Source organism: Nicotiana tabacum, chromosome 20 (genome assembly GCF_000715075.1).
Source record: "Nicotiana tabacum cultivar K326 chromosome 20, ASM71507v2, whole genome shotgun sequence".
NCBI lineage: Eukaryota > Viridiplantae > Streptophyta > Magnoliopsida > Solanales > Solanaceae > Nicotiana > Nicotiana tabacum.
In genome coordinates, this window is record NC_134099.1 from 12311869 (window position 1) to 12383957 (window position 72089).

Here is a 72089-nt window from a genome sequence, read left to right on the forward strand (position 1 = left end):
AATGTACGAAAATTGTAGATAAGTTGTATAATATATAACTAGTTATATGAAATTTGTTTTTACTATGTATAAATCAGATAAAAATATGCAAAAGACATATTGTATAAATTTATATGTAAGTTTTATATTATTCTAGTTGTATTTAACTGGGTGAAAATAATGTGTGAAAGTTGTAAAAAATTGTAGATAAGTTGTATTCCTCTATAACGGGAGATGTTGGCATATCAAGTAACTTTAGTGTTCCAAACGAATATGCATGAAAATAGAGATAAATTCTGTTATGAACAGTTTGTCGAAATTTTGTAGATAATTTGTAGAAATATTGAAATTCTGTATTTTCATATTAATTTTTCAAATGATATGTAGTTTTATTGTAGAATAAATGTAGAATTTTTATAGATATTGTGAAAATCTATACTGATATACGCCATAGTTATATGAATAAAAGAATACAATTTTATGGTAGTAAATTGTGCATCTGTACCTCATGCTCAGTTCTCCAAAGTCAAGAAGACATTTTGTTCATCCGCACTCAACTCACGTAACTTTACAAATCCACAAGCAACTAGAAAATTGGTCATGTGCCTCACTTTACTTTACAATCCTCAAGCAACTAAATAAATGGTCATGTGTCTGGCTTTTGACTATAGCAACTTGATCAATAGATGAAGCACAACCTAATTTCAATTCCTCAATTCTGTGTCCCCGAAAACAAGCCATTGTGAGTCTATTTGACTCATTTCTCACATTCAACATATTCTACAAATTCACGCCTCATTAAATACAATACAACCATACTTTTTTGAATTTAAAGGTATAGCAAAATATAACTTAAAAAAACATCTTCTTCTCTGCACAAGTTAGCTCCAAAACAGACGAAGTGGAATAACAAGCTCCCATCAAAACTTTTAATACAAAAGCATAAAGCTCAAAAATAAATAAACAACAGAATACATTTTTTCTACAATTTTTCTACAATTTCTGCAATATAATGTATGTCATGTCTTCTTCTTCTTCTTCTTCTTCTTCTTCTTCTTCTTCTTCTTCTTCTTCTTCTTCTTCTTCTTCTTCTTCTTCTTCTTCTTCTTCTTCTTCTTCTTCTTCTTCTTCGAGTTTCAATATGAAATTCAGCCAAAACCAAGTCTAATCTTCACAAAAAACCCCTCAAAATTGAGATATGAACTCCAAATCATATTCCCAATTATTTGCAACAACACCTAATCCAAACAAATAATAATTTTTGAAAATCCAAATTCGAATTCAAAGCTTCAAAGTTTTTTAATGGCTGTCAATGGTAGAATTGCTTCTCTATTTTCCTTTCATCTTATATTACTGAAATTTGGGATTGAGAGATTGAGAGAGACGTAGAGAGAATTCTCAATTCTTTGCAACAACATTCAATCCAAACAAACAATGTCTTTTGACAACCCAAATTCGAATTCAAAGCTTCAAAGCTTTTTAATGGTTGTCAATGGTGGAAGGGTTACAGATTTTCGCTGGTTTTAGAAGAGGAAATCGTGAGTGATTGAAGAGGAAATCGTGGGGATTTGGAGAGAGAAACTTGGGGAGTGTGAATATACGATTGAGTAAAATTAGGAGACTGATTAATACCATTTAAATCCTAAAATAGTACATAAATAGTAATTAGGTTTATAGAAGGTGATTATATTAAAAGTTAAGCATGGAGGGTAATATAATTTATTATATGACATAGGAATGTAAAATTTAGGTGATTTATTTGGGCTTGGGCCAAATTTGACATCCTTATATTTTCTTTTCTTCTCTCTTTTATTATTCTCAAATCTCAAAAGCTTCTGGTGTACTCCAATCTGATGTAACTTAATTATTCTTTGTTCTTATACTCATTTCCTCCAATTTGGTTTCCTGTTCAACCCTTTAAGCAAAAGATGTTCAATCATAATCAAGAAATATTAATGAAGAAACTCATTGGATTTAGGTCGAAAAAAGCTTCGGCATCTTTTCCTTTCGCTGTCTTGCCGTCAATGAGGAAACTCATCAGAATTTGGTCGAAAATCCGGATTCACTAGTGGTTTTAGATTTATTAGGACCTTTGGTTCATAGCATCCCTTTATAAATCCAAGATGATCATTTCAAGATGGAGAGACCAGCACTTGATCAGAAACAAATAATCATTTGTACCATTTTGCTAGAGCTTGATTGAAAAACGAAAGAGTATTTTATCCATTTATCCAGATATGCCAAAGACATTTCATAAGAATTCATGGAATTTGTATGAATTTTAATTTTAGTTGGTGTTGAGATTCGTTCTAAGATATGTGATGGCATAAAGGAATTATTGGACATAATATTTGCGGTGAAGGAAATATACTTTTCTAGAACTCATAAGGTGGTTGGATAGTTGAGACAGGGAAATGAGCACGGGTCTTTAAAATTTGAGTTGATATTTGCCTAGTTGGCAGTTTAAGAGAAGGGTCCCGGTGGACTTCTGTCAGAGTTAGGGATAACTTTATGTATTATCTTAATGGTAGGGATGCATTTGGACCGAAAATAGAACTAAGGATAAACGTGACTAATTTATTAAAGTGGAGGGACAAATTTGACCTTTTGCCCTTTAATTAATATGTATTATTTTCTTATAAATTGCATAATTACTATGTAAGACTTTTATTCTTTAATTATGGTCATATATAACATATCAAACAAAAAAGAATTATTTCTATGATATTTGACAAAGTTATTCATGGATCATTTTGAGCTAAAAACCAGTCCAAATTTAACTGAGTTGAAATGTGTTGGATTAGGATTGAGTTCAATAAATAGGCGGGTTATTTGTAGATATACATAAAGTACAGATCAAAGGGATAGCCTAAGAAAAAGCCACAGCAAGACCAGGGAAAAGGCAAGCAAATCCAACAATCCAGATAGCAATATTAGCAGGAAGGAACATTCCCATAGCGATAATCATTGAACAAGCTGCTGCAATGGCACCTATTTTTCCCACAACAGATGCAGCAGCCACCCGTTTCTTACTTTTAAACCACATAGCGGCAAAAGTGCCAATAAATCCAACAGCATTAGCCGCCACCACAAAGTGCAGCCCTCGACGAGAAGATGAGCTTGTCGAAGCATAAGCCAAGAGGGAAATGGCTGCCTGACCGGTTATTCCGAGAGTTATCTCCATCAGTTTTTCTGATATGGAATCTCTTGGTGAGTAAACAATCACTATATTATTGGCTGGAAAAGTAATATTGGATGCATCTTCATATATTCTAATGCATAGCTCTCCAACTGTAGTAGCAATCTCTGGAGTTGATGGGTAATTCATGGTAATATTATTTGGAGTGAAATGATTAGGATCAGTCAACTGACGAAGCATATATTGAAACTTAGATCTAACAGTTCTGCTCAAGAGTTGGAGTACTGTAATTTGACGTTAGATAAATTACTAATTAATCTTATTTATATAACAAGAGGAAAATTTGTCATCTACATTTGAAGCTTCATGGTTCTGCTAAACAATTTACATAAGTAGAAAAGTTGAGGTGAGAAGTGTAGAATTTCTACTAATAACGCGTTCTACCCGTAGAGCTCATATTTGCTAGCTTCCTTTGTTTCTTATTCTACGTGTGTGCTGATTCGACCAATGTTTGTGTTGACTATTTATTTTAAAATTAATTGTATCGTATGGTTAAATATTGAAAAAATTACATCATATATCACTTGGGCCATACAACCCATTCGAAAATAGCCCATATTTAAAGCTTTTACCTTGCTTAGCCCATGTTGTATATGTTTTGAAATTTACTTTTCACCCGGTAGCCCACAACTTAAACCAACGGTTTTAATATTTTAAATTTCAATTTCTCTGTTTCTCTTTCTCTATCTTCCTCACGCTTTTCTCAGAGACGACGATAACCGACCTCCATTGTTGGGTTCAAGTACTTTTTCGAGCTTTCAATCTTATTTTCAGGTAATTTTCGTTTCATTTTATGCTTTAACCATAGTTTTTGTTTTGAATTTTGTTTTTTTTTTTTTTTTTGCTTTTTCTGATTATGCCTATTTTCTTACAATGTTGTTGTATTTTTCGTTTGATTTTGTGTTCCTTCTATCTTCGTTCTAGGCTTAAACTTGATGTTTCAGTTTGCATGCTTTGTTATTTTGCCTTTTAGGGTAGAATTTTTTATTTTTTAAGTTTTGTTACAATTTGGGAAAATTGGCCTCTACTTTGTGTTCATGACCTTTATTTTTGGTTCACATTTGAGTTTTGTTACAGTTTGATTTTTGTGTTTTTCTTCAGTTGTCTTCACTTTTGTTAAAGCTTTGTTTGTTTGGTTTATTGTAGAAAATGCGTTCAAAAGTACCGACTTCTAAAAGCAAAATGATGGTTGTTGGAAAAGGCGTTAAGTTCGATTATGCGAAAGAGGGACTTGCCCTCAAGCCCTCATTCGAAGCTAATGTAAATGTCCAGGCGCCAGATGATGATGATTTTGAGTCTCCTTCTCCTCCTAAAAACTCACAACAAGAGAGCAGTCGAATAACGCGTTCACTGATGAGGAATTCTCCCACTCCAGTTAAATCATCGAGGGACTTGCCCTCAACCCCTGCTTCTGAAGTGAATAAGCATGTCCAGGCTCCCGATAATGATGATTTTGAGTCTCCGGTTCCTATAAAAAAGTTGCAACAAGAGAGCAGTCGAATGACTCGTTCGCAAACATGTAATACTCCTACTTCGATTAATATTGTTAGAATAATGAGTAAGAAATGTGGGAGACCTGAAAAATCAAAACAAAGCTGAAAGTTGATTTGGTTAATAAAGATGATGTAGGCCCCAAAGTTAAACCGAAAAGGAGAAAGATCAATGACGATGGTGAGAATGGTCTTAATTGCATATCGAAAGAACAAAGGTTTGTTATTCGCTGCAAATTGAATGAGAGAAAAGCTACGTTGAAGGTATTCCCTGTGTTGCTATTAATTTATACATGCTTATACAATTTTATACAAAGTTATACAGCTGTTTATACATCTTTATACAAGTACTGCTACACTGATTTATACATTTTTATAAAATGTTTTAGTATAGTTTTTGTTTATGATCTATTTCTTGTTATTTTCCATATGCAAGGTTGGGGACTTCTATATACAACTAGTTGATCATTTCCACAACAAGATTAGTTCCCATACTTAAACTGATATTGTGAGCATTTTGAAGTAATGTTTGACTGGCGCGCAGCTTTAAATGTTCCGTGCTAGTTGTTTTGGGTACTTCTTGAACCTCTCTCAATTTCAAATTCAAAATCAACTTATTCATTGTATATTATTGAGGGAAGTCGTCCCAAGACGGGAAAAGGGATTTGTGGGTGAAAATTAGTGGTTGTTTGCTGCGTTTTAGCATTGGATAGTTTGTTGTTATCACTGGTTTGAAGTGTGTAGAAGACGACACCACACTTTCTGTGACAAACCAGATGTTAATAGGTTGCTAAAAGAGTACTTTCCAGAAGATGGAAAAAAGGCTATAACGAGGGGGCAGCTTCTTGATCGCTTCTAGAAAAAGGACTGGAAGTCGGACGAAGATGCGTTCAAGATGGCCTTGATGGTGTTTGTCCATCATTTCATATTCTCAGATGCCAATAATCATGGTATCAACAAAGATGATTTTGATATCATTGAAAGTAGTCAATATCAGACGTATGCTTGGGGAAAAAAGTCATTTGAAGATATTTTAAAGACAATGAGGGACATATAGTGTGACTATTTGACAATGTATAGGCTTGGAGGTTTGCCACTTGCATTACAAATATGATTTTTTGAGTGTTGCTCTATGATTGACAAGCATCTAAATGTTCGCATTGGCACAAATGTGCCACGCATTCTTAATTGGAAAGTCACTGAAACTCCAACATATGCAGATTTGACTGGCGGGGTGATCATGTGTAGTATCGACAAGGTAAACATTTTGTACCATAATACTTCTTCATATATGATTTCAGTATTTCTGTATGTATATTTATTAATATGTCACAATTTCCTTTTTCTACTATTGTAATCCAGTTTTTCTTCTTGTAGTTGAACTACAGGAACATTTCCCCTACTCGTGAAGAGATGTCAACTCTAAATATCAACACGCTTTTTGAAGTTAATGTGGATGATGTTGCATCAGGGGAGGTGCATGTGGAGTCTGCCTTTCACACTGATGATTCTGTCGTTGTATCTCCACCTTTTCCTCAGAATATGGTGCAACAGTCTAAACGACCTTATCCTCAGAATACGGAGCAATAGTCTAAACGACCTTTTTTCTCAGAATATGGATCGACAGCCTAACCTGAGTTATGATCCTTTGGTGCGCATTGATTTGTTGAATGCTGAAGTTGAGAAGTTAAGGAGTGTTGTTGGGAAGATATTGGACCTTTAGCTTTTCTGTAGTTTATTAGTACTTTTTGTATATACATGGTTTTTTGGTTATAAACATGGTTGTTGATTTGCTTTTGTTGTTTTTTTTTTAGTTTACTAATACAGTGACGACACTCAGCAATGATGTAGTTTCTTCCTTTGAAAAAATGTTCAGTTTTCTGAATATGAAGGAAACCAAGCAAACGAGGGAGGATGTTACTGATTCTAAGGTAATTGTCTACTGATAAAACCAAATCACTCAACAGTTATGCCTTCTGTGAATCATCACTCAACATGACTTCTCTTTCTATTGTTTTTTTATTCGATTCCTCAGCGTGTGTCTGATGACAATACATCTGGTCTCGGCGAATTTGATGGCTATCAATATGATGTTGTTCCTGACTTTGTAAATCAAGTGAATCAAGATAACGTGCTAGCTGACGAGGGAGTTACTAATGGTGTGTGATCATGGTATTTGTTCTGCATTTTATCTTTTTTTGTCTGATTTTTCTTTTCTTCATTTTTAAAGTTTTTTATTTTTTGTTTTCTCTGTCTAAGTGGCAGCATGTGATGTCAAGGGTGACACATTTTGGGATGACATTGGCGATAAAGATTTAGCTGCGCTACAGATGTCCCAAATTGTGCTTTACAAATAAACCATCATAAACATAGAAGATGATTACATTTCTGCTGAACAGTCAGTTCGACAGAAAATACTAGGAAAATATGCCAAATATCCATATTTGCCAATTTTTGATTTGAGGGCATCAGGATAGGCGCACAAGCTCATTTTTTATATCAAGCATCCTTTCACGATCGAAATTGATGATTTTGATCCATTGTCGCCATTGGCTAAAGAGTTTCGCGCGTTTATTGATAATGGGATGGATACAAGGCGAAGGTATCTTCACTTTCTTTTATCTTTCATGTTCTGATTTTATACTTTCAATGAATGTAGCTCTGATTACTTTTTATTTTTTGTGATTTGAAGTGCCAAAAATATATATCCCGATGAAGTAAATAAGCTTGCGGAAGATTTTACTTTTGGCTCATGTCATGTGACCACGAAGGATTGGTTCCACTCACTTGCATATTGTGGTCGACCATTGATTGACACGGTATTTAATCAATTTCTGTTTTAATGCTTTTTTTCTTTGTTGCATATCTTTATTGTTTGAGACCCCCATAGTGTATACATAGCTTTGTATAATCACAGTATAAGATTGTATAAGATTGTATAACCTTGTATAAATATGTATACCTCTGTATAATAGTGTATAAATTTCTATATTTAAAAAATCCGGTAGTGATGGTTGTTCTATTTTATTTCTTGTCTCAGCACTTGAATGTCCTCTTTTATTATTTGAGGAAGAAGGGAAAATATGGGCCAAGTGTTGCCATGCGATTTACTACAACCGACTTTGGCTTTGATAATAAAATCAACTCCTTGTATAAAAATTTCAAAGTGAATCAAGATCTTTCAGTGATTCCTGAAGGGCATGAGATAGAAGAGTACATTAGAGGATATTATTGTGATGCAAATGTACCGTGGCACACTATTGACCATGTATTGTTCCCTATTTATATGAAGCGCGGAAGAACAAAATTGGGTTTGGGTTTTGGGGTTGTTTAAGTTCATAGATAGGTGCATCCACATCTATGACTCTAACCGTGGAGCTATTAATGATAGACTTGCTTTGGATGTTGAATTACCTTAAGCAATTCTGATACCTTACTTCTTGAAGAGTTCTGATTTTTATGTCGTGAAGAAGGGCATTGATTGCAACAATGGTGCATATACCGATAAATCCCATTCTGATGCTTTGCAGATTAATCTGGTTAATAATGTGCTCCAACAGATCAAATGGTAGGTTAATCTCAATTGTTTTACTATTTTACTGTTAATGTACCTATTTGAATCTGATTTGTTTCTTTTTAATTACAGTGATTGTGGTGCTTTTGTTGCTGGCTTTGCTGAGTGTTTCATCCTTGGTAAGGAAATTCGAAAAGATAATTTTGACATTGAGACACTTTGCACCAGGTGGGGATCTCTGTTGTGGGATTATGGAAGGAAAAAACAACAGTTCGGTGCAATTAGTGGTAATGAAATCACAGGGAGACTTTTCAGGAAAAGGAAGAGGGGACGACCGAGAAAGTAGTTCTGTTTTTTCCATTTTACTGTAGTTTTTCTATGTATCAGAAGTTGTTGCCTAGTTTTGTCTAAGTACTATTCTGCTACTTGTGAGGTAACCTTAAAGGATATTATAGAAGTTTTTATTTTTGTGTAATTTGTGGTAGTCATTACGCATTGTGGCTGTGAATGAATTACATTTTAATGAATATTTCAGTTCCTTTTGTCCTTTAACAAAGTATGTATTTTCATTATGGTTGCAGTTTTGTTAGTGTAGCAGGGTTTATACATATGTATACAATAATATACATAGTTATACAAATTTATACAAACTTATACATCTGTATACATATAATACCATTGATTGTTTGTAGTTGTATTTTATATTTCTACAATCTATCAATATATTTAGCACCATTAAAAATATCAAGACGCTATTATTGGATAATCAAAACATGTATAATGAAACATCTCAATTGCTTGTGAAACTTAACTACTCAACATTTGTAACTCTATTGTTTGTGAAACTTAACTACTCAACATGACAACAAATGTAATTGGAAGTGTTATGTTTCCAACTATTTATTTTGGTTGATTCCTACATGTCTTTCTATTGTGACTACCTTGTCCACACACGGAACATGAAAACGCCATCTTAGACTCTTTTTCTAAAGCAGGTTTGAGTCTTTCCTTTCTTGGCCTTCCTGCATCCCTTCTCCCTTTAGGTGGTAGGACCACATCTTCTATCATCTCTATTGGGATTACCCATAAACTCTACTCTAGCATCGGATTCACTGGAAATTCATAAATTCTAAGGAGTTTATCCTTCTTGTAGTACAAAAAGCAATACTGGCCAGGTTTCAACTGTTGGTTCTTCAAAACCGTCCAAGCCTGCGGACATGGAAGTTCATCCTTTTGAAATTTTCCGCAACTGCATGTTACCTCTTCAAGGCACACTATGTTTTCCTTACCCCTTCAAACACAGTATATAACTGCTTCGTAGCAGGCCTCACCTGTAATAGTTTTTTTAAAAAAAATAGTTAAAGAACATTATACACTATTATACAGAGTTATACATCCTTATACAAGCAGTAAAATGCAAGTCAGCAGTGCCAAGCAGCATTATATTTGATTCATTTTACCGTCATTTGCTCCGATGCAATTAGATTTCCCGAATGAGTTGTCGTACTTTTCGCCAAGCTCTGTAGATGTCTCCATTGCACTTTTTCTATTTTTGTTGTTCCACTGTTGTAGCAAATTTGTCATGTACTCCAATAATCGCATTACTGGTAACTCTCTAGCATCCTTGTTTGATGTATTAATTGACTCTGCAATATTGGAAGTCATTACCGTCGACCTTTTCACTTTGGAATATGCCCGAGACCACCTTTCGTAGCCAATTTCGAACAACTAAGGCTGCACCCTTGGATCACTTTTGCACATCTCTGTCATATGGTACTCAAACTTCTCTATCGTGTAAGCTCTAGCCAAAGCAAAGAAGATATCCTTCAATTATTTGTGATGTTTCTTGAATGTGCGCTTTACATTCTGCCACAAGTGAAACATACAAATACAATATGCTACTTCTGGGTACACAGCTTTTGTGGCATTGAAGATGCTTTCATTTCTATCTGAAACTATACACATCCCTTCCCTAACTCCAAAAGTACCCTTTATCTGGACAAAGAACCACTCCCAAGATTTGTTATTCTCTGAATCTACAATTGCATATGTAAGTGGAAGGATTTTTCCTATTTATACAAAATAGATATTAGGATTCAGACAATTATACAAATCTTGTACACAGCTATACACAATTATACAACTTTGTACAAACTACAAATTTTATAAAAACAACAGCTGTGAAATCCTATACACTTTTATACATGAAACTACAACATTATACAAACTGAAGAAACAAGGTAGATGCAGTCAACTCATCAGCTCCATCCTTTGTGCAAGCAGTCAATATGGTACCCAAATATGTTGCTTTAAGGAAACTTCCATCAAAAACCATTATCGGTCTGCAATGCTCCCAGCCCTTGATAGATGCATATAGCGAAATATATGCATAAAGAAAGCATCCATCTTCTGATTTGTGCAACTTTGTAACCGTTCCTAGATTTGTTTGCTCCAACATATAAAAATACTTCGGCAACTCCTTATATGAATCACTCGGACTCCCTATTATCATTGCCATTGCTATCTCTTTAGCTCTCCATGCTTTCATGTAGCTCATTTTAATCTCGTGTTGCTTTTATATGTCCTCTATTATATCATTTGCGGTGTAAACCTTTTTTTGGATTAACATACTTGTCCTTGACTATACTAGCAATTACACCCGAAGTAGCTTGGCGTTGTGTTAAGTATCTTTCACCATAGACACATGCGTGATTATTATTGTAACTTCTCACTTTGAATATGTTTTCCTTGAAAACGACAGAAGATTTGAAACTTCAAGCACAATTGTCATCCATACACATAAGGTGATACCTAGGATTAAAGATCATTCAACTTCTAAATACAGTTGTGTACAAGAACATAACTACGTATATACTAATTTCAATACCTATATGTAAATATATACTACTTTATGCATATTTATACATATATATATATATAACAGAATATACAATTATTTACATACCTTGTTGCGTTTGATCTCTTCACCTTGAATTGGAACCTCTCGCGTACAGCCAAGTTCTTCATCACACTGACAACTGTCTCTTTATCCTTATAAACTTAATCTTACTCAACAAATTCGTTCAATATATCATCTATTATACCTGTATTTTCACTAAATTTCGTGTTTTCAATAAATTCAATATCAATAATCTCAGTGCTATCAATTGTGGATACATCTCTAGAATTTGAACTTGTAGCAACCAAACAATTGGAACTTGTAGCAACCACACAACTAGAACTTGTAGCAACCAAACGATTATCATAAATCTCTTTCACTGTCACAAACAAGGGATATTCAGTGAAATTCAAGTTTTTCTTCTTTAATTTGATATACACCTTAACACTTGTATCGTTATAAATCAGGATCGGTGGCAATCCAATATTTGGGAGAAAGTTAATTTCTATTGTGTTTAACTCACTATCGATCCTAATCTGTTTTGAAATAGCTGCAACTAAATTGTTGTAGCTGAATGTTGACTCGATTAATACACAATCGCTGACGAAATTGATAAACTTGTTTTCTTTCCATTCACCACTATGAAGAACGTAAATTGAAAAAATCTCCATCGAACAAAAAATTGAAATCAAAATTGCAGCAAAAATAAAAATTGCGCTGATTTGCAGCAAAAAAATTCACTTTTCGTGTTTGATTTGTTGTTAATTCGAGATGAAGTAGAAATTCTAGGGTTTTTGGAGTTGCATTGATCACAAGATCCCATTTTTATAGTATTTGGGGAAGAAGATTGGAAAGAATCAGAGAAAATCCAACTGAAGCAAAGAAAATCCCGCTTCTTACTCCGAAAAAACGAAAATAACGCCCCTTTTTTGGATATGGGCCTCTAATTTTTGGGCTACTCAATTGTAAATTGAAATATGAGCTATAAAGTTGAAGAGGAGGTAGCCCAGTTGTTTTAATATGAAATTTTCCCTTAAATTTATGAAACAACCGAATTGATGTGGGATAGTTTCCTATTTTCTTTTCCAATTATGCCCTTATTTATTATTCCATAATTCTATTTTATCATTTAATGTCTTTATTATTTTAACTCTAAATCTTCAAACTATTGACCTACTTTTTTTTTCATTTTTCTAGAGTTGGTTTGTCCCGTTCTTTTTATCCAAGTCTCCGTTCGATTCTTTGTCTCTTTCCATCGTTTTAATTTTTTTTGTTGCTAATATTAGTTAAACTTTTTTTTCCAGGTTTCTGCTCTTGTTTCCAAGCTACGTAATTAATGATAAATTAGTAGAAAGAAGTTTTCTTAAATTATTTTCATGTGTAATTCTTGATAAATTTTATTTAAAACAATTATGTGTATTTTAGTGAATTTACCAGTTACAGTACTATGCGATACAATCAAATCAAATAACAAAAATAATACAATTTATTCAAATGTTATATCCTTAAAATGATACAATACGATATAATACAGTACAATACAATACATTATAAAACGATGGGTAACAATTATCCAAATATAGTAAAGAGTATAGACTAATGGGTTTTCCACTAAAATGAAAATTAAAATTTATGTATCCCTACTTAGTAGTAGTTTATGATATATTTCCCGTTAAAAAATAAAAATAAATTTACTTTATGTTTTTTTCCATGCGTATATATGATGGATTGTGCGCAAGTAATATATGAAGTTAGTTTTAGTTTACGATCTACTTTAGAAAATAAATTCTCATGAAGACACAGAAAACGAATAAAATTTATAAGACTAACAAATACTTCATATCGTTCACAATAAGTGATTTTTTTGCTATTTTTTACAGATTGAGAAATTCATCTTTTAACATTAATTAGCAATAAATTGACCATATTAATATTTACTATCTCTTCACATAAACACTCATAACATATACTCCAACGCTATTTACGCAAAGAGCAATGTAGGGAAAAAACTAATTAATTTATTCTTGAAATTTAAAAAAATCAAATATTTTGGACCACAAGAAAAAATCAAAAAATCACCTGTTGTGGACCGGATGGAGTAGTAAAGAAGTGAAAAACAAGTTAAGCTATTTTTTGAGCAAATAGGAAATATTTATATTAAAAACTACGTAGTGTTTAGTACATTACTTCCATACTTTGTGTCACTAAGGACACATTGATTGCCTAAGCTTGCCAGAACATTACAAGCATCATTGTAACGACCCGACCGGTCATTTTGAACAATTGCACTTCTGTCGGTTGTTTGGTTTTCAGGTTAATCGGGAATGATTTGGGAGAATGATTCTCAGCTTGAAACTTTAAATTTTAAAGGTTTGACCAAGTTTGACTTTTTAGTATTTGACATCGGATTGGATTTCTGATGGTTCCTTAGCTCCGTTGGGTGATCTTAGACGTGGGAGCATGCCCAGATCGTGATTTGGAGGTCCGTAGTGGAATTTGACTTGAAATGGCGAAAGTTGGATTTTGAAAAGTTTGATCGGGAGTGGACTTTTTGATATCGTGGTCGGATTCGGATTTCAGAAGTTGGAGCAGGTCCGTAATGTCAAATGTGACTTGTGTGCAAAATTTAAGGTCAATCAAACGTGATTTGATAAATTTCGGCATCGATTATGGAAGTTGAAGTTTCAAAATTCAAAGATTTCGAATTGAGGTGTGATTCGTCGTTTCAATATTGTTATGTGTGTTTTGAGGCCTCGAGTAGGCCCATGTTATATTTTGAGACTTGTTAGTATGTTCGGACGGGTCCCGAGGGGCTCAGGTGAGTTTCGGACAAGGTTCGGATCATTTTAACTCCATGTTGCATAGCTGAAGAGTTTTTGGTTCTGGTGTGACCGCACCTGCGGACTGTTGGGCGCAGGTGCGGAGCCACAAAAGCGGCAGTGTTATCGCAAAAGCGAGAAAGGAAGCTGGGCATGAGGATCGCAGGTGCGGGTGCTTAGACGCACCTGCGCAATCGCAGATGCGGTTCATGAGAGTAGAAGCGCGATCGCAAAAGCGGCTTAAGACCAGAGGTGCGGGGGATTTCTGGGCAAGTTGTTTTCGCAGGAGCGAAGTTTTGCCGCAGATGCAACAATTCGACCGCAAATGAGGAATCGGTTGGGCAGAAGCTATAAAAAATCGAGGTTTTTGTTATTTCTTCATATTTTGAGATATAGGTGTCACGACCCAAACTGATAGGCCGCGATGGGAACCCGGTACCTTTCTCGTCTAAGTACCAACGTAACGTATTTTTCTTATTACATCAATATATACACGTGACATACGGGCCTAATAGGCCAACATAATCATTTATAAACCCAAAACACAGGCTGACAGGGCCGTACAATCTTTCACATATACGACATATGTCTACAAGCCTCTAAGAATACATAAATATCATAAAGGTCGAGATAGAGTCCCACCATACCAAACAATATACGTCTAACTCTTACTAACCAAACAAGCAACTCCGAAGCAAATGGAGCGCACCAACATCTTTCGCTGAGCCGATAGCCTACATGGAGGGCTCTCGACCTGTCTATCGAGACATGCGGGCATGAAATGCCGCTCCCAGGAAAAAGGGACGTCAGTACGAATAATGTACTAAGTATGTAAGGCACATAAATAAATACATAAGAGATATGGAAGACATATAGAGTACATGACTCAACCTATAAGTCTGAATAACTTTGTAAATCATAAATTACTTTTAGCGTCATATGTATGCATATGAATGCCATGTCGTGCATAGGTACATGTTTCATAACATCATCAGCCTCTGAAGGCATCCCATCATATCATATCGGCCACTGCGGGCAAAATCATCATCGTATATCAGCTGATCAGGTGGTGGTGCATATATAATGCCATAACCATTCCCATATCCCATATACATATATATATATACGTGTATATAACGTCGTTTGAATCATATTTACATATATATGCGTATATAATGCCGTTTGAATCATATTTCGGCCACTGTGGGCAACATCATCATCATATCCCAGCTGATCAGGTGGTGGTGCGTATATAACGCTGTAACCTTTTCCCATATCTCATATACATATATTTACATATATACGCATAAATAACGCCATCTGGTCATGGGTCAATGCACATGCATACAATGCATGAAAAGTACGTCAATAAAATCATTCGGAATGTCATAAGACCATTTTTCCTCTAAGTAATATCATAAAGTAAACTTTTTTCAACTTTCATATTTTTCTGAGACCCATGAACAGATAATAAAATATTATGGCACGGGAAAATTCAAGAACATAGGTATCACTAATACTTCTATGAATAAAGTCATTAATAGAATTTGTGCATTTGCACGTTTCGTTCGTATCGTATGGATCATGCCAAAAGAAAGAAGGGATAGCCTTAACATACCCGGAGTATGGAAAAATCCGTGTGGTATCCTTGAGAAGATTTAAGCCGTATTCCCTTAAAATTGCAAAATCTCTATTCAATTTATTACAGACCCGCACCCTTCTATTATTTCAGCTTGCTTTCAATCGCTGGCCTTTGGTTTCATTTTTTTAGCTTCAGATTGTGTCATGAAGAGCTTTTTCTCATCTCTCAAGTATTGATGATATGAATCTTCTGAGTTGTAAGAAAGACATATAGCCTTTTTGAAATTCAAGGCTTGTCTTTTAATTAGTTGCCACATAATCTCACATGGCTAAGGAGTCATTAGATTAAGTTGTGGCTTGCTGCCGCGTGGGTTTGGGTGGGGAATTGAATCTTTATCCAAAATTAGTTAATTAGGTAATGTTTCGTTACCCGGTAATTAACCAATTACCCACATAATTAAAGATTATGTTAAATTATTTAAAATACTACACATTTTTAACACACCTTATACACCTTACCATCATGGCCATGTGGTACTTTGTATGGTACTAGTCCATAAATACCGCATATTTTAGCTCGGGCCGTATTTTATCCCAAAATATCAAACCTCGACTAAATTCATTTTCTTCCTTTTGCTTACCCTCTCACCTTCACGAATTTACTAATTACTTGTTTGAAATAGCATAAAATGCTTATAATCTTGAATTATCTCATTCCCGAACTTACATCGATTAACGTACGACGAAACTTTAACGTACGAAATATGCGGGATGTAATATATCATTTTCGAGCTTTCATCAATTTACTTAAGGCGTACTGTCACGTACGGAAACATACGATGTAACATTATTCCCCCTTTGGAACATTCGTCCTCGAATGTTGACTGATGCACTTATCGTTTTCATAGCCTATGTCTTCCGAATACTTTATTATTGTCCTTGCTATCTAGGCGACTGTTCTATGAATGAATCCCAAAGGATAGGGCATTCCACCCTTTAAGCTTCTTTCCCATACCACGACTTGTAGTCAGAATCCTTATAATCTCGTAAATATTGCTACCTTCTATCATGCAACCTTTATGACTCTAACTTTGTATGTGCGCCTGACTCTTTTCTTCTCTTCCCTTCTAGCTTTTAGCATATCTCTAGGCTTCACTTTGTGAACATATACAAAATTATGTCAAGTTGTTCCTCTGAGCGTTATTAGCTTTACTACATCTAAGTAGGCCATACTATACCAAAATTCTTACTTCGATTTATCGTTACTGAGGTCTGCTACCGAACTCCAGGTTACTCTCGTTGCTTATTCTATATGTATAAAGCTAAATCCTTTAACATTTCTTCATTACTGTTCATCTTAAGACTGATGGCCCAATATCATCTCGTACTTTGCAACTTTAACACATCAATTATTGATTCACCTCAATGTTGATCTACAATTATCCATTGATAACTTGAATTTTTTTTACGTAATATATTGCCACTAGGGCTTACGTTGCATCATGGAATATTTGAAGTGATTTTTCTGATCCACCTGGATGATACGATATTATACTTCCATAATCGTATTTCATAGTATCCCAATGTGACTCGCCTTACATGGCTATTTTAATCCTGTCCAATGCATGAAATTCTTTTCTTTCTGTTTTTTCTTGTCATACCATTACTTAATCGAAGGCCCAAACGTCTATCTATCATACTCACAATTATACCTTCATTCTATTATCAGGGAAGCATTTCATTTCCTTCTAAATGTTGTTAATCTTAGATTTCTTTGCGTTCATTCAGGCTATACTAAACTTTCTATAACTTAGAGAAACCATTAGCTCTCTTGTTCTCATGGGCTTAATTCCGATGACTTGTCTATTCTAGTCAGCTTCTCATTCGCCCTTTCTTGGCCTTACTCCTATCTTAGTAGAACTCTGTCGCTTTACCATACTTTAGCTCGGGACTTACACAAATCTAGTTATACTACTTGCAACCTTCCTTCAACTTGTTTGAACCATAGGTTTCCTTGTGCTATTCTGGAACAGCAAGCGAGACATCACGTCGTCTCTAACTCTTCTTTACTCTCTTGACTAGGTCTCTCGATACCTAGAAACCATGGGCTAAGAGATATTACACTAATGATGCTATTATCATTCCTGGATACTGAATCCTTACGCTTCTAGCCTTCTATCCCAAGTATGAAATATCCTCAACCTTTTGCTTTTGAGTATCTCGTACATTGTTCACCTTTACCTTACTTTCCTTAAAGCCTCTCGTCACATCTTCTATCTCTTTCGTACCTCTGATTTTAAGGGAGATCCTGGAATGTTCTCGATCACGATGTTTCTACTTTTCTGGGTCTAATAATCAAACTCCTGATTTACTTGGATGATGTGACTCTTTAGTTTCCTCTTTCTTTTGATCGGCCTTTACGTCGGCTTAACCTATCTTCTGATCTGTGGTTCATGGTATTATTTATTCTGTTTAGCCTTTCATGGACGCTGAATAATATGCATGATACAATCCTTTAACAATTTAATCCTTCGTTTATGACCTAGGCTCAATTCTTTCTTTTAACGTATACCAGAATCTTCTATTGATGTAAATTCTACATATATAAAACTCCAAACCCTTAAGTGAGTTCTTAACGCAACCAACTCTGGATCATTAATCAAGTAATTCCTTTTTTCCATCTTAGCTTTCTCACTTTTCCTGATCTTTCTGCCCCCTTGTTGCATCCATATTTTGCTTATCTTAGTGCCCATATATATTGAAATTCCATACAACTCGTATGATCCTGAATATCACTTCTGATTTTTCTCCCTGTTCATTAGCCATTGTAGGTGTCACTTTCTTAGGGAGGGCATACAATGTTGTTTTGAGACTATTGTCACACAACCATTTCCTCTTTAGGTCGTTGTACTGAGGTTGAAGCCTTCTTCCTTATTTCCTCAGCTAGTCTTTCGTCATAGTACTTAGGGAAGACCCTCTGACTATTGAAAAGATGCGAGCTTATTATACCATATTCCCGATAGAATTTTTGATGTTCATGCTCACTTGTAATTATCCTTAGTTACTTACCTCCATACTCATCTGCTAGTACTGCTGCTTCTGAACTGAAGTTTTGATTGTCTTTCCAGTGGAACTATCTTTTATTTTCGTAACACTCATACGGTACCTTTAACTACTCCAACTCCTATTTGAATATTTCTCAAGTATTACAATGTCATAACCGTGGGGCTAAGTTCAATATATTGAGTTTTACTATCTTTATCTTGCACGACCTGTTGTCTTGTTTTGTATTCTCTTGACTAGCCATAGCTAGGCTCTTTCTGAATCAACTACTAACTACTCGTTGTCCCATCCTCATGTTAATATTTCACGAAATATTTCTTGGGTTATTTCCTTGGTCTAAACTTACGTCTCGCACTAGCTCCTTAATTATCAATAACATCTTAGGCAAGAACCTTTACTTCTTCTCCTTGACGTCGCATTTCCATAATGTTCTGGAATCGTAGCATATTTGTAGCATTTGGATAAGTACAATCTTATCCCTTTCTCATTTTTATCGCATTCTTCCTTTTATCATTCCATATTCCCCCTTTAGGGGAGTACTAAGAGTTGGAGCTATGATGACCTGCCTATGGATATTTCACCTTTTCATTTTTGGCATCCTTTCACATCATCGATGACTTTTACTCGCCATGCGGTAATCCTTCCCTACCAAGGATAGCAAAATTCCTTACTTACGAGGGTGAAGCTTAGTATAATTGGCACATATAGTCCCTTAATTGAACTTTGCTTACATTGCTTGCTATAGGTAAGCGTCTTTCTAAATGACCATTCTCTAAATTTCTCATGAATCTTCTTTTGTCGTCTATTCTATCATTGGCGAAACAAAATTAGAAATTCTTATGATGGCGACTATCATCAGTCACTCAGACCTTAATTTATGTTTAGTTTATCTTGTTCACCAATCCAGACTAGTTCTATTACTCTGGGGTCTAACTTCTCCTCTTGGTAACCATGCTAGAGTTGTGAACTTATTTCTCGAAATGAGGACATGATTGTATGGCCTATACTCTTTTGTTGTCCTAAGGCCTGTCACTTCTCGTTTCTTCTGTCACTTGACTATAGATTTTGTAATATTGTCATCTTTTGATCCATGTATCACATCTTACTCATAATGCTTCATTAACTCTTTTCTTATTTCCCGCTAACATTTATGCCTATTACTTTATTCTGAAAACTTAAACAAGACATTCTTTTTCTCTTAGCTTCCCTTTGCTCTATCCAATGTCTCTTCGAGTTGCTTAACGTTCTCGCTTTACTAGGGGCGCGAGCCACATAAGGTAATATTTATCCCTTCAAGGCTTATAGTGCATGTCTTTGTAGTACTCATATCTAGCTGCACTATTTTAGAGTGCACCATCTGGGTGTCTCATAAAGAGATCTATTAGCATATTTGCAATATCCTTCAGAAATGTCAACTGATGCAAACAATTCATCCATCATATCTTCTTATACTACATATGTTAATCCCCATAGGGCATATTTGCAATGGGTGCGACCAATTATATATACCTCTGTTACTATTGAATATAACTCAAAAATCTTATGTTCCTCTACCTCGATATAACTCAAAAAGCTTATGTTTTTCTGCCTCAATTATAAACGCCGTTAGCCTTCATTAATTGGGTGCCTCGTACCTTTCTCCATCTTGCTTCTTTTGCTTGTTGAAACCCTGTATTTATCTTCTTAATCTCTCATTGTCTTTTACCATAAAGATGGATAGACATTCTTGCCTTAAGGCTTCTTATCAGGAAGCTTGCACCTTTCAGTACATTCATGATCTGCTAAAACCTCACATTTACTTATCGTAGGCATTATACAAAAATCCAATTCCTCTGACTCAGCTTTTCCACAACTATCTCTTTTTCCAATCCCTCTTTCCAGATGTAGGTATCGTCTTATTACGAATAATAAAAAAAATGAATCTCGAAATATGAATTCTTATAAGTGAGCTCTACCACACGATCTAGAGTAAGAAGAAAGAGTGACAATCCTAAATGTCATGTAGCCTCCTGCTTATAAGTGTGGTGCACGACACACCCATAAACAAGACTCTACTAGACATGGCTTGTAGACATCCCTAGGAAAGAACTGCTCTGATACCACTTTTGTCACGACCCAAACTGATAGGCCGCGATGGGCACCCGGTACCTTTCTCGACCGAGTACCAACGTAACGTATTTCTCTTATTACATCAACATATACACGTGACATACATGCCTAATAGGCCAACATAATCATTTATAAACCCAAAACACAGGCCGACAGGGCCGTACAATCTTTCACATATACGACATATGCCTACAAGCCTCTAAGAATATATAAATATCATAAAGCCGAGACAGAGTCCCGCCATACCAAACAATATACATCTAACTCAAACTAACCAAACAAGAAACTCCGAAGCAAATAGAGCGCACCAACATCTTTCGCTGAGCTGATAGCCTACATGGAGGGCTCTCGACCTGTCTATCGGGACCTGCGGGCATGAAACGCAGCATCCCAGGCAAAAGGTACATTAGTACGAATAATGTACTGAGTATGTAAGGCACATAAATAAATACATAAGAGATATGGAAGACATATAGAGTACATGACTCAACCTGTAAGTCTAAACAACTTTGTAAATCATAAATTACTTTTAGCGTCATGTGTATGCGTATGAATGCCATGTCTTGCATAGGTACATATTTCATAACATCATCAGCCTCTGAGGGCATCTTATCATATCATATCGGACACTGCGGGCAAATTCATCATCGTATATCAGCTGATCATGTGGTGGTGCGTATATAACGCCATAACCTTTCCCATATCTCATATACATACATATATTCACGTATATAACGCCGTTTGAATCATATTTACATATATATGCGTATATAATGCCGTTTGAATCATATTTCGGCCACTGTGGGCAACATCATCATCATATCCCAGCTGATTAGGTGGTGGTGCGTATATAACGGCGTAACCTTTTCCCATATCCCATATACATATTTTTACATATATACGCGTATATAATTCCACCTGGTCATGGGTCAATGCACATGAATACAATGCATGAAAAGTACGTCAATAAAATCATTCGAAATATCATAAGACCATTTTTCCTCTGAGTAATATCATAAAGTAAACTCTTTTCAACTTTCATATTTTTCTGAGATGCATGAACAAATAATAAAATATTATGGCACATGAAAATTCAAGAACATCGGTATCTCTAATACTTCTATGAATAGAGTCATCAATAGAATTTGTGCATTTGTACGTTTCGTTCGTATCGTATGGATCATGCCAAAAGAAAGAAGGGATAGCCTTAACATACCTGAAGTATGGAAAAATCTGTGTGGTATCCTTGAGAAGATTTACACTGTATTCCCTTAAAATTGCAAAATCTCTGTTCAATTTTTTACAGACCCGCACCCTTCTATTATTTCAGCTTGCTTTCAATCGTTGGCCTTTGGTTTCATTTTCTTAGCTTCAGATTGTGTCCATGAAGAGCTTTTTCTCATCTCTCAAGTATTGATAATATGAATCTTCTGAGTTGTAAGAAAGACATATAGCCTTTTTGAAATTCAAGGCTTGTCTTTTAATTAGTTGCTACATAATCTCACATGGCTAATGAGTCATTAGATTAAGTTGTGGCTTGCTTCCACGTGGGTTAGGGTGGGGAATTGAATCTTTATCCAAAATTAGTTAATTAGGTAATGTTCCGTTGCCTGGTAATTAACCAATTACCCACATAAGGATTATCTTAAATTATTTAAAATACTACACATTTTTAACACACCTTATACACCTTACCATCATGGCCATGTGGTACCTTGTATGGTACTAGTCCATAAATACCGCATATTTTAGCTCAGGCCGTATTTTATCCCAAAATGTCAAACCACGACGAAATTCATTTTCTTCCTTTTGCTTACCCTCTCACCTTCACGAATTTACTCATTACTTGTTTGAAATAGCATAAAATGGTTATAATCTTGAAATTATCTCATTCCTGAACTTACATCGATTAACGTACGACGAAACTTTAACGTATGAAATATGCGGGATGTAATATCTCATTTTCGAGCTTTCATCAATTTACTTAAGGCGTACTGTCATGTACGGAAACATACGGTGTAACAATGGGCTGAGCAGTCAAATGTGAAGGAATGAAAACCAGCGCGGACTGCGGCCATTTTCGTGCGGCCGCGCTGGTAGGTAAGTTGTGAGTCCCCAGGGTTTTTCTATAAATAGAAGACTTGGGACTCATTTGAACATTTTCGCAAATTTTCATCTGGAGCTTTAAATTTCACTGTACATCCGCATCTCTTGCTCAGTTAGTTGATTTCTCATTAATCCCTGGTTACAACTCTTGTTTATTTCATTCATAGCCTAATTTTTGTTTCTTTTAATCACTCCCTACTAGTATAACTTCTTATTTTCGTCTTTTTTCTTCTTAGTTAACTGTTAGTTTAGATTTTTATTGTTTTGGTTGAATCATGGGGAATAAATGCATGTTAATTAATTGAGTAGGGACACTTAGGACTCAAATTGTGAACAAAAATGGGACTTAATGGAAAAATATCCCGGCTCAGTTATATTTGCCCTACGCGGCCGTGCAGCATTCTTGCACGGTCCGCGTGGCCCCTTGTGTGCAATGACGAACCTTCTCAGCGCGGTCCGCGTGCCATTTTTATGCGTTCCGCGCTGAACCCAAAGAGAGGCAAAAAGAATCAAGCTTCTACCTCCTCCGCACCTGGCCAGTCTGAAGAGCCAGTTGCTACTGAGCAGCCCCCTAAGCCTACTACTGATGAGGCACTGCCCCCAGGCCCTTCCTCCACAGCTGATCTATCTGTCGCAGTTGATCCGGTGATTCCTTCATCAAAGACTCACCGGTTCACTGCCAACCAGCTCACTCACTCCCTTGCTAGTTTGAACAACTGGATGTCAGTTGCGACATCTAAGTTGTCTACTTTGACCACTGTTGTGCAGGCACAGGGAGCACCAGCTACTGTTGAGATTCCCTCCTCCATTGAGGATGCATTAAAGAAGATCCTGGCCAACCAGTAAAAGATGATGGCGACGCAGGATGCCTTGACTAAGGTGGTTGGGGCACATGGAAAGGCATTGGAAAAGTTGGCTCGGGAGCACAAGAAGCTAAGGAAGCAGAAAGCTTCCAAGGAGTCAGTTGCACAATTGAGAGTGGATGTGGACAAGTTGCTAGCGGATCAGATGCCACTTGACTTACAATTTGGAGATCCAGCTGGAGAGCCAGCAACAATGCAGCCACAGGCAGAGAAGGATAGTTCAAGGAAGAAGAGAAAGCTCCCTAGCACAGAGGGAATAGTGATCAAGGTGGCTCCAGTTCAGGTAGGCCCTTCTAGTACTGCAGATGTTGAGCCCTCTTCAGTTCTACCAGTTGATGAGTCGGATCAGGAGTAGACACCTGTCCCAACAGCACAACAGCAGCAGGCTGGGGACCAGTTTGATAAGGCTTGAGGGGCCACTCTATATCCTTTGCTGATTTTTGATGTTTTATTTGGTAGTTAGCATTGGGGACAATGCTAGATTTTATTCGTGGGGGTGTGGCCCTACTATTTTGATTAACTGCTAGATTACTGTACATATTATCTTTACATTTAGCTTGTTGACATTAGTAATTGGTAGATGGTTTGTATATAACTGTTCATTCCAGATGCTCTTCAGACTCTATGTATATATTCATTCCCCTCTGGTTGTATATTCTACTCCCCTTTTGTACATATTCATTCGGTTTTCATTTTGTTTTTCTATTTTTCGATAAAATATTTCGTTTTAGTTGCATGTTTTTCTATTTCTCGTTAAAATTCTTCGTCTTAGTTGCAAAGTGAGGCTCGTAGACTTTTTATCTTGTTTTGGCGTTTGCAATAAGCCCTTGGTTTTCTTAATGCCACGGTTCTTTCCAAGGGTAGATGTTGTGCGAACCGGGTGGCTCTTCCCAATGATAGATGGCATGACAACCTTCTTAAGGGTTTGAGTCCGTTTTTTATTTTTCTTTTTTTGATTTTCATGTTTTTATAGTAAAGGGTACCTCAGGCAAAGCCTCACTTGGACCTAGCACATTTGCCTTTGATCCTATGGTCATTTTGGGCATTTTGGGCCATTGTGCGCTTGAATCATATCTAAGGTCATTGTGGGACCTCGATTCCGTCTTAGGCAATCCTTGAGTGTGTGTAGTGAGAATTTGAATCGTGAGCCCAAGTACCGAGCCGATGGTCTAGAACTTGCCCTGAATGTTTGTTGAGGCGAAATCATAGGTGGAACTTGACTTGAGACGTGATTATAGGCTCTCCTTGATCCAAAATGCAAAATTTGAACAATTTCCATGACCTACCAATGAAATAATCCCTAGTTCAACCCTTTTGAGCCTTAAACCTTTTTCGTTCATGAACCAAGCTACAAGCCTATACCCGTTCTTAACTAAACCCTCTCCTGGCACCCAAATTTTCCCTTGAGTAAATGGCAAATGTCTAAGTTTGGGGGGGGAGAGACAAGAAAGGCATCAATGTGGTAAAAAGGCACAAAAGCAAAAGAAAAGGAAGGCAATGAAAAAGACAAAAAGACAAAAAGAAAGACAAAAATGAATAAGAACCGAAAAGGGAATCCAAGGACAACAAAAAGGTGAAAAAGGTGTGGAAAAGGGATAAAAAGGAGAAAGGATTTGAATTGCAAAAGAAAGAGTGACAATGCATCCCTCTAACCCCTTGAGAGAAGTGAATTACTCAATTGAGTCAAGAAAGTGTGCCAAAATAAATCAAAAGAAGTGTTTGAGGGAAGATTGAACCCATTTGAACAAAAACACGTCCTACCTTTACCCAAAGCCTTCACAATGACTCCTCAAAAGCCATATATGATCTTGAGTTGAGGGAAGCCTACATTAGTGGATACTTACATAAGGGGCAAGCATATGGTACTTAGAGCCGGAGTTAGGGCCTTTTCTTTGTGAGAGATGAGAGAGAAGTCCATTCACCTCGATTTGTGTGAAAATACTCTAAAAGGTGAGGTTCACTCAGGGAAAGTCAAGGATGTGTGAGTTTGAGTTCCACAATGACCAAAGAAATTGAGAAAGGTTCCTTGATAAAATGTGTCAACTCTTGATGCTCTTGCGTCGCACTTGATCCACAAGTTTGCAAAGTTTAAATGTGTTAATGATGCATTCGCATTGAGGGCAATTGTTAGTCCCAGTTGATGCTTGTTGAGATTATTTTAGGATAAACAGGAATTACTCGAGTGTTGTCCATTGAAGGGTAGGTCTCATTTTATTTTCTTGAGGACAAACAAAGGTTTAAGTTTGGGGGAGTTGATAACTATGATTCCTACATGTTTTATACCCATTCTTACCTAAGCTTTGTGCATTAACTGCCAGAAATTAGTCCCAAAATGCTTACAAGTTGCGCCGGATTGCAGGTTTGAGCGACAAGATGACAAATACTAAAGATCGGCTCAAAAAGGAGTGAAATCTGCCAAGTGTCAAAAGACAACTGAAAGGGGGGATCAAAAGGACCAGCGCGGTCCGCACTGTTTTGTCACGCGGCCGTGCAGGAGAGTTTAGAAGCTGGACATCTTCAAGTTCAACCTGCGCGGTCCGCACTGCTCTGCCACGCGGCCGTGCAGGAAAGTTCAGAGGTCATGATATCTTCACGTCAAGCTGCGCGGTCCGCGCCTCTTTTCGCGCGGTCTGCGACCCATTTTCACGCAGTCCGCGCCCCTTTTTACGGAGTCCGCGCCTAAGAGTATCAGAGACTCAATCATTCAAGGTAAAATCCCACGCGACAGTGCACCTAATCAGTGCAGTCTGCGTGGATGAAGTTCACGCAGCCACACGTCACTTTTGTGTGGTCCGCGCCCCCCCAGTGCTAGAAGCAAGATATGAAGGCCCAAAACCCTACGCGGCCACGCGTCATTTGTGCGCGATCAGCGCCAGAACCTCAGGGGTATTTTTATCCGGTTTTTCCTGTGTAGTATAAATAGAACATTTTACTTTTTAGCAGTAGTTTTTCCAGATCTGTTTTGAGAGCATAGAGTAGCTGAACTCGGGATTTCATGATTTTTAGCCTATTTTGGGCAATTTCTTCTAGTATTAACATGGATTTGAGTAGATTAACATTGTAGTTAATTGTTATGTCAATTTCATCTATTATTTCTTCAATTTTTGTTTCTATTATGGCTAGCTAAACCCATTAGCTAGGGTTGTGGCTCAACCCTAGTGTGGGTAATTAATGGGTGTGATTGTTTAGTGCATGAATGATGTTGGGTATTTGTTATTTGAATTAATCTTATGTTTTTATTAAGATTTGGTGGTTGCAAACACTAAGTCTAGCTTAGTGAGTCTTGACTCTTCTTGAGAAAGAGAGTCTATGACCCCAAGATTAATTCCAACAAGGAATTGGGATGGACCCATGAGAATGGTAGTCCCAATTAACGGGTTAAACCTCGAGAGAGTAATTACCCAACTTGAACCATAAGTTGCTTGGGCAAATTGGCCTACCCAATTGGTCTCGAGAAAAGTCAATTGGGCAAAATCACTCTCTCTACCGAGAGGTGTGAGAGTGAGTGCAAAAATGCAACGGTTATAGCATAAGTCCCATAGTCATCATTCTTGCATTAGGAATCTCTACCTGTTAGTTGACCACCTAGGTACATGCCACGACCCTAGTGCCTTTCTCTATATTGCATACAACTTAGAATCATAATTTTAGCATAACTTAGTTTTACAATTGTAGTTGATAAATTGTAGCTATTAATCAAAAGAAAACCAAAAATGTTAGAAGATCAATTAGGAGCTAAAACATAATCCTAGACTATACAAACACGCAACTCCAAATTGAAGTTCCCTGTGGAAAATTGACCCCGATACCGCTATTGGGTAAAAGTATTAGTGCCCACTCTTCCTCAGTTTGAGTCCGCTGCGATCATTCTTCAATCTGAAGGGAATACATTATAGCAATATGTGCCAAAATTGTTATGAATGAAGTATTTTCATAATCATCTGGGTTCATCTTAATTTGGTTGTACTCGGAATAGGCATCGAGAAAGCTCATTAACTCGTGCACGACCATCGCATCGATAATTTCATTGATATTTGGCAGTGAGAACGAGTATTTCGGTCATGCCTTATTTAAATCCTTATAATCTACACACATGCGAGATTTGTTGTTCTTCTTAGGAATTATGACTACATTAACTAACCAGTCAGAATATTTTACCTCTCAGATTGAACCGATATTAAGTAAGCGAGTTACCTCTTCTTTGACGAATTTATTTCGGGCTTTAACAATACGGCATTTCCTTTGTCTTACTGGAGGTATGTTGGGATCCATACTTAACTTGTGTACAGCTACCTCCATCGGGATACCTGTCATATCCGCATGCGACCATGCAAAACAATTGTTATTAGATTTAAGAAATTCAATAAAGCCACACCAAAGCTTGGGGTGTAGTCATGTTCCCAAGTAGAATTTCCTTTCTAAGAACTCTTCAAACAATGCAACTTGCTCGATCTCTTCCGTTATGGATTTTGTTGTGTCCGTTTCTTCTGGAACCGATAAATACCTTGGCACCTGATAAGATTATGATGCTTCTACCCCTGGATAACTTCATCCGATTCGGGAGAGGGCGCCGGTTCCCGTAGATGCTCTGCCGCATGTTCCTTCCCTTTGCTGATAGATAACAAAAATGCATTCATTTCTCTTGCCACCGATTGCTCACTCTTATCTGTTTAACTCCTTTAGCCGTTGGAAACTTCAACAATTGATGATGGTAAAACTTTCATCTCGTGCAACCAGGGTCTTTCAGGAATAATGTTATGTCCTATATTACCATCTACTACTTCAAAAAGAGTTATTTTCATCACTCCTTCATCGTTCATGGGTAACAAAATTTCTCCTCAATTGTCAAGTTCGTGAGGTTGAATCCGGCGAGGAGTTTTGTGGCCAGAATAATGCTTCCGATGAGTTTAGCTTGATCTAATACTCTCCATTATATGATATTAGCCAAACTTTCTCGATCCACTAGAACACTTTTAATTTTAAAATCTAGCACATTTAAAGAAATTATCAGTGCATCATTATACGGCAGCAGCAATCCATCTGTATCCTTCTCCGTGAAAGTGATATCGTCTTCGGTGACTTCCTGGAGCCTCTTGCTATGGGTTATTGATGCTTTCATCTTTTTTCCTACCGAGAAGTTGACCGAGTTGATCTTGTTCCCCCCGAAGATCATGTTGACCGTCAGACACGGGGGATTTTTCAATGCTTTCGAGGGTTTCGCATTATCCCGTTTAAGATTATAATTGTTCTTAGCCCGGTCACTCAAGAATTCTCTAAGATGACGCTTCTTTAACAATGTCGCCACTTCTTCCCGGAGATGTCAGCAGTCCCTAGTCTGGTGTCTATTCGTCCCGTGGTAATCATACTACAGGTTAGGATCCCTCTAGCCGGGATCGGATCTCATTGGCTTCGAAAACAGTGCTTCTTTGATGTTTCTCATAGCGAATACCAATTCTACTACGTTCACATTGAAATTGTATTCTGATAGCCTGGGGTAGGAAGGATCCCGCTAACTTGGTGCTTACTTGTCTTGCAACGATCTATTGTTTCGACCGCGATCAGACCTTCTGTCCATAGTGAATATATCTCTTGATCGAAAACCTCTATTGCGGACGTCTATCCATTCGTAGGGAAAAAATCGGCCCCTCGAAGACTGTCTATCCGCATCGAACTCATCTTTTGATTTTTCATTATTCTTCTCCCATCCCTTCGTCGATGATGGAAAAACAACCTGATAATCTTTGATCCTTATCTTTGACACATATCAGTTGTGTACGCCCACCCAAGTAGTTGCTTGGAACTCAAGCAAACTTTGCTTCAGTTTCGGGAAAGCATTTGAACTTCTCGGATTCAGTTCTTTGGTGAATAATCCAGTCGCCTATTCATTGGGAACAACCAGTAGCAACATCCTTTCCTTTATGAATCGGGTAACGAATTCTCATAGCAACTCGGATTCTTCTCGTGCAATTTTAAATATGCCAGCCTTTCGGGCCCACACCTTTCGGGCCCTAGCATGAGCCTTAATAAAAAAAATCTACGAGCATATCAAATGAATCTATGGAATGCTCGAGTAATACTGAATACCACGTCAAGACTCCTCCGTGAGTGTCTCTCCAAATTTCTCCAGCAAAATATATTCAATCTCATGAGCAGCTATATCATTTCCCTTTACTGCCATCATATAAGTGGTTATATGTTCCTAAGGGTCTGATGTTCCATCACACTTTGGTACGTCAAGCATTTTAAACCGCTTCGAGATTAATTCTGGTGTAGCACTCAATTTGTATGGCAACTGAGTATATTTCTTTGAGTTCGGTCCTTTAAGCATTGGTTGTGCGCCCGAAATTTGGTCCATGCGAGTGTTTATCCCTCTCATAAACCGTAAAAGTTCATTTTTGAAGGAGTCATTTCCGCTATTGGGTCTGGATCTGCTTCACCCAGCTCCATCAGAACCGATCTCCCCCCTCAGGGTGTTGTTATCCAACTATCTGCATTGCTTGATTTTTGGGAGCATCAGGAAGAACTGTATCTCGCCTATTTGTGTTATTGGAAGCCCCAGATAACGCATGCTTCAACTCTGTCATAACCTTATCCTGTCGCGTGAGGTGGCCCAGAATAATCGCTTGTTGCTCTTATAGGACCCTTACCTCATCAACAACATGCCCCTCTTCAGCGTCATCGAGTGTTACCTACCGAACATGTCGAGGATATCGCATATCGTGTACTAGCGTGGCATCGTTCCCATTATTGTGGGTATCACTGATTAAATCCTCAAAATGAGGCTACTATCCTCGAACCTCGGGATTGTGTGTGTTGTTAACACCGTTATCTTCCATTTCTTATGATTTTTTCTAAGTCAAAATAATCAAAACAAGTTAGTGAAAACGGTAAGGATCAACTTAATTACACGACTATCTAGGCCCTACGGTGGGCGCCAAACTGTTTACCCGTAAAACGATACAGTTGAATTTATACATAGTTTCTAGACAAGTGAATTAATTTTATCCTAAAATAATAAGATAATTGAAGAAGTATATAACATTTACCCTTGATATGAAGACTAAATGACAAAAATAAAGATTCTGGCAGTGAAGCCTCACGACGCAACAGTAATAAGAACAGAAAATAAGAAGACAAAATTATATGAAGCTTTGAATAGATTGCAGTGTTAGTTTATAGAAAATTCGTGTCCTTACAATAATAACAGAGCTCACTATTTGTATCTACGTCTAGGGAACTAGGTCATAGGATCGTGCTCTTCTTTAATATCAATTATGAGGGCCATTAATGAAGATGTGATGGTGAGCATAAATGTCAAATTCCTCATAATGGACAGTGCACTTAATGCCTTGAAATATTCTTTATTAATGTCACCGGGCGGAAGTATTTATTATCGTTTTATGAGTCTCATTACCCATGATGCCAAACAGAATAATTGCTCTCGATTCCACGTGTCATTCTTTTAAGCGGCCATCTAGCATAGCATATCTTACCTTATACAACCTTCTTCAGCAATTTCTAGCTTTATGAGTAATTCCTAGCAATTTCTAGCTTTATGAGTAATTCCTCTCAAAATGTTAAGTTTATCTAAAAATACCTACATCTAAATTAAAGAATCTTTGAGAAATTTGAGAGGCATATAATGTACGACAATTCACAAAAGTTAAGGTTATTTTTTGCCCTACTCCATTTTGAAAAATAAATTCATCTTGTGCTATGAGATTTCATGACTCAAGCTATTTGTTTAAGATGGTTGATTGTTGGATATATATAGAGGTTTTAAATGGGAGGGTTGGACCAATTTTGAGCGGGCCTAAATTGACTTAATCAATTAATGGGCCGGTCTAAAATTATTGGGCTGAGATGTGGTGGGTCAAGATGGATTAAAATTTGGGTCATAGCCCAACTTACTCAACTCTTAGTAAGCATTAATTAATATGTATTATTTTCTTATGAATTACATAATTACTAAATAAGGCTTTTTTCGTTTGTTATGGTCATATATAACATATCAAACAAAAAAGAATTATTTCTACGATATTTGGCAAAGTTATTGATGGATCATTTTGAACTAAAAATCAGCCCAACTTTAAATGAGTTGAGATGTGTTGAGTCAAAAGGGGCTGAGTTCAATAAAGGGAAATTTTCATTCCTATACCATATAGAAAACTATATTACCAAATATGTTCATAGTTTGTATATTACCAGCAATGCTAATAGTATTTCTACAAAATATAGACAATTCATTAAATAAGGAATCATTGTAGCTGTATGCTTCCTTATTTAGGGGAACTAATATTGGAGAATTAAATATTCTTCCAGCTATTTTACAACCACCGTACTCACGTATCAAATCGCACCCCACGATTTCCTCTTCAAACATCCTCGATTTCCTCTTCTAAAACTAGCGAAAATCTGCACCATTGACAACCTTTAAAAAGCTTTGAAGCTTTGAATTCGAATTTGGATTTTCAAAAGACATTTGTTTTTTTGGATTGGATGTTGTTGCAAAGAATTGAGAATTCTCTCTACGTCTCTCTCTATCTCTCAATCCCAAATTTCAGTAATACAAAACAAAGGAAAAAGAGAGCAGCAATTCCACCATTGATAGCCATTAAAAAGCTTCGAAGCTTTGAATTCAAATTTGGGTTTTCAAAAATCATTATTTGTTTGGATTGGGTGTTGTTAAAAATAATTAGGAATATGGTTTGAAGTTTATATCTCAATTTTGAGAGGTTTTGGTGAAGATTAGACTTGGTTTTGGCTGAATTTCAGATTGAAACTCGAAGAAGAAGAAGAAGAAGAAGAAGAAGAAGAAGAAGAAGAAGAAGAAGAAGAAGAAGAAGAAGAAGAAGAAGAAGAAGAAGAAGAAGACATGACATACATTATATTGCAGAAATTGTAGAAAAATTATAAACTGTTGTTTATTTTTTTTCTTTTATTTATTTACCTATTGTATGAAAGTTGAACAACATTGTATAGAAATTGTATTTAAGTGGTATTATATTGTAGTTGTATACAACTTAGTAGAAATAATGTACGAAAATTGTAGATAAGTTGTATAATATATAACTAGTTATATGAAATTTGTTTTTACTATGTATAAATCAGATAAAAATATGCAAAAGACATATTGTATAAATTTATATGTAAGTTTTATGTTATTCTAGTTGTATTTAACTGGGTGAAAATAATGTGTGAAAGTTGTAAAAAATTATAGATAAGTTGTATTCCTCTATAACGGGAGATGTTGGCATATCAAGTAACTTTAGTGTTCCAGACGAATATGCATGAAAATAGAGATAAATTCTGTTATGAACAGTTTGTCGAAATTTTGTAGATAATTTGTAGAAATATTGAAATTCTGTATTTTCATATTAATTTTTCAAATGATATGTAGTTTTATTGTAGAATAAATGTAGAATTTTTATAGATATTGTGAAAATCTATACTGATATACGCCATAGTTATATGAATAAAAGAATACAATTTTATGGTAGTAAATTGTGCATCTGTACCTCATGCTCAGTTCTCCAAAGTCAAGAAGACATTTTGTTCATCCGCACTCAACTCACGTAACTTTACAAATCCACAAGCAACTAGAAAATTGGTCATGTGCCTCACTTTACTTTACAATCCTCAAGCAACTAAATAAATGGTCATGTATCTGGCTTTTGACTATAGCAACTTGATCAATAGATGAAGCACAACCTAATTTCAATTCCTCAATTCTGTGTCCCCGAAAACAAGCCATTGTGAGTCTATTTGACTCATTTCTCATATTCAACATATTCTACAAATTCACGCCTCATTAAATACAATACAACCATACTTTCTTGAATTTAAAGGTATAGCAATATATAACTTAAAAAAACATCTTCTCCTCTGCACAAGTTAGCTTCAAAACAGACGAAGTGGAATAACAAGCTCCCATCAAAATTTTTAATACAAAAGCATAAAGCTCAAAAATAAATAAACAACAAAATACATTTTTTCTACAATTTTTCTACAATTTCTGCAATATAATGTATGTCATGTCGTCTTCTTCTTCTTCTTCTTCTTCTTCTTCTTCTTCTTCTTCTTCTTCTTCTTCTTCTTCTTCGAGTTTCAATATGAAATTCAGCCAAAACCAAGTCTAATCTTCACAAAAACCCCTCAAAATTAAGATATGAACTCCAAATCATATTCCCAATTATTTGCAACAACACCTAATCCAAACAAATAATAATTTTTGAAAATCCAAATTCGAATTCAAAGCTACAAAGTTTTTTAATGGCTGTCAATGGTGGAATTGCTTCTCTATTTTCCTTTCATCTTATATTACTGAAATTTGGGATTGAGAGATTGAGAGAGACGTAGAGAGAATTCTCAATTCTTTGCAACAACATTCAATCCAAACAAACAATGTCTTTTGACAACCCAAATTCGAATTCAAAGCTTCAAAGCTTTTTAATGGTTGTCAATGGTGGAAGGGTTACAGATTTTCGCTGGTTTTAGAAGAGGAAATCGTGAGTGATTGAAGAGGAAATCGTGGGAATTTGGAGAGAGAAACTTGGGGAGTGTGAATATACGATTGAGTAAAATTAGGAGACTAATTAATACCATTTAAATCCTAAAATAGTACATAAATAGTAATTAGGTTTATAGAAGGTGATTATATTAAAAGTTAAGCATGGAGGATAATATAATTTACTATATGGCATAGGAATGTAAAATTTAGGTGATTTATTTGGGCTTGGGCCAAATTTGACATCCTTATATTTTCTTTTCTTCTCTCTTTTATTATTCTCAAATCTCAAAAGCTTCCGGTGTACTCCAATCTGATGTAACTTAATTATTCTTTGTTCTTATACTCATTTCCTCCAATTTGGTTTCCTGTTCAACCCTTTAAGCAAAAGATGTTCAATCATAATCAAGAAATATTAATGAAGAAACTCATTGGATTTAGGTCGGAAAAAGCTTCGGCATCTTTTCCTTTCGCTGTCTTGCCGTCAGTGAGGAAACTCATCGGAATTTGGTCGAAAATCCGGATTCACTAGTGGTTTTAGATTTATTAGGACCTTTGGTTCATAGCATCCCTTTATAAATCCAAGATGATCATTTCAAGATGGAGAGACCAGCACTTGATCAGAAACAAATAATCATTTGTACCATTTTGTTAGAGCTTGATTGAAAAACGAAAGAGTATTTTATCCACTTATCCAGATATTCCAAAGACATTTCATAAGAATTCATGGAATTTGTATGAATTTTAATTTTAGTTGGTGTTGAGATTCGTTCTAAGATATGTGATGGCATAAAGGAATTATTGGACATAATATTTGCGGTGAAGGAAAAATACTTTTCTAGAACTCATAAGGTGGTTGGATAGTTGAGACAGGGAAATGAGCACGGGTCTTTAAAATTTGAGTTGATATTTGCCTAGTTGGCAGTTTAAGAGAAGGGTCCCGGTGGACTTCTGTCAGAGTTAGGGATAACTTTATGTATTATCTTAATGGTAGGGATGCATTTGGACCGAAAATAGAACTAAGGATAAACGTGACTAATTTATTAAAGTGGAGGGACAAATTTGACCTTTTGCCCTTTAATTAATATGTATTATTTTCTTATAAATTGCATAATTACTATGTAAGACTTTTATTCTTTAATTATGGTCATATATAACATATCAAACAAAAAAGAATTATTTCTATGATATTTGACAAAGTTATTCATGGATCATTTTGAGCTAAAAACCAGTCCAAATTTAACTGAGTTGAAATGTGTTGGATTAGGATTGAGTTCAATAAATAGGCGGGTTATTTGTAGATATACATAAAGTACAGATCAAAGGGATAGCCTAAGAAAAAGCCACAGCAAGACCAGGGAAAAGGCAAGCAAATCCAACAATCCAGATAGCAATATTAGCAGGAAGGAACATTCCCATAGCGATAATCATTGAACAAGCTGCTGCAATGGCACCTATTTTTCCCACAACAGATGCAGCAGCCACCCGTTTCTTACTTTTAAACCACATAGCGGCAAAAGTGCCAATAAATCCAACAGCATTAGCCGCCACCACAAAGTGCAGCCCTCGACGAGAAGATGAGCTTGTCGAAGCATAAGCCAAGAGGGAAATGGCTGCCTGACCGGTTATTCCGAGAGTTATCTCCATCAGTTTTTCTGATATGGAATCTCTTGGTGAGTAAACAATCACTATATTATTGGCTGGAAAAGTAATATTGGATGCATCTTCATATATTCTAATGCATAGCTCTCCAACTGTAGTAGCAATCTCTGGAGTTGATGGGTAATTCATGGTAATATTATTTGGAGTGAAATGATTAGGATCAGTCAACTGACGAAGCATATATTGAAACTTAGATCTAACAGTTCTGCTCAAGAGTTGGAGTACTGTAATTTGACGTTAGATAAATTACTAATTAATCTTATTTATATAACAAGAGGAAAATTTGTCATCTACATTTGAAGCTTCATGGTTCTGCTAAACAATTTACATAAGTAGAAAAGTTGAGGTGAGAAGTGTAGAATTTCTACTAATAACGCGTTCTACCCGTAGAGCTCATATTTGCTAGCTTCCTTTGTTTCTTATTCTACGTGTGTGCTGATTCGACCAATGTTTGTGTTGACTATTTATTTTAAAATTAATTGTATCGTATGGTTAAATATTGAAAAAATTACATCATATATCACTTGGGCCATACAACCCATTCGAAAATAGCCCATATTTAAAGCTTTTACCTTGCTTAGCCCATGTTGTATATGTTATGAAATTTACTTTTCACCCGGTAGCCCACAACTTAAACCAACGGTTTTAATATTTTAAATTTCAATTTCTCTGTTTCTCTTTCTCTATCTTCCTCACGCTTTTCTCAGAGACGACGATAACCGACCTCCATTGTTGGGTTCAAGTACTTTTTCGAGCTTTCAATCTTATTTTCAGGTAATTTTCGTTTCATTTTATGCTTTAACCATAGTTTTTGTTTTGAATTTTGTTTTTTTTTTTTTTTTTGCTTTTTCTGATTATGCCTATTTTCTTACAATGTTGTTGTATTTTTCGTTTGATTTTGTGTTCCTTCTATCTTCGTTCTAGGCTTAAACTTGATGTTTCAGTTTGCATGCTTTGTTATTTTGCCTTTTAGGGTAGAATTTTTTATTTTTTAAGTTTTGTTACAATTTGGGAAAATTGGCCTCTACTTTGTGTTCATGACCTTTATTTTTGGTTCACATTTGAGTTTTGTTACAGTTTGATTTTTGTGTTTTTCTTCAGTTGTCTTCACTTTTGTTAAAGCTTTGTTTGTTTGGTTTATTGTAGAAAATGCGTTCAAAAGTACCGACTTCTAAAAGCAAAATGATGGTTGTTGGAAAAGGCGTTAAGTTCGATTATGCGAAAGAGGGACTTGCCCTCAAGCCCTCATTCGAAGCTAATGTAAATGTCCAGGCGCCAGATGATGATGATTTTGAGTCTCCTTCTCCTCCTAAAAACTCACAACAAGAGAGCAGTCGAATAACGCGTTCACTGATGAGGAATTCTCCCACTCCAGTTAAATCATCGAGGGACTTGCCCTCAACCCCTGCTTCTGAAGTGAATAAGCATGTCCAGGCTCCCGATAATGATGATTTTGAGTCTCCGGTTCCTATAAAAAAGTTGCAACAAGAGAGCAGTCGAATGACTCGTTCGCAAACATGTAATACTCCTACTTCGATTAATATTGTTAGAATAATGAGTAAGAAATGTGGGAGACCTGAAAATCAAAACAAAGCTGAAAGTTGATTTGGTTAATAAAGATGATGTAGGCCCCAAAGTTAAACCGAAAAGGAGAAAGATCAATGACGATGGTGAGAGTGGTCTTAATTGCATATCGAAAGAACAAAGGTTTGTTATTCGCTGCAAATTGAATGAGAGAAAAGCTACGTTGAAGGTATTCCCTGTGTTGCTATTAATTTATACATGCTTATACAATTTTATACAAAGTTATACAGCTGTTTATACATCTTTATACAAGTACTGCTACACTGATTTATACATTTTTATAAAATGTTTTAGTATAGTTTTTGTTTATGATCTATTTCTTGTTATTTTTCATATGCAAGGTTGGGGACTTCTATATACAACTAGTTGATCATTTCCACAACAAGATTAGTTCTCATACTTAAACTGATATTGTGAGCATTTTGAAGTAATGTTTGACTGGCGCGCAACTTTAAATGTTCCGTGCTAGTTGTTTTGGGTACTTCTTGAACCTCTCTCAATTTCAAATTCAAAATCAACTTATTCATTGTATATTATTGAGGGAAGTCGTCCCAGGACGGGAAAAGGGATTTGTGGGTGAAAATTAGTGGTTGTTTGCTGCGTTTTAGCATTGGATAGTTTGTTGTTATCACTGGTTTGAAGTGTGTAGAAGACGACACCACACTTTCTGTGACAAACCAGATGTTAATAGGTTGCTAAAAGAGTACTTTCCAGAAGATGGAAAAAAGGCTATAACGAGGGGGCAGCTTCTTGATCGCTTCCAGAAAAAGGACTGGAAGTCGGACGAAGATGCATTCAAGATGGCCTTGATGGTGTTTGTCCATCATTTCATATTCTCAGATGCCAATAATCATGGTATCAACAAAGATGATTTTGATATCATTGAAAGTAGTCAATATCAGACGTATGCTTGGGGAAAAAAGTCATTTGAAGATATTTTAAAGACAATGAGGGACATATAGTGTGACTATTTGACAATGTATAGGCTTGGAGGTTTGCCACTTGCATTACAAATATGGTTTTTTGAGTGTTGCTCTATGATTGACAAGCATCTAAATGTTCGCATTGGCACAAATGTGCCACGCATTCTTAATTGGAAAGTCACTGAAACTCCAACATATGCAGATTTGACTGGCGGGGTGATCATGTGTAGTATCGACAAGGTAAACATTTTGTACCATAATACTTCTTCATATATGATTTCAGTATTTCTGTATGTATATTTATTAATATGTCACAATTTCCTTTTTCTACTATTGTAATCCAGTTTTTCTTCTTGTAGTTGAACTACAGGAACATTTCCCCTACTCGTGAAGAGATGTCAACTCTGAATATCGACACGCTTTTTGAAGTTAATGTGGATGATGTTGCATCAGGGGAGGTGCATGTGGAGTCTGCCTTTCATACTGATGATTCTGTCGTTGTATCTCCACCTTTTCCTCAGAATATGGTGCAACAGTCTAAACGACCTTATCCTCAGAATACGGAGCAATAGTCTAAACGACCTTTTTTCTCAGAATATGGATCGACAGCCTAACCTGAGTTATGATCCTTTGGTGCGCATTGATCTGTTGAATGCTGAAGTTGAGAAGTTAAGGAGTGTTGTTGGGAAGATATTGGACCTTTAGCTTTTCTGTAGTTTATTAGTACTTTTTGTATATACATGATTTTTTGGTTATAAACATGGTTGTTGATTTGCTTTTGTTTTTTTTTTAGTTTACTAATACAGTGACGACACTCAACAATGATGTAGTTTCTTCCTTTGAAAAAATGTTCAGTTTTCTGAATATGAAGGAAACCAAGCAAACGAGGGAGGATGTTACTGATTTTAAGGTAATTGTCTACTGATAAAACCAAATCACTCAACAGTTATGCCTTCTGTGAATCATCACTCAACATGACTTCTCTTTCTATTGTTTTTTTATTAGATTCCTCAGCGTGTGTCTGATGACAATACATCTGGTCTCGGCGAATTTGATGGCTATCAATATGATGTTGTTCCTAACTTTGTCAATCAAGTGAATCAAGATAACGTGCTAGCTGACGAGGGAGTTACTAATGGTGTGTGATCATGGTATTTGTTCTGCATTTTATCTTTTTTTGTCTGATTTTTCTTTTCTTCATTTTTAAAGTTTTTTATTTTTTGATTTCTCTGTCTAAGTGGCAGCATGTGATGTCAAGGGTGACACATTTTGGGATGACATTGGCGATAAAGATTTAGCTGCGCTACATATGTCCCAAATTGTGCTTTACAAACAAACCATCATAAACGTAGAAGATGATTACATTTCTGCTGAACAGTCAGTTCGACAGAAAATACTAGGAAAATATGCCAAATATCCATATTTGCCAATTTTTGATTCGAGGGCATCAGGATCGGCGCACAAGCTCATTTTTTATATCAAGCATCCTTTCACGATCGAAATTGATGATTTTGATCCATTGTCGCCATTGGCTAAAGAGTTTCGCGCGTTTGTTGATAATGGGATGGATACAAGGCGAAGGTATCTTCACTTTCTTTTATCTTTCATGTTCTGATTTTATACTTTCAATGAATGTAGCTCTGATTACTTTTTATTTTTTCTGATTTGAAGTGCCAAAAATATATATCCCGATGAAGTAAATAAGCTTGCGGAAGATTTTACTTTTGGCTCATGTCATGTGACCACGAAGGATTGGTTCCACTCACTTGCATATTGTGGTCGACCATTGATTGACACGGTATTTAATCAATTTCTGTTTTAATGCTTTTTTTATTTGTTGCATATCTTTATTGTTTGAGACCCCCATAGTGTATACATAGCTTTGTATAATCACAGTATAAGATTGTATAAGATTGTATAACCTTGTATAAATATGTATACCTCTGTATAATAGTGTATAAATTTCTATATTTAAAAAATCTGGTAGTGATGGTTGTTCTATTTTATTTCTTGTCTCAGCACTTGAATGTCCTCTTTTATTATTTGAGGAAGAGGAGAAAATATGGGCCAAGTGTTGCCATGCGATTTACTACAACCGACTTTGGCTTTGATAATAAAATCAACTCCTTGTATAAAAATTTCAAAGTGAATCAAGATCTTTCAGTGATTCCTGAAGGGCATGAGATAGAAAAGTACATTAGAGGATATTATTGTGATGCAAATGTACCGTGGCACACTATTGACCATGTATTGTTCCCTATTTATATGAAGCGCGGAAGAACAAAATTGGGCCATTGGGTTTTGGGGTTGTTTAAGTTCATAGATAGGTGCATCCACATCTATGACTCTAACCGTGGAGCTATTAATGATAGACTTGCTTTGGATGTTGAATTACCTTATGCAATTCTGATACCTTACTTCTTGAAGAGTTCTGATTTTTATGTCGTGAAGAAGGGCATTGATTGCAACAATGGTGCATATACCGATAAATCCCATTCTGATGCTTTGCAGATTAATCTGGTTAATAATGTGCTCCAACAGATCAAATGGTAGGTTAATCTCAATTGTTTTACTATTTTACTGTTAATGTACCTATTTGAATCTGATTTGTTTCTTTTTAATTACAGTGATTGTGGTGCTTTTGTTGCTGGCTTTGCTGAGTGTTTCATCCTTGGTAAGGAAATTCGAAAAGATAATTTTGACATTGAGACACTTTGCACCAGGTGGGGATCTCTGTTGTGGGATTATGGAAGGAAAAAACAACAGTTCGGTGCAATTAGTGGTAATGAAATCACAGGGAGACTTTTCAGGAAGAGGAAGAGGGGACGACCGAGAAAGTAGTTCTGTTTTTTCTATTTTACTGTAGTTTTTCTATGTATCAGAAGTTGTTGCCTAGTTTTGTCTAAGTACTATTCTGCTACTTGTGAGGTAACCTTAAAGGATATTATAGAAGTTTTTATTTTTGTGTAATTTGTGGTAGTCATTACACATTGTGGATGTGAATGAATTACATTTTAATGAATATTTCAGTTCCTTTTGTCCTTTAACAAAGTATGTATTTTCATTATGGTTGGAGTTTGTTAGTGTAGCAGGGTTTATACATATGTATACAATAATATACATAGTTATACAAATTTATACAAACTTATACATCTGTATACATATAATACCATAGATTGTTTGTAGTTGTATTTTATATTTCTACAATCTATCAATATATTTAGCACCATTAAAAATAGCAAGACGCTATTATTGGATAATCAAAACATGTATAATGAAACATCTCAATTGCTTGTGAAACTTAACTACTCAACATTTGTAACTCTATTATTTGTGAAACTTAACTACTCAACATGACAACAAATGTAATAGGAAGTGTTATGTTTCCAACTATTTATTTTGGTCGATTCCTACATGTCTTTCTATTGTGACTACCTTGTCCACACACAGAACATGAAAACGCCATCTTAGACTCTTTTTCTAAAGCAGGTTTGAGTCTTTCCTTTCTTGGCCTTCCTGCATCCCTTCTCCCTTTAGGTGGTAGGACCACATCTTCTATCATCTCTATTGGGATTACCCATAAACTCTACTCTAGCATCGGATTCACTGGAAATTCATAAATTCTAAGGAGTTTATCCTTCTTGTAGTACAAAAAGCAATACTGGCCAGGTTTCAGCTGTTGGTTCTTCAAAACCGTCCAAGCCTGCGGACATGGAAGTTCATCCTTTTGAAATTTTCCGCAACTGCATGTTACCTCTTCAAGGCACACTATGTTTTCCTTACCCCTTCAAACACAGTATATAACTGCTTCGTAGCAGGCCTCACCTGTAATAGTTTTTTTAAAAAAAATAGTTAAAGAACATTATACACTATTATACAGAGTTATACATCCTTATACAAGCAGTAAAATGCAAGTCAGCAGTGCCAAGCAGCATTATATTTGATTCATTTTACCGTCATTTGCTCCGATGCAATTAGATTTCCCGAATGAGTTTGTCGTACTTTTCGCCAAGCTCTGTAGATGTCTCCATTGCACTTTTTCTATTTTTGTTGTTCCACTGTTGTAGCAAATTTGTCATGTACTCCAATAATCGCATTACTGGTAACTCGCTAGCATCCTTGTTTGCTGTATTAATTGACTCTGCAATATTGGAAGTCATTACCGTCGACCTTTTCACTTTGGAATATGCCCAAGACCACCTTTCGTAGCCAATTTCGAACAACTAAGGCTGCACCCTCAGATCAGTTTTGCACATCTCTGTCATATGGTACTCAAACTTCTCTATCGTGTAAGCTCTAGCCAAAGCAAAGAAGATATCCTTCAATTGTTTGTGATGTTTCTTGAATGTGCGCTTTACATTCTGCCACAAGTGAAACATACAAATACAATATGCTACTTCTGGGTACACAGCTTTTGTGGCATTGAAGATGCTTTCATTTCTATCTGAAACTATACACATCCCTTCCCTAACTCCAAAAGTACCCTTTATCTGGACAAAGAACCACTCCCAAGATTTGTTATTCTCTGAATCTACAATTGCATATGCAAGTGGAAGGATTTTTCCTATTTATACAAAATAAATATTAGGATTCAGACAATTATACAAATCTTGTACACAGCTATACACAATTATACAACTTTGTACAAACTACAAATTTTATAAAAACAAAAGCTGTGAAATCCTATACACTTTTATACATGAAACTACAACATTATACAAACTGAAGAAACAAGGTAGATGCAGTCAACTCATCAGCTCCATCCTTTGTGCAAGCAGTCAATATGGTACCCAAATATGTTGCTTTAAGGAAACTTCCATCAAAAACCATTATCGGTCTGCAATGCTCCCAGCCCTTGATAGATGCATATAGCGAAATATATGCATAAAGAAAGCATCCATCTTTTGATTTGTGCAACTTTGTAACCGTTCCTGGATTTGTTTGCTCCAACATATAAAAATACTTCGGCAACTCCTTATATGAATCACTCGGACTCCCTATTATCATTGCCATTGCTATCTCTTTAGCTCTCCATGCTTTCATGTAGCTCATTTTAATCTCGTGTTGCTTTTATATGTCCTCTATTATATCATTTGCGGTGTAAACCTTTTTTTGGATTAACATACTTGTCCTTGACTATACTAGCAATTACACCCGAAGTAGCTTGGCGTTGTGTTAAGTATCTTTCACCATAGACACATGCGTGATTATTATTGTAACTTCTCACTTTGAATATGTTTTCCTTGAAAACGACAGAAGATTTGAAACTTCAAGCACAATTGTCATCCATACACATAAGGTGATACCTAGGATTAAAGATCATTCAACTTCTAAATACAGTTGTGTACAAGAACATAACTACGTATATACTAATTTCAATACCTATATGTAAATATATACTACTTTATGCATATTTATACATATATATATATAACAGAATATACAATTATTTACATACCTTGTTGCGTTTGATCTCTTCACCTTGAATTGGAACCTCTCGCGTACAGCCAAGTTCTTCATCACACTGACAACTGTCTCTTTATCCTTATAAACTTAATCTTACTCAACAAATTCGTTCAATATATCATCTATTATACCTGTATTTTCACTAAATTTCGTGTTTTCAATAAATTCAATATCAATAATCTCAGTGCTATCAATTGTGGATACATCTCTAGAATTTGAACTTGTAGCAACCAAACAATTGGAACTTGTAGCAACCACACAACTAGAACTTGTAGCAACCAAACGATTATCATAAATCTGTTTCACTGTCACAAACAAGGGATATTCAGTGAAATTCAAGTTTTTCTTCTTTAATTTGATATACACCTTAACACCTGTATCGTTATAAATCAGGATCGGTGGCAATCCAATATTTGGGAGAAAGTTAATTTCTATTGTGTTTAACTCACTATCGATCCTAATCTGTTTTGAAATAGCTGCAACTAAATTGTTGTAGCTGAATGTTGACTCGATTAATACACAATCGCTGACGAAATTGATAAACTTGTTTTCTTTCCATTCACCACTATGAAGAACGTAAATTGAAAAAATCTCCATCGAACAAAAAATTGAAATCAAAATTGCAGCAAAAATAAAAATTGCGCTGATTTGCAGCAAAAAAATTCACTTTTCGTGTTTAATTTGTTGTTAATTCTAGATGAAGTAGAAATTCTAGGGTTTTTGGAGTTGCATTGATCACAAGATCCCGTTTTTATAGTATTTGGGGAAGAAGATTGGAAAGAATCAGAGAAAATCCAACTGAAGCAAAGAAAATCCCGCTTCTTACTCCGAAAAAACGAAAATAACGCCCCTTTTTTGGATATGGGCCTCTAATTTTTGGGCTACTCAATTGTAAATTGAAATATGAGCTATAAAGTTGAAAAGGAGGTAGCCCAGTTGTTTTAATATGAAATATTCCCTTAAATATATTGTTCCAGAATAACCAAAAGACCCGTTTTATGAAATAACCGATTTGATGTGGGATAGTTTCCTATTTTCTTTTCCAATTATGCCCTTATTTATTATTCCATAATTCTATTTTATCATTTAATGTCTTTATTATTTTAACTCTAAATCTTCAAACTATTGACCTACTTTTTTTTTCATTTTTCTAGAGTTGGTTTGTCCCGTTCTTTTTATCCAAGTCTCCGTTCGATTCTTTGTCTCTTTCCATCGTTTTAATTTTTTTTGTTGCTAATATTAGTTAAACTTTTTTTTCCAGGTTTCTGCTCTTGTTTCCAAGCTACGTAATTAATGATAAATTAGTAGAAAGAAGTTTTCTTAAATTATTTTCATGTGTAATTCTTGATAAATTTTATTTAAAAAAATTATGTGTATTTTAGTGAATTTACCAGTTACAGTACTATGCGATACAATCAAATCAAATAACAAAAATAATACAATTTATTCAAATGTTATATCCTTAAAATGATACAATACGATATAATACAGTACAATACAATACATTATAAAACGATGGGTAACAATTATCCAAATATAGTAAAGAGTATAGACTAATGGGTTTTCCACTAAAATGAAAATTAAAATTTATGTATCCCTACTTAGTAGTAGTTTATGATATATTTCCCGTTAAAAAATAAAAATAAATTTACTTTATGTTTTTTTCCATGCGTATATATGATGGATTGTGCGCAAGTAATATATGAAGTTAGTTTTAGTTTACGATCTACTTTAGAAAATAAATTCTCATGAAGACACAGAAAACGAATAAAATTTATAAGACTAACAAATACTTCATTTCGTTCACAATAAGTGATTTTTTTGCTATTTTTTTACAGATTGAGAAATTCATCTTTTAACATTAATTAGCAATAAATTGACCATATTAATATTTACTATCTCTTCACATAAACACTCATAACATATACTCCAACGCTATTTACGCAAAGAGCAATGTAGGAAAAAAACTAATTAATTTATTCTTGAAATTTAAAAAAATCAAATATTTTGGACCACAAGAAAAAATCAAAAAATCACTTGTTGTGGACCGGATGGAGTAGTAAAGAAGTGAAAACAAGTTAAGCTGTTTTTTGAGCAAATAGGAAATATTTATACTAAAAACTACGTAGTGTTTAGTACATTACTTCCATACTTTGTGTCACTAAGGACACATTGATTGCCTAAGCTTGCCAGAACATTACAAGCATCATTGTAACGACCCGACCGGTCATTTTGAACAATTGCACTTCTGTCGGTTGTTTGGTTTTCAGGTTAATCGGGAATGATTTGGGAGAATGATTCTCAGCTTGAAACTTTAAATTTTAAAGGTTTGACCAAGTTTGACTTTTTAGTATTTGACATCGGATTGGATTTCTGATGGTTCCTTAGCTCCGTTGGGTGATCTTAGACGTGGGAGCATGCCCAGATCGTGATTTGGAGGTCCGTAGTGGAATTTGACTTGAAATGGCGAAAGTTGGATTTTGAAAAGTTTGATCGGGAGTGGACTTTTTGATATCGTGGTCGGATTCGGATTTCAGAAGTTGGAGCAGGTCCGTAATGTCAAATGTGACTTGTGTGCAAAATTTAAGGTCAATCAAACGTGATTTGATAAATTTCGGCATCGATTATGGAAGTTGAAGTTTCAAAATTCAAAGATTTCGAATTGAGGTGTGATTCGTCGTTTCAATATTGTTATGTGTGTTTTGAGGCCTCGAGTAGGCCCATGTTATATTTTGAGACTTGTTAGTATGTTCGGACGGGTCCCGAGGGGCTCAGGTGAGTTTCGGACAAGGTTCGGATCATTTTCACTCCATGTTGCATAGCTGAAGAGTTTTTGGTTCTGGTGTGACCGCACCTGCGGACTGTTGGGCGCAGGTGCGGAGCCACAAAAGCGGCAGTGTTATCGCAAAAGCGAGAAAGGAAGCTGGGCATGAGGATCGCAGGTGCGGGTGCTTAGACGCACCTGCGCAATCGCAGATGCGGTTCATGAGCGTAGAAGCGCGATCGCAAAAGCGGCTTAAGACCAGATGTGCGGGGGATTTCTGGGCAAGTTGTTTTCGCAGGAGCGAAGTTTTGCCGCAGATGCAACAATTCGACCGCAAATGCGGAATCGGTTGGGCAGAAGCTATAAAAAATCGAGGTTTTTGTTATTTCTTCATATTTTGAGATATAGGTGTCACGACCCAAACTGATAGGCCGCGATGGGAACCCGGTACCTTTCTCGTCTAAGTACCAACGTAACGTATTTTTCTTATTACATCAATATATACACGTGACATACGGGCCTAATAGGCCAACATAATCATTTATAAACCCAAAACACAAGCTAACAGGGCCGTACAATCTTTCACGTATACGACATATGTCTACAAGCCTCTAAGAATACATAAATATTATAAAGGTCGAGATAGAGTCCCGCCATACCAAACAATATACGTCTAACTCTTACTAACCAAACAAGCAACTCCGAAGCAAATGGAGCGCACCAACATCTTCCGCTGAGCTGATAGCCTACATGGAGGGCTCTCGACCTGTCTATCGAGACATGCGGGCATGAAATGCCGCTCCCAGGAAAAAGGGACGTCAGTACGAATAATGTACTAAGTATGTAAGGCACATAAATAAATACATAAGAGATATAGAAGACATATAGAGTACATGACTCAACCTATAAGTCTGAATAACTTTGTAAATCATAAATTACTTTTAGCGTCATATGTATGCGTATGAATGCCATGTCGTGCATAGGTACATGTTTCATAACATCATCAGCCTCTGAGGGCATCCCATCATATCATATCGGCCACTGCGGGCAAAATCATTATCGTATATCAGCTGATCAGGTGGTGGTGCATATATAACGCCATAACCATTCCCATATCCCATATACATACATATATACGCGTATATAACGTCGTTTTAATCATATTTACATATATATGCGTATATAATGCCGTTTGAATCATATTTCGGCCACTGTGGGCAACATCATCATCATATCCCAGCTGATCAGGTGGTGGTGTGTATATAACGCCGTAACCTTTTCCCATATCTCATATACATATATTTACATATATACGCATAAATAACGCCATCTGGTCATGGGTCAATACACATGCATACAATGCATGAAAAGTACGTCAATAAAATCATTCGGAATGTCATAAGACCATTTTTCCTCTAAGTAATATCATAAATTAAACTCTTTTCAACTTTCATATTTTTCTGAGACCCATGAACAGATAATAAAATATTATGGCACGTGAAAATTCAAGAACATAGGTATCACTAATACTTCTATGAATAAATTCATTAATAGAATTTGTGCATTTGCACGTTTCGTTCGTATCGTATGGATCATGCCAAAAGAAATGAGACTAGGCTTTTAATCACCTCTATACAACTTCAATCCTTTCTTTCTTCTTAGTTTTGCCAATCCCTTTTTTCACATGAGAACAGATTCTTGTGGTTGCCATGAAAATATATCGGTTTACAATGGTGAGAAGTGAGTTTTGTCCACTGAAATTCATGCCATCAACATTTAAACACTTCTAGAAAATATTAAATCTCATGTACTAGTCAAATAAAAAATATATAGGAAAAAGTCATTCCTTTCACCTTGGGTGCGGTACTTCAATGCAACAAACAAGCAATATTAGACCAAATGAAATTAAAAGAGGGAGACCCATGGATAGCATGATAAATCCATTAACAAGAAAATGAAATGAAACCATAAACCACAACTTAACTTCACTACAACAATCATACCATCATGAAAATATTCATTCATTTCCTAAACTCATAAGATTTAAGCAGAATACTTGATTGAACAAAACTCTAAAACAACGAGTTTATAGAGTAGCTATAGCGTCCAACAGTCACAATAAGGAGGAAAGTAGTTACACAAAACTGTGTGATTTAACTCTTAATTACAAACCCCCTTTTGGGCAGAATACACTAATTGAAAACTCAAAAGTACATAGTGATAGTATATTAAAAGAAGAAAGGGTGTAGACTAGCTTTCTCATTCTTAATTCATGATTCAAGTTTACACCTCAAATGATATCCATAGGATCAAGATATACTTGGAAAGAGGAAAACAGAGAGGGAGGTGAGATTTAGCAGACTCAGCAGCAACAAGAATCAATGTTCAGCAAGCACAAATGAACCCAGGAATAACTAAAGAGGACCAACTTAACACTCATAATTTAGAACCAACAATATATCAATGGAACGCAATCAACAAAACCACACCAAGCAGGGTCCAATTACTTGAATGCAAACTAAATTTAGCTCTTCAAATTGATGAAAACAGTTCAAGAAGAGTGAGCTAAGAGAGATCAGACAATCAAACTTAAACCAACAATACAGTTTTCTACCCTTTTATATCATTTCTTCTGGATTTCTCAATTTCCTCACTCAGGTTTTCAAAATGTCCAAGGTTGTCCCTCTCTATTGCTCTCCGTCAGATTGTTAAGCTCCCTTGACCTCTCTATTTTTCAGGTTTTTTTTCTTACAAATTCAGATTCCTTTTCTTGTGTTCTACCTCCCTTTTATTCTGATTTCCAGCTCTCTAAAGTGGGCATTCCATTAGTGCATTTGCCACTAACAACTTATCTTTTCAGTTTTTAATTATCCCACTACCCTAGTGCCTTCTTATTTTACTAGTAATGCCCATTTCAATCCCCTAAAATCAACCAGTGCCTTTCTCGTTACAAGTGTCCCCTCCCTTATTAATTAATTAGTTAGTGCAACTTCCATTACCAATCTCATTTTCTATTTTTTAATTGTCTACTTGCTGAATTAGTGACACACTATCCTAGTGTTGTTATTAAAAATCAGTTGATGAATAGCAAGCCATTATGTCCAGCTATAACTAATTCGAGCAAACATACGGGCAAATAGCTAAATGAACAACTTCAAATCCGCGGAGAGCAACTACGAAAGAAAGAAAAAAAATCTATAACTGCAGCTTCTTAACTACGTTCAATCCACCAGCATTTGCGCAGTAAGGGTGTAAACTATCCAGAAAACATGTTCTAGGAAAAGACATAAAATCACTCCAACATTTCCTATAACAAGTATTTGGCCAGCAACTTAATTTGAATATCATTTGGAATACCAATGGCGCAAGTCTTATCTTTACGGTATCTAACTTGATTTTCCTAAATCAAGTAGAACATGAAGATTGCAATTCTACCTTTGCACTATAAGGTAAATGTCCATATTTACAACATGACAGTAAAGTAAGAAGAGGACATTTTCCTTTACAGAGCAACCAAAACCCATGTATCGGCTATACAGATTCAAACTTATGCACAAATCAAACCATATCAACTCAATCATCAAAACCATGTATATGAAATTAAAAGAGATAGGAAAGAATTGAACCTAGTGTTGCCAATTAATGAGAGTTTTCAACTTCACAACTTCTGGACGCCAAAATGGCTACAACAAGTGACACAATTGAAATTTGAACCACAGATGCAAAACGGACCTCAAACCGGAAACAACGATTCTGCAAAATGTGACTCCAAACCTCGACAGCGACTCAAAATCAGTGAATTCAACTCTGACTCAAACAAACTCCATCTCGCCACTAGTGAACGCAAAAGCTAGTCTCGCGGCAAGGTTAAAGCAATGTAAACAATCCATAGAGCAAAGAGAAATGCTAACCCTGCCCCTGTTTCTATCCGTTTCCTCTATGTGGATTAGAGATGAGAAAATTAGTTCATCTTTTCACTCTTGTTCTCTCCCTATGTTTACGTGTGTGTGTGCATGATTTTTAGGCTAGACATGCCGCGAATTTGGTGGCTGTTCGGCAACGGGGCTGGGTGGAGTCGTCTAGTTCGTGATTGGAGATGAAGGAGGGAGATGTGGCACCGCTGGTTGAGGTCGTTTGTTGGGTAGGGAAACGAAGAAGACGGGGTTGGGAGGCGTGGAGAGGAAGATGGTCTGGGAGGTGTTATTTGGGGGTGGTGGCTCTAATTAGGGTTGAAGAAGATGGGGAAATGAAAAATGAAATGGAGTGGGGGTCGTTTGTCTAGGGGTAGTCAACCGGGTCGGGTTGACCAGTGGGTTGGGGCTGATTTGGGCAGGTATAAGGGTTTTAGTTTGGGCTTGGGGTGGATTGAATTGTAATTGGCCCAAATACGGTCTTTTAATTAAGAAGACTAATTCTTTCTTCTTCTTTTTTTTCTTTTCATTTTCTCTTCAATAAAAATGCAAACCTAATTTTAACCTTGATCAAATTATCCTAGAATACTAATCTAAATAATAATTATCACACATAATCAAATGCCAATAAACTTACACAATTTTGATATTAAACACTAAAATGCGAAGTACGTTATTTTTTGTGATTTTTCATATTTGTAAAACTTACTTAATTAATCCTAATTGTACAATTAAATCCAAAATGCAACATATTTTTCATTCATTCTTTATTTATTTAAACACATAAATATGTACGGACATAGGCAAATAATAACATAAAATAACATAAAAATTCAACAAAAATGCATACAATAAAACCGACAATGTTTATTAATTTTTTTTTATTTCCTTGGGAGTAGTTCGTATGGGGAAAAAATCACGTGCTCACAGAGATATCTCAATCTCAATATCCACTTGACAGCTTTCCATTGCCTCTTTCCTGGGCTGGACATGTATCTACTTACCACACTTACAAATTGAGAAATATCTGGATGTGTGCATACCATAGCATACATAATGCTACCAACTACACTGGCATAAGGAATCTTTAACATATGCTCCACCTCATCCTCAGACTGAAGCGTTTGTAACTCTGAAAGTTTAAAATGAGGAGCTAATGGTGTACTTACAGGATTGCACGTATGCATATTGAATCTCTTGAGAATCCTTTCAATATACCTCTTCTGAGAAAGATATACAACACCGTCTTCTCTTGAAATCTCCATACCAAGTATTTTCTTTGCAGCTCCTAAATACTTCATGTCAAATTCCTTACTCAACACATTCTTTAAAGCATTTATATCTGTAATGTTGTTAGCAACAATAAGCATATCATCAACATACAACAGTAAATAAATCATTGAGTTACCAGACATCTTCTTGTGATACACACAGCTATCAAATGCACTCCTTGCAAATTCATGTGTAGCTGTAAATGCATCAAACCTCTTGTACCAATGTCTAGGGGATTGCTTCAAACCATACAAAGACTTTTTTAGTTTGCATACGTGATCTTCTTTTCCCTCAGCTAGGAAACCTTCAAGCTGATCCATATAGATTGTTTCTTGTAGATCATCGTGTAAGAAAGCAGGTTTGACATCAAGTTGTTGAAGCTCCAAGTCAAATTGGGCAACCAATGCTAGTAGCACGCAAATTGAGCTATGATTCACGACTGGAGAGAAAATCTCATTGTAGTCAATTCCCTCCTTCTGACTAAAACCTTTTGCAACCAATCTCACCTTGAACCTAGCATCTTCCACTTCAGGAATTCCCTCTTTCTTTCGGTAGACCCACTTGCATCCAACTGTCTTCTCCCCCTTTTGTCTTTTTACTAAGACCCATGTCTGATTCTTGTGAAGAGACTCCATCTCTTCAGTCATGGCTAACCGCCATTGTACAGCATCCTTTCAAGAAGTTGCTTCAATATACGAGGAGGGCTCCAGATCCTTAATCTCTTCTTGTGCAGCTACGAACGCATATGCAACCAAGTTTGCTTGATCTATAAGGTGTTCCGGTTCTCGTGTCTGCCTCTTCTCCCTCCCCTTCGTGATTGTGTATGGTTCATTGACAGTAAGTTCTTCAAGGTCTACATCTTCTAACTCATCTTTAACCTAAGTCTCTTGATCCTTTTTCTTGGCAAGCTCCACCGGAAGCTCCACTTGCTCGTCGTTCTTGTTTCCTGAAAACTCCACAGAAACTTTATGGGGATCAAGTATAGAGGATTCATCGAAGGTGACATCTCTACTAACTATAAATTTGAGTAAAGACAAACACCAAAGTTTGTACCCTTCTACTCCTTCCACATGCCCTACAAATATGGCCTTCTTAGCCCTTGGTTCAAGCTTTCTTTCATTAACGTGATAATAAGCTGGACACCCAAATACTCGTAAGTATGAATAGTTAGAAGGTTCACCTGACCATACCTCATTCGGAGTCTTAAAGTCAATTGTCGATGTTGGAGATCGATTGACAATATGAGCAGCAGTATGATCTGCTTCAGCCCAAAATACTTTGGACATTTTGGCTTGTAGGAGCATACAACGAGCCTTTTCAAGAAGAGTTCTGTTCATTTTCTCGGCAACTCCATTTTGCTGTGGGGTATGCCTGACAGTCTTATGTCTTAAGATCCCATGAACCTTGCAGAATTCATTAAACTCTTCATTGCAAAACTCCAAGCCATTGTCTGTGCGAAGATACTTGATTTTCCGCTCCATTTGATTTTCAACCAAAATCTTCCACTCTTTAAATGCTTCAAAAGCATCACTTTTTGCCTTCAAAATATGCATCCAAACCTTTTGTGAGAAATCATCAATAAAAATGAGAAGATACCTCTTTATGCCCTTCAATGGAAGTTTAGAGGGACCCCATAAATCTAAATGGATGTAGTCTAGCACTCCTCTTATCTTGTGTTTGCCAGTGTTGAAGCTGACCTTCTTCTGCTTCACTAGAACGTAGTGCTCACAGAAGTCAAGTGTGCTGATCTTCTCACCTTCCAAACGGTTACAATAGCTCAACATCTCCAGTCCACGTGCTCTCATATGACCCAGTCTCATGTGCCATAGTTTTGCCTTGTCATCATTAGATAAATGCACTGTAGATGTATTTGCAGAACTAACAATGGTGCTTCTGGCTAATGTGTAAAGGCCGTTCTCCAGCCTGCCTTTCAGCATGACTAAAGAACCTTTAGTCACCTTTATAGTTCCTGTTTCGCTCATGTACATGTAGCCTTGTTCATCCAGAGTACTTAGAGAGATCAAATTCTTCTTCAGATCGGGAACATGATGGACTTGTGTAATAGTCCTCGTGACTCCATCATGGCAGCGAACCCGAACTGAGCCAATGTCAACTATTGCACAAGTTGTATTATTGCCCATTACTACGGTTCCTCCACTTTTCTCATAGCTGCTAAATCAGTATTTTCGAAATATCATATGTAGAGTACAAGCAGAGTCTAACACCCATTTGTTTCTATAACTACTATTATTATTACACGATATTGTTAGTACATTATCATTATCAAAATCATGTACCTGTTCAACTGTAGATGCACTCGCCTTTTCCTTGGACTTTGACATTGCGCAATCTCGTTCAAAGTGCCCCTTCTTCCACAATCCCAACACTTTGTATTCTTCTTGTTCACATGAGACTTTGATATGTGCTTTGATTTGCTCTTTCCCTGTTGGCTAGTCTGGCCTCTCACAAAGAGCCTACTTACCTAGTCATCTCTATCTCCTTTAATGTGCCTCCACACATCACTAGAGTTAAGGGCCTGTCGCACTTGCTCAAGCTTGATAGGCTCCTTCCTATACATCATTGAATTCTCAATATCACGATATCCTGAAGTCAATGAAAATAACAAAGCACATGCAAGCGTCTCCTCCTCCTTTTTTAATTCCTGCAATCTGTAAGTCCATAACAAGTTTATTGAACGCATCTAAATGATCTTGTAACGAAGTACCTGACCCCATCTTAAATGTGTAAAGACACCGTTGTAACAACATCCTTGTTGTCACTGATCGGTCTTGGTATAGCCCTTCTAGCCTTTCCCATAACTGTTTGGCCATCTCTTCGTTACCCGTACTCACTTCACAAAGCACGTTAGGTGCAACAGATAGTTGGATTGCACTAAATGCATCCCCTTCAATCTTCTCCTTGTCGGAGCTGATATATCCTTAGGATACTTTCCGTCAATAGCATGGATTGAACCTTCCCTCCGCAGTAATGCTATTATCTGGATCTTCCAGATATTGAAGTTGTTGCGTCCACTGAATCTATCAATTTCAAACTTCATGGAACTCATCTTTGCTTGTTCTTCCTCCTTGGATCGTTAAAGAATCATGTCGCTCTGATACCAATTGTTAGCGAAAATGTAAAAGAAAGAACACAAGATTTAACGTGGTTTGGATCAAAATAATCCTACGTCCACCAGAGAATAGTTGCCTTTTTATTATTAATAAAGGAAGGGGAGAGTTTCCAATTACACTTAAGAGAATTTCTCTCTTAACTCTCTACTCACTACAATGTATTGTATTATTTTGGGATGATTTCTACAAGTGAAGGAGTGCATCTATTTATAGAGGTAAAAACCTCCTCTTGATGTCATTGGTGACATCAAACTACCTCCTCTTGATGTCATGGGTGACATCAAAGGAGGAAGCTTCCTCCTAGCATCCACACCAACTCTTTCCACCAACTCTTCCAATTGGCATGCCATTGTTGACTAAACATAAACCAACACTTTCAATAACCAATATTCTAAATTAAGTCCGTAAACCGAACACAGTTTTAATTTACGATCAGCTTTAGTTTAATAAATAATTTCTCACAAAAGAAAAAAGATGCGAAAAACAGAACTTACTAGACTAAAAATAAATTAGAAGCATTGAAGGGGAAAAAATACAAACTCTAATACCATGGTGAATGAGAGGCTAGGTACGTAGCTCAATTGCCTTTCCTCAACTATGAAGTCTTTAATTTCCTACACTTTTCCGTACAAATTACATATATATTGGCTTATGATCGAACTCAGTTTTAATTTACGATCAGCTTTAATTTAATAAATAATTTTTCACAAAAGAAAAAAGAAGCGAAAAACAGATCTTACTAGACTAAAAATAAATTAGAAGCAGTGAAGGAAAAAAAATACAAACTCTAATACCATGGTGAATGAGAGGCTAGGTACGTAGCTCAATTGCCTTTCCTTAACTATGAAGTCTTTAATTTCCTACACTTTTCCTTACAAATTACAAAGAGAATTTCTGGGCAATTGCCAAGAAAAGTGTAGAATTTTAAAGACTCTTTGTTTGGAAGTATCGTTGCCAGCAATTTCTAGTTTTATGATCGAGTTTACATCGATAATATGTCCTAAACGGATTCACCATTTGAATTTTATAGATTCGGGATGTTGTTTACACCAATTGGTTTCAAGATTTAATATTTTTTTTACATATTTGGGTGCACAAACTTAGTCCCATAGCTGAAAAGACGGGAAAGTTAAATATAAGGTGTATGAATTTCTTAATGGTTTGATGTCTCTTGGAGAAAACTGTGCGGGTTTGATATAAAATATTCAATCTTACACCATGTTCAGAGTATTTTTGAGTCAAAATTACTAGGTTCAATCGGTAAACTTCTATTGTGCTGCCCAGAAATTCACATCTTCCTCATCAATTAATATTTTCTAGCTTCATGAGTTTCCCCTAATTTCGTCTGCAGTTTCCCTGAACTATACTTGTTTAACCAAAAATCTGAGTCTTTGGTCAAAGCTAGAAAGAAATTCGGGTTACTGATAATCAGGAGAAGAAAACAAAATACTTTTGAGAATGATGGTAAAGCAGTAAATAGTTTTGTATTTCAGTAAGTTTTCAATAATATTTCGTATCCTTACAGATGGTGAGTTCTTCTCCTTTTATAGCTAATCCTAGGAGAAGAGGTAATGCCTTTGTCTTAATGAGGCAATTATGAGCAATAAATGACATTAAAAGAAACGTTACACAATCATTTCTTTTTAAAACAAATATTCTAACGTATTTGATATTTAATGCTATATTTATACTCTTTTACGTCATCAGATTCGTATCTTCAACTTCTTCCGATCTTCGGTCTTTAGATGACTTGGATAGGTACGAGACTCGTACCTATTTTAGTAACGGTCCGTGCCAATATTGCTTTCTTTTTCCCTTATCTGTTGTCACCCGTGCTTCTTGGCTATTTATTGTGTTTTGACCGTTTGGCCAGTCCACGTGTCATGCCACGTCACCTACAATGTAAATTCAGTTTTTTTCCAATATAGATAGTCCCCCCACTTTCCATTTATTTATCAAGTAAATAATTGGGAAGTGGATTTTCATAAAAAGGGAATTTTTGCCGTAATTAATATTATGACAAATACTGACGCTTCAATTCTCCCTTCCATTTAATGCTTTACATATGTGTCACCTTCTGATTGATTCTGCAATTCTACCCCCTTTTTTCGAGACTTCTTCATTCACACTATTCACGAAATGATAGTTGCCTTTATTATAGGCTTTCCTTCATTGCACTTCTAAGTTTGACGGTTGTCATTATAAGCATTTTTAACCCTTCTTCGTTTACCTTCTTCTTCATAGATCTTCAACAAGCAATTTCTTACTTGTATTTTCTCCCCCTTTTAGTACATCCTTCTTCAACAATGTCATCTCCAAACCCTAACCCTAGAAAAGGTCCAATTCTTGATCACTTTCCCAATGCCCCTACAAGACATAGGAGAGGCAGAGGCGGTAGGCTTCGGAACTTGGGCTTAGGATCCGCTCGTGATAGTTTATCTGGTCCTGCTTCTTCTTCTCGTAATATCGGGAGTTCTGTTCCGAAGACCCCTTCTTCTAAAGGTAAAGAAATCCTTGATTTTTCTCAAGAACCTTTAGTCGATGAAATTGTTCCCAGTGGTTTGTCTTTTGGGAGTGATAGAACGTCTCTTCAAAGGCAAATTGCAAATTTAGAAAAAGCTGACACTTATCCCTCATTAATAACCGAGCTTACAATCCCTACCATCAGAAGGGATTGTAACTGGAGCAATAGTCTACGAATGTCAATTTCTTCCCCAAATCAAAGAATTTCTTCCTTTAGAAATGGTTATTCTTTCGTTTATACTTACCAATTTACTTTGGGTTTTAATCCTTCGGTTGACCCAATCATTATTAACTTTTTTCATTTCTTTAAAATCTGTTTGGCCCAAGTCAGTCCCCTAGTGTGGGAAACAGTGGCTTGTCTGAGATACTTATCTGTCAAAGCCAATGTTGACTTCACCCTTTCTCACCTTATTTATTTATACCATCCCAATTTAATGCGCCATGGGGTTTTTACCTTAACTGCAAGAAGCAAAAAGGTTTTGGTAAACCCTGAAGATGACAGGGATCGTGGATGGTACACCCGTTACGTTGCTGTACGTACGGTGGACTTACTTGGTGAAACGAATATTCCCTTTCCTGATAAGTGGAATTTTGCACGTAAGTTTCCTTTTATTTACCGTACCTCTTTTTGAGAATTCTGATTCTTTTTCTCACTTCGTCTCTTTTTGGTTTTTTGTAGCAACCATGGGAGATGTGGAACTTATTCCTAACTTCCATGGTTGGGTAGATTCAATTTTGAAGATTGCTCCTAAGGATCAAAGAACTTGGAAATCAATTTCTTCTTTACATGGATGGAAGGTGAAAACACATGGTATGTCCCTTTTTACACGTTTTTTTTACATGCCAAGCACCTTTTTCTCAATGTTGATTATGTATCCTTCTTTTGATCAGGATTTGGTGTTAGAGGAATGACAGCTGAAGTAGCTATGGCCATTCACATGTCTGCTAATGCTGCACTTGATTTGAACAAAGCTCGAGCTTCGCTTCCCAAAAGGAAAGCTATAGGATAAAGTTCTGAGAATGAGTAAGAGGAAGATACCTCTTTAATTGTCAGGCCAAGAGTTAGGAGACGAATCATTAATAGTGATGAAATTGAGGATACCCCTGCTCAAACTTCGTCCACCGAGCCTGTTTTGATTCATTCTGACGAGGACACCGTGCCAAAAGATACCAATGAATTAACTCATCGTCTTTTTGATAGTGGTTTTGAGAGTAGTGAGCTCGGCCCTGTTTTTGATGAAGCTCCTCTCTCCTTATTCGTTCCTATTTCCTCCATTCCTTTGCCAGTTTCAAATGCACCTGCTTCCGTTCCTGTGCCAGTGTCTTCATCTTCTCCTTCCATTCCTTCTTTGACTCTTATGGCTCCCGCTGCTGTGTTTTCCTTTTCTACTACTCCTCCTTCCATGGCTCCTCCCCCCTTTGTTCAACATACAGAGGTGGGTTCTAGCAGTAGAACCATGGCTATGAGAAGTGTTACTCTTGAAGTTCCTGCTAACCATAGCCTTTTGAGAAAGACTGGTAGAGCTGATGTTTGGCTCGAGCCTCTAATCGGTGATATTGAGAAGAAGAAGATGGAGAGCCACAACTGCCTGACTCTGATGAATGACATAGTTCATTCTACTTTGAAGGTATTTTTCCTTTACCAACAATTTTTTTATTTTCGATCTTACAAATCCTCATTTCTATGAGTTGTCTCTGTAGGCTAACCTTATTGGTACCGAATTGATGGGAAGCATTTCCTTTCTGGAAAGAAAAACCCGTGAGTCTAAAAAATCCATCCATGAAGTTGAGGAAATAGCCAAGGGAGCCCATCTTGAAGCAGCTAATTGGAAAGAACAGTTTGAGAATGCTCAGGGGACCATAGAGGAGTTGCAAGAAAGTAGAAATCTCCTGGAGCAGCAAAAGCGTGGTTTGACTTCTGAACTAGCGACTGCCAAGGCTTCTTCAAGCCAATTTATGCAGGAGTGCTCAATGTCATTACAATTATCGAAGGCTAGTGAAGAAGTCAGGGAGCTTAAGGCACTTTTAGCCAAGAAAGAAGAATATGCAGGAGAATTAGTGCAAAGCTTGACTCAAGCTCAAGCTGACTTACATACCTCCTCTGACGAGATTCGAGCTTTGAAGAGCTCTCATGCCTCCCTTGAAGCTTCCCTTGATTCCCATTTAGCTGAACATCAAATATTAAAGAATGATCTTGCTATGTGGGAAAGGGAGAATGGACTTCTGGAGGAGAACTTCAACATAGAGGTGAGTTGGGCTTTCTTGAAATCTCGCTGTGATGCTCTGATGGAAGCTGCTCAGGAAAGCTTCGATTTGCAATATGAATTAGCCAAAGTCTTAGACACTATCGAGAAACGTCAACAACCTGTTGATACTCCTTCTCCTGCACTTGAAGCTCCTGGAACGGAAGAGCTTTTAAATGAAGAAGTGGCTACTGCAGCAATTGAGGTTGCAATTTCGGCTCCCGAGGGTGAAACTTCTATGACACATTCCATGGAAGCTGAAGCTCCTGTGATTCTTGAAAATGAAATTGCAACTTCTGATGTTCCAACCCCTTCAGTGACTAGCTGAAAATGAAATTGTTGTTTTTGTTTTTATTAATTGGTGGTGTTATCCCTTGGCAACTTTAAGGGGTCTTTTGACGAAGTCCCCATTTATCATAATGGGGCATTTGTAAAAAACAAATATTTTGCTGACTAAGTTTGTACTTAGTCTTTTATATTAAGAAGTTTTTATTGGTACTTACGTATATTTTATTCTTGACCATTTATCTAGGACTTATAGAATAGCTTAGCATTTTTATTCTTTTAAAATGCTTTATGATTCTTCTCATGGATTACAACATGAGCCTTATAAAAGAGGGCCCTTTTATTTTATCGACACTTAATGAAGAAGACGTCTCAACTTCATAATGGTGTTTATAATACGATGAAAGAAATAGGAATACACACGTTTTGTATGAAACAACTTTGGCAAGTTTCTATTCATGAACTTTAACAAGTGTTTGACTATTAACCAACTTTCTCGTAACTGTTTTTTTTTGTAACAGAATTGTACATAACATAGAATAAACAAGGTTTTTCTTCATAACCTATTTCAGTACATAGTCATGATCCTATCTTTATATATTAAGAAGGGTTTGAGAGGTGACTTTGTTTATGAGTTTTGAGAGATGACTCTGTTATTCTCATGAATGTTGAAGACTTCATAACTTTTACTCAACACTTGTCTCTTTGTGGCCGACTTTTGTTCGATATTCGTATCTGCACTTCACACGTATCTGTGTATAATATGTCGTCCCCCAAGTGTTTGAGTGGTGAAGTATGAAGCCTCGAGCACTTGTTTATTTCTTTTACTTTGGCCCTTTTCCTGAAACAGAAAGATATACGGGACTCGAAGGTGTGATTATAGATAAAGACTGCCTAACTCGTGTGTATTTCCATCAGATTAATTGTAACCCTGGGCTGGGAATTTAAGAATACTCCATTTTGCCTTGCAGGTTGTGACTCATCATTTGGCACGAGTTAGGGTGTTTTGCCTAGCATATAAAATTGTTAGTAAAATATTAATAATCCAAGAGAGAAATTTTAACATGGTGATACCTGACCGTAGGTACTTTCTCAAAAGTAATATGTTTTTAAGTGGACGACATTCCAATGTGAGGGTAAAACTTTGTTGTCCATTGTCTCCAACTGGTATGCTCCTTTTCCCGCAATGTCACGGACTTTGTACGATCCTTCCCACGTTGGACTTAGCTTTCCTGAGTTAGCAGCCTTTGCAGATTGGAACACCTTTTTAAGCACGAAGTCCCCAATTTTGAAAAATCTGAGGCGTGCTTTCCTATTGTAATATCGTTCAATTACTTACTTTTGTGCTGCCATCCTTATCAATGCAGCTTCTCTTCTTCCTTCAAGTAAATCAAGGTTGACCCGCATCTCTTCATCATTAGATTCCTCCGTTGCCTGATCGTACCGTGTGCTTGGCTAACCTATTTCAACTGGAATTAAGGCTTCCGCACCATAAACCATTGAAAATGGTGTTTCTCCAGTGCCTATTTTGGTCGTTGTACGATAAGCCCATAATACTCCAGGTAACACCTCAGGCCAATTACCTTTTGAATCCTGTAACCTCTTCTTCAAGTTGTTGATAATGACTTTGTTAGTAGATTCCGCTTGTCCATTACCTACTTGATGGTATGGCGTAGACGTTATCCTTTTGATCTTCCAACTTCGAAGAAATTCTGTGATTTGAGCTCTAATGAATTGTGGTCCATTGTCACACACGATCTCCTTTGGTGCTCCAAAGAGGCATATTATATTTCGCCATATGAAGTATTTAACTCCTTCTCTCGTACCTGTTTAAATGCCCCTGCTTCTACCCATTTAGTGAAATAATCTGTAAGTACAAGTAGAAACTTTACCTGACCTTTTGCTTGTGGAAGTGGACCTATGATATCCATTCCCCATTTCATAAAGGGCCACGGGGCTATAACAGGATGTAATAACTCAGCTGGTATGTGCATATTGTTACCGTACCTTTGACATTTATCACATTTGGACACGAAACTGGTTATTTCTTCTTCCATCTTAGGCCAATAATATCCTGTGCGAATTAATGTTCTTACCAATGACCGTCCCCCTGCGTGATTCCCACAATGTCCTTCGTGCACTTCTCTCATCACATATTCTGTTTGAGAGGGTCCGAGACACCTTGCTAGTGGTCCACCAAATATCTTTCGATAAAGATTTCCTTGATAAAAACTATATCGAGCAGCTTTTTACGAAGCGCGTGAGCCTTTCCTTTGTCATTAGGCATGGTACCGTGCTGTAAAAAGGCAACAATTTCGTTTCTCCAATCCCATATTAAATGATTAAAATTTACCTTGTTTTTATCAGATTCGAGAACGGAATGAAATAAATGTATGACTGAAGCATTTGTATTGTTTGCTACGTCTGCTGCAGATGCGAGATTTGCTAAAGCATTTGCCTCTACATTCTCATCTCTTGGGATCTGCACTACTTTCCAAGTTTGGAATTGCTTTATTAACTCCCGTACCTTTGCGAGGTATTCTTGCATTCGCGTCTCTCTGGCTGTATAAGTCCCGAGCATTTGATTGACCACGAGTTGAGAATCACTCTTGATTATAATCTGTGTTATGCCGAGTTCTCGTGCCAATTCTAAACCTGCAATTACAGCCTCATACTCTGCTTCATTGTTAGTTATAGAATGATATTTTATAGCCTGTCTAATAGTCTCACCCGCAGGTGGTACGAGGACTATCCCTAGGGCTGTCCCTTTTACATTAGATGAACCATCGGTGAATAAAACCCAAGTCCCCGAGTTTGCACCATTAAAAACTAGTAATTCTTTTTCTGCTTCTAAATGCATCCCCTGGCTAAAATCAGCCACGAAATCAGCTAGTACTTGAGATTTTATAGCAGTCATGGGTTGATAAACAACTTCATATTCACTTAGTTCTATAGCCCATTTTGCTAATCTTCCTGAAAGTTCGTGTTTATGCAAAATATTTCGAAGCGGAAAAGCAGTAACTACATTAATGGGATGACATTGAAAATAAGGTCTTAATTTTCTAGATGCCATGATCAAAGCTAATGCTAATTTTTCTAGCTGTGGGTATCGTGTCTCAGCTTCCAATAAGGACTTACTTACATAATAAATAGGAGATTGTTTACCTTGGTCCTCGCGGACTAAAACAACACTCACCGCGACTTCAGATACGACCAGATAGATGAGAAGTTTTCCCCCCACCTTTGCTTTTGCCAACAACGGTGGTTTTGACAAATAAGCTTTCAAATTTCTAAGGGCTTGTTGACAATCTTCATTCCATTCAAAATGATCTTGCTTTTTGAGTGCAGAGAAAAACTTAAAACATCTTTCTGAGGATTTGGAAATAAATCTCCCCAAAGCTGCAATTCTTCCCGTTAATTTTTGTACTTCCTTTTTATTAGTAAGGATCAGGGATTTCTTCTATTGCTTTGATATGAGAAGGATTCACTTCAATAACACGGTTAGAAACAAGTAAACTCAAAAACTTACCTGATGCAACTCCAAATGCACATTTTTCTAGGTTGAGTTTCATATTAAATTTTCGCAAAATTTCAAATGTAACAGATAGATGATAAATATGATCATGAGATCGCTGGGTTTTGACGAGCATATCCTCTATATATACCTCCATTGTTTTCCCTAAATGTTTTGGAACATTTTGGTGACCAACCTTTGATAGGTTGCCCCAGCATTTTTTAGACCAAAGGGCATTACTTTATAACAGTAAGTCCCCCTGTCTGTGATGAAAGAAGTTTTTTTTTCATCACCAGGATCCATCTTAATTTGATTATATCCCGAGTATGCATCTAAAAAACTTAAAAGTTCATGACCTGCGGTTTCATCAATTAGTTGGTCTATATGCGGTAAAGGAAAGGATCTAGTGGACAGGCTTTGTTTAGATCGGTATAATCCACACAAACACGGCACTTACCATTTTTCTTGGGTACGACCACCATGTTAGCTAGCCAATTAGGATACTTTACCTTACGGATCGATCCGATTTTTAATAATGTTGGACCTCATCCTGAATCACCTGGTGCTTGAAAACACCTTGCTTTCTTTTCTTTTTCTTTATTGGTGTGAAAGAAGGGTCCTCATTGAGTTTGTGAGTCATCACATCCGGTGGTATCCCTGTCATATCAGCGTGGGACCAAGCAAAGCAGTCTAAGTTAGCTTTTAAAAATTCGATTATCATACCTCGCATGTTTAAGCTTAAATTGGCCCCGACATAAACCTTCTGTTCAGGACATTGCTCAAATAATATCACTGCCTCGAGCTCTTCAATTGTCGTTTTGATGCTTTCATTTTCTTCAGGTTCCTGAATTGTGTCAGGCCTTGAGTCCAAATCTGTCTTTTCTTGTTCAGCTGAAGTTTGATCTTTTTCACCTTCAACTGTTTCCTGTAATTGCTATTTTTCTTTATTTACGGTGCTCGTACTTGTTACAGCGTTGACACTTCTAGCCATCTGCTGATCCCCACGAATTTGGCAAATTCCCCATGGTGATGGGAATTTAATAACTTGATGTAGAGTTGATGGGACAGCATCCATATCGTGTATCCATGGTCTCCCCATGATCATATTTTAGGCCATTTCCATATCAACTACCTGAAATTTAGTTTCTTTAACAACACCCGTAGCAAAAGTTGTTAGAATTACCTCTCCTTTTGTTACTACACTTGAATTGTCGAAGCCTGACAAGGTGTGCGCCTTGGGTATTATTGTGTCTTCAGCTTGCATTTCACGTAATACCCTTAGTAATATAATATTTACAGAACTCCCTGGATTAATCAAAACTCGTTTTACATTAGTATCATGTACAAGTAAAGATATTACCAGTGCGTCATTATGTGGAGTTGTCACTCCTTCGGTATCTGTGTCATCGAACGAAATACTTTCATTTTCTAGGACCTGCCGCACCCGTTTCCCGTGTGTAATTGTTACCTTAGAAACCTTGTTGGAGGCTGTGCAAGTTATGCCGTGAATATCTTCTCCCCCGCTTATCACATTCACTGTCCTTTTGGGTGAAGGAGGTTGTGGTGGATCTTGCCTGTTTTTCATATAAGCTTGTTTTCCTTTCTCGCTAAATAACTCAGTGAGGTATCCTTGCTTCAATAGATGATCCACTTCACTCTGCAAGAATCTACATTCTGAAGTTTTGTGCCCGTGATCATTGTGGAATTCGCACCAATGATCTGGATTGCGTCTATTTGGATTTGACCGCATCTCTTTTGGCCACCGTACCTTATCTCCCATGCTTCTTAAAACAGTTACGAGCTCGGGGGTAGAGACATTAAAATTATATCCGCCGAATCGTGCCTTTAAACTTCTGTCATCATCTCGTGATTCTTGTCTGTTCCGATCATTGCTGAACTTTGAAGAAGAACCAAAATCCCTGTTCCTCGATTTTTGATCATATTGCTGGCTATCTTGTTTCGACCGTGGGTCTTTTCCTGCAGGTCCCATATATGGATCGTACCTGTTTTTACCTGATCTTTTTTCGGTTTCTGATCTTCGGGGACCACCCCTTTCTTCATGATGAAACTTAGGTACGATATCTTCTTCAATTCGCAGCTTCGTACTATACCTGTTGTAAACATCATTCCACGTGGTTGCAGGAAATTCTAGAAGGCTTTCTTTGAGTCGTGTCGTTGTTTCAAAACTTTTGTCATTTAAATTACTTGCAAAGGTTATTGCAGCCCAATTGTCAGGCACACGAGGTAAAGTCATTCTTTCACGCTGGAATCTATCAACAAAATTTCTAAGCAACTCTGAATCTCCTTGTTTGATTTTGAAAATATCTTCCATTCTTTTCTCAACCTTTTGTGCTCCTGAATGTGCCTTAATAAAAGAATCTGCAAGCTCAGCAAAAGAATTAATAGAATTTTCAGATAAAAGAGAATACCAGGTTAATGCACCCTTGGTGAGTGTTTCTCCAAATTTCTTGACCAGTACTGATTCAATTTCTTGTTTGGTCAAATCGTTGCCTTTCACGCCTGTTGTAAATGCAGTCACGTGGTCACGTGGGTCTGTAGTACCATCATATTTCGGGATGTCAGGCATTTTGAACTTTTTCGGAATTGGAAGGGGAGCAGCACTTGGCTTCCATGGTTGTTGTGAGTATTTGTCCATGTCTACTCCTTTTATTACAGGCGGAACTCCAGGGATTTGTTCAATACGCTCATTTTGTTCCTTAATCTGTTTCTGCAAGGTTAGTACTAAATTTTGCAAATATGAATTATTTGAATTACATGGTCCCCCTTCCTGTGGTTCACTGGGGGTTGCTCCGTTTCCAGAATTATCAAGACCAGAACGGGGATTCTCCAATGTATTATTATTAGGAGTTGGTGTGGGTGGTGCAGCAGGCAATCGACTAATAAGTGCCTGAAGAGCTTTGCCGACCTGTGCATCAATTAGATTTTGTAAAGCTTCAGTTGTAACTCATTCAAAGTGTTCAGATTGTTCTTGTTGATCAGCACGGGATTCAGTAACAGGAGTGCCTTCACGAGATTGACGTGGTGAATCTGGAGGGGAGGGAACCACGTCATCTTGATTTTGATGGATTTGATTTTCATGGTTTCCCAATGTGTTATTACTGTCATTGTCGGTGTTGTTGTTTGACATGGTGACGACAATGGACAAGATATAGCTTAAAAGAAAAGATTATCAGATTCCCGATAACGGAACCAATTTGTTTAACCAAAAATCTGAGTCTTTGGTCAAAGCTAAAAAGAAATTCGGGTTACTGATAATCAGGAGAAGAAAACAAAATACTTTTGAGAATGATGGTAAAGCAGTAAATAGTTTTGTATTTCAGTAAGTTTCCAATAATATTTCGTATCCTTACAGATGGTGAGTTCTTCTCCTTTTATAGCTAATCCTAGGAGAAGAGGTAATACCTTTGTCTTAATGAGGCAATTATGAGCAATAAATGACATTAAAAGAAACGTTACACAATCATTTCTTTTTAAAACAAATATTCTAACGTATTTGATATTTAATGCTATATTTATACTCTTTTACGTCATCAGATTCGTATCTTCAACTTCTTCCGATCTTCGGTCTTTAGATGACTTGGATAGGTACGAGACTCGTACCTATTTTAGTAACGGTCCGTGCCAATGTTGCTTTCTTTTTCCCTTATCTGTTGTCACCCGTGCTTCTTGGCTATTTATTGTGTTTTGACCGTTTGACCAGTCCACGTGTCATGCCACGTCACCTACAATGTAAATTCAGTTTTTTTCCAATACAATACTAACTGTGAAATCTAACTCTCTAAAACAATTTCTAGCTTTATGAGTTATGTCGACAACTAATGCTTGGACTTCAATTTCTTCCAATTTTCTGTGGTGATCACCCTCTACTTCCAACCAAGAGGTTGTGAGTTCGAGTCACCCCAAGAGCAGGGTATGTAGGGGTAATATCTGCGTATACATTACTCTCACCAGACCCCACTAATGATATTATATTGGGGTTGTTGTTGTTGTTGTTTATGTGAAGTTGCTAGGAAATTCCTTTTGTTAAATCTTTCTTAGCAATTCCTAGCTTTACGAGTTACCTCCAGTTGTTGGGGTCAAATTTTCTAAAGTCAACTCATCACATTATGCAACTATGATAAATAAACTCAAACACCAGAATTTCTACCAATCCAACAGCCATATATAGTAAATAGATCAATCTTTATATTTTGCATGCATGGATTACGAAAAACTCCTCAAGAGAATTCTGAAACAAACTAAGCAAAGAGATAATAATCTTTTGCTGCTCCAAACATCAATTGAAGAAGATCGACTAACGGCAGCCAAAATTGTGATTATCACTTCTGGTTTAGCAACTTTCTTGCCTTTTCTTCCCTACAAATACATAGGCCAAACCCGAGTTCCTGTATTCATTTCTATGGAAATGCAATCTTTATTCCATACATTTGTAGTATTTCTTATGTTATCTTTCGCGTCTTCGTTCAGTACGTTGTACTTGAGCAGCAAATGGGTAAGGACAGCAAAGTTCTGCAAAATCTGCTCCATCTCTTACTTGGTGTCCGCCATGGCTTGTGCTACATTCTGCTTTTTCTAAGCTGTATGAAGCAAGTAAAATACCCAGTCGATATATTTTACTGGGTTTAAAATTTATTATTTGTACTTAATTCAAAACGACGAGTTTCAGATGAACTATAGCTTATTCACTAGATCAGCTATGTTCTCTTCTTTCAATAAGAATATATCGTCCAACCATGTCAGGTATCTAAGTTTAGTATTTACTGTAATATGTACTCCTATATTACTATGCATGCGCGTCCCCGGCTCACACATCATTTCCATTATTAAAAGTTGTATCCGAATATTTTTCTCTTTAATTAAGTTTCATAGTATATATATATCATATTCATCTCCTATATGGACCATGGCTTATGCCAATTACACCATACTGAATACAGTAATAGGTTCATGCAGTACCCTTACAGTACGTAGTAATCTCACGTTTTTTTTAGGTAACTAAAAACAATTTTATTTACCCAATTGAGATTATTACCGAGTAGGAAACAAAAATTTACCAAAATTTAGGGCCACAAACTTGTTGAAAACACCAATAGCTAGCTACTTCAACAAACAAGTCAACTATATTTTTTTTTTTTATTAATCTCCACGAACAAGTACAATATATTCTCAGTTTCTTACAACCTGCCTTTCCTAATTGTTACCTTCTAAATTACTATTCTATTCTTCACATACAATTTTACATCTGTTTCAAGTATCTATCTCCTGTAAACTATGAACACTCTCTAAGTCAAGCTAAGTTTGCTGCTCAACCACTCCCTTTCTTTTTTGCCCTACTTCATGTTTATTAATATATTTCTACGCATTTGCACTCTTGTTGTATCTGTTCAATCACCACTTCAGGTCGTGGTAATTTAGATTCCCAGTATGCCAGGTTCCTTGCTTTCCAGATATGATAGGTCACTGCTGCCATAGTTGCAATAACAGAAGCCTTGCAGCTTCTACCCTTGGTGGTCCTTGCTAATCTCCTCCATATCCCATTTATGTCCATCTGCTGTACTCCACTTCCTTTCCAGTTCAGTGTACCTTGTAGGCACCTTTGGGAGAATACACATTCAAAGTACAAATGTTTTATGGTCTCTATGTTAACACCACGCATTACATACTTATCATCTTGACTTATTCCCAGTCTGTATAGCCTCTCTTTTGTGAGTAATCTTTTATGCAATACCAACCAGTAGATAAAACTATTCCAGTTAAGTCAACTATTTGTTGATACCCAATTTTTTCCTGTATTTTTTTATGCAAAATACCTTTCAAAATAGCATGTATATACATATATAAGTATGTCCCAAGGTCCTATTATTTTTCTCAATTTTTTAAAAATTTTAAAGTCAATTTTATTGCCCTATTTTATCAAGAAAAGCCCAATAAGTGTTCCCAAAATAGGCATTTTGGTAATTCATTTATTGAATTTTCATATTTATACTAAAATATAGCTAGTATGATTATTGCACATTTTTACAAATTTATTTACTATTTTTAAAAAAAGCTAAATTGCATATAATTGCAATATTAGCCTACTTTAAGATTTAATTGCGTTTATAATTACAAAATTAGCTCCAGTATTTTTAGTCTAATATTTATATATTATTAATTAATTTAGTACCTTTAATTTATTTCCAGAAATTATTTTACTATTTTGTTATAAAATAAATAAGGGAAAATGGCTATTTAAATGTTAGCCTGTTTTTATTTCGATTTTGGCCAGATTTGGCACCCCTAATCCAACCCAATTTCAATTTCAATTGCCCAGCCCAATTCCAAAATTACCCGACCCACGACCTTTAAAAATAACCCACCTGGCCCCCCTTTAAATCCCAGCCGTTGATCTAACACGTTCTCTCTTTCCTTTTTAATTTACCCAACACCCCCAACCCTAATCATTTTGTCACCGGTAGCCGCCTTTGAACCCCCCATTCTCTCAAACTCAAAGCTTCTCAAACCCTAGCCGCCTCCTACCACTTCTACCCTAAAGCCACCGGAATCCATGGCTTCCAAGGATATCGGAGTCCTACACCGGCCTCCTATGACTCCCACACGCCTGATTTCTGAAGATTTAAGGCCTGACCAACAAAGAAGCTTGGTCCAGGCTTCGTTTGATTCAAGATCTATGGTCATCTCCGGCCTACTCCGGCGAGCCATACCTGCTTCGAGCCTAGTTTTGACTTCTCCGACTCAGATCAGTGACCTTTCCAAACCTTTCTCACTACTAGGGTTCTTCTGAAACCCTAACCCTTCGAGATTTTTTTTCTGATCTCCTTAGATCTGTTCCAGATCCATGCTTTCCTTAAGTTTTTAAAACGATTTTCCTGACTTTTCTTTCAAAAATTACTTTCAAAATCATCTCTTTTCCGGCCTAGAGTTTTTCTGAAAGTATTTAAACGTTTCTCTGACTTTCTTTTTCTTTTTGTGTGTATTTGCCTCTACTGTGTTCTTGTATGCTTCTTCTACGGTGTTCTTGTATACTTCTTCTACTGTATTTTCCTATACTATGTTCTCGTATGCTTTTTCTATTGTATTTTCCTCTACTGTGTTCTTGTGTGTTTCTCTTACTGTATTTTCCATTATTATGTTCTTAAGTGTTCTTAGACAAGAGGGGTTGCTCTGATGGTAAGCAACCTCCACTTTCAACTAAGAGGTTGTGAGTTCAAGTCTCCCCAAGAGCAAGGTGGGAAGTTCTTGGAGGGAAGGATGTCGAGGGTCTATTTGGAAACAGCCTCTCTACCCTAGGGTAGGGATAAGGTCTACGTACACACTACCCTTCCCAAACCCCACTAAGTGGGATTATACTGGGTTATTGTTGTTGTTGTATGTTCTAAAGTGTTCTTATTAAGTTACTGAGTTCTGGTTAAGTTTCTTCTAAGAAAAAAAAACTTCTTAATATGCTTCTCCTACTGTTCTTATCAATTTTTCCATTATGTTTCGAATTAGTTTCTTCTACTCTGTTTTCTTTGAGCTCTTCTACTGTGTTCTGCATGTTACTTTTCTATCATGTTTCTCATGAGTTTCTGTTGCTAAAAGAAACATGTTAGAAGTTTCAGTTCTTTTCTGAGACCTCTGGACCTGTTTCGATTTAACTACTTGCCCTCTCATCTTTGCACTCGATTAACGGTGGAAACCCTAGAATTTGGGGGTTCTTCCAAGTTTGGCTATGTGATTTGCTTAAACTAGAGTTTTATTTCAAAAAACCCTAACTCTTTCAGACCAATTTCGAGTCTCTGAACTGAGTTTGGACACCCTTGTTTTCATATGATTCTGACCTTTTGCTAAACTCTTCTAAGACCTTTTGCATTGGACCTTTTGTATGCTACTGGATGCTATTTCTCTTCTGCATTACTGACTTATGTGACAACCATTACCTACTTATTTTTGCAAATGCAAGACATCTTCTTTCAACTCAACATGTTTGTATGCTTTTTATATATGAAGAACTTCCCTCTAAAGTGTCTTTCAAAGTTGTGACCAGTTTAGACTTCCTTCTGAGCAGGTTTGATTGATTTCTTTCCATTGTTTGCTGATTTCTTTGTGATTCGACTTAAGTTAAAAAAACTCAAACACCGGAATTTCTACCAATCCAACAGCCATATATACTAAATAGATCAATCTTTATATTTTGCATGCATGGATTACGAAAAACTCCTTAAGAGAATTCTGAAACAAACTAAGCAAAGAGATAATAATCTTTTGCTGCTCCAAACATCAATTGAAGAAGATCGACTAACGACAGCCAAAATTGTGATTATCACTTCTGGTTTAGCAACTTTCTTGCCTTTTCTTCCCTACAAATACATAGGCCAAACAAGAGTTCTTGTATTCATTTCTATGGAAATGCAATCTTTATTCCATGCATTTGTAGTATTTCTTATGTTATCTTTCGCGACTTCGTTCAGTACGTTGTACTTGAGCAGCAAATGGGTAAGGACAGCAAAGTTCTGCAAAATCTGCTCCATCTCTTACTTGGTGTCCGCCATGGCTTGTGCTACATTCTGCTTTTTCTAAGCTGGATGAAGCAAGTAAGATACCCAGTCCATATATTTTACTGGGTTTAAAATTTATTATTTGTACTTAATTCAAAACTACGAGTTTCAGATGAACTATAGC

General features: G+C 36.4%; 2 protein-coding genes across 2 annotated transcripts; one reads left to right on the forward strand and one right to left on the reverse strand.

Annotated features, from left to right (window-relative positions):
* Positions 1-10400: 10400 nt before the first annotated feature.
* On the reverse strand, positions 10401-10739 carry LOC142174245 (uncharacterized). The gene has a single exon (XM_075240038.1). The coding sequence runs from the start codon at positions 10737-10739 to the stop codon at positions 10401-10403; it is 339 nt and encodes a 112-aa protein (XP_075096139.1).
* A 25202-nt stretch (positions 10740-35941) lies between these two features.
* LOC142174246 (uncharacterized) lies at positions 35942-41139 on the forward strand. Its single transcript, XM_075240039.1, has 13 exons — positions 35942-36027; positions 36499-36565; positions 36938-37310; positions 37420-37544; positions 37984-38279; positions 38361-38538; positions 38658-38825; positions 39092-39208; positions 39304-39436; positions 39537-39879; positions 39970-40096; positions 40318-40847; positions 40926-41139. The coding sequence occupies exons 1-13, from the start codon at positions 35942-35944 to the stop codon at positions 41137-41139; spliced, it is 2757 nt and encodes a 918-aa protein (XP_075096140.1).
* Positions 41140-72089: the final 30950 nt, after the last annotated feature.

Coding starts and splice junctions, on each gene's coding strand:
- LOC142174246 (XM_075240039.1), top strand. CDS start 35,942: ATGATTAGGATCAGTCAACTGACGAAGCATATATTGAAACTTAGATCT. Junction 39,437..39,536: donor TGACGAGGGAGTTACTAATG/GTGTGTGATCAT, acceptor TCTCTGTCTAAG/TGGCAGCATGTGATGTCAAG. Junction 39,880..39,969: donor GGGATGGATACAAGGCGAAG/GTATCTTCACTT, acceptor TCTGATTTGAAG/TGCCAAAAATATATATCCCG.
- LOC142174245 (XM_075240038.1), bottom strand. CDS start 10,739: ATGAGCTACATGAAAGCATGGAGAGCTAAAGAGATAGCAATGGCAATG.